At 45.0% G+C, this 72,089-nt stretch overlaps 3 protein-coding genes and 1 long non-coding RNA gene across 4 annotated transcripts; 3 read left to right on the top strand and 1 right to left on the bottom strand.

The window, feature by feature from the left end:
* Positions 1–29,959: 29,959 nt before the first annotated feature.
* LOC125509747 lies at positions 29,960–32,825 on the top strand. The gene is made up of 3 exons (XM_048674779.1): positions 29,960–30,116; positions 30,905–32,291; positions 32,376–32,825. The coding sequence occupies exon 2, from the start codon at positions 30,966–30,968 to the stop codon at positions 31,398–31,400; it is 435 nt and encodes a 144-aa protein (XP_048530736.1). The 5' UTR covers positions 29,960–30,116; positions 30,905–30,965; the 3' UTR covers positions 31,401–32,291; positions 32,376–32,825.
* Positions 32,826–33,443: 618 nt separating this feature from the next.
* Positions 33,444–37,552, top strand: LOC125509743 (probable plastid-lipid-associated protein 10, chloroplastic). Its single transcript, XM_048674769.1, has 8 exons — positions 33,444–33,708; positions 33,787–33,891; positions 33,986–34,126; positions 34,416–34,511; positions 35,333–35,413; positions 36,722–36,808; positions 37,109–37,164; positions 37,238–37,552. Exons 1-8 carry the CDS (start codon positions 33,550–33,552, stop codon positions 37,350–37,352), a joined length of 840 nt encoding a protein of 279 aa, XP_048530726.1. The 5' UTR covers positions 33,444–33,549; the 3' UTR covers positions 37,353–37,552.
* Positions 37,553–41,280: 3,728 nt separating this feature from the next.
* Positions 41,281–41,925, bottom strand: LOC125509753 (protein RESPONSE TO LOW SULFUR 3-like). Its single transcript, XM_048674790.1, has one exon. It carries the CDS (start codon positions 41,829–41,831, stop codon positions 41,520–41,522), a length of 312 nt encoding a protein of 103 aa, XP_048530747.1. The 5' UTR covers positions 41,832–41,925; the 3' UTR covers positions 41,281–41,519.
* Positions 41,926–68,098: 26,173 nt separating this feature from the next.
* On the top strand, positions 68,099–69,409 carry LOC125509736. Its single transcript, XR_007284195.1, has 3 exons — positions 68,099–68,707; positions 68,786–68,893; positions 68,999–69,409. It is a non-coding gene; the product is annotated as an uncharacterized LOC125509736 (long non-coding RNA).
* The last annotated feature ends 2,680 nt before the right edge of the window (positions 69,410–72,089 follow it).

Below are 72,089 nucleotides of genomic sequence, written 5' to 3'. Positions count from 1 at the left end.
TCAAGGAATTCTCTCTCAAAGGCTTCGAGGTGGGTTGCTCTCAAACGACAAAAGCCGTGCTTTAACTCTAAGCAGCCAACCGTTTATGGTTGTAGGGGGTGGGCTATTTATAGCCACTAGGCAACCCAACCTGATTTGTCCGGAATGACCCTGGGTCACTAAGGAACTGACACGTGTTCCAACGGTCAGATTTCAAACACACACGGCAACTTTACTTGGGCTACAAGCAAAGCTGACTTATCCAACTCTGGACAAGATTTGCTCTCATAGTCTTCACTCGAAGACATAGGATTTTGGTTAAGCATCAGTTCAGTCATTCTGACTGGTTCTCTTGGACCCCACTTAACAGTACGGTGGTTCCTATGACTCAACAAAGAAAAAACACAGAACGACAAAACTGCTAAGTCTTCGCGCTCCATAGTCTTCACGCGATGTCTTCTCATGTCATAGTCTTCAATGTGAATGTCTTCACATACCACCTTTGACTTCAATGTCTTCATACATTTTTAGGGATCATCTCTGGTGGGAAAACCGAATCAATGAGGGAATTCTACCTGTGTTATCCTACAATTCTCACAAACACATTAGTCCCTCAACTAGGTTTGTCGTCAATACTCCAAAACCAACTAGGGGTGGCACTAGATGCACTTACACCTCTAGAATCAAGATACCCAATTGACAACTACATCCAATTTATTATACACATTAAAACAACGTGACACATGGCCCACTCAAGGAAGGAATAACACACCATCACACAATTATATCAGCTAAATAAACAAGGCTCAACAACATGTCTTCATATCTTCGTATATTTGTATCATTGCCTAACATTAAATCGCACCAATGGATGGGCGCAGCAATGCGCACTGGCATGATCTAGTATTTGTCGAAAGCACCCTTTATCCAATCACTTTAGCTCCATTTTGATCAGATCAACAAAAGGATTCCATAAATGTTCCTAGATTTCGAAGTTAATTCACAAAATTCAAATTCAATTCCGTTTTGTTCAAAACCCTTCCAATCTTGTTTCGGTCATAACTTTAGCTTCACAAATCCATTTCTAATAAACTTTATATGTATTTCTATTAGAAATATGTGAAGAATCTATTTATGCCATGTTCATGCATGATAAACAACTTGAACCTATATTTTGGTCCAGAATCATGTGTGACTTAATATTACACATGGAGGTTTTTTTAACAAAAGAAGGGCCACCCCTCCGATTTCCATTATAAGAAACCAACTGGTCTTTTAACAAAGCCCTAGTTACAACTACAAACTAAAAAACATAACATCATAAAGAGCAGCGCACCAGCACTATGACCTGGAGAGGCAAAAACATCCTGCCCAGTGCAGGTTTAATACATCCAAACAAAGCAAGCAAGAGGTACACAATACAAAGCCTTAAGGGAAATAACAATTACGAGTGGAAAACATAAAGGAAGACTAGGGAGCAACTACATCACGACCAAGAAGCAACATGAAGAGAACAACCATCTGATACGTTCATTTTGCATCATGCTTTTATATCGATATTTATTGCATTATGAGCTGTTATTACACATTATGTCACAATACTTATGCCTATTCTCTCTTATTTTACAAGGTTTGCATGAAGAGGGAGAATGCCGGCAGCTGGAATTCTGGGCTGGAAAAGGAGCAAATATTAGAGACCTATACTGCACAACTCCAAAAGTCCTGAAACTTCACGGGAGCAAGTTTCAGAATATATAAAAAATATTGGGTGAAAGAAGTACCAGAGGGGGTCCACCCACCGGCCACGAGGGTGGGGGCGCGCCCTACCCCCCTGGGCATGCCCCCTGCCTCGTGGGCCCACTGGCAGCCCTCTGATGCCCATCTTTGGCTATATGAAGTATTTCGTTGAGGAAAAAATCATAAGCTAGCTCACGGGACAAAACTCTGCTGCCACGAGGCGGAACCTTGGCGAAACCAATCTAGGGCTTCGACGGAGCTGTTCTGCCGGGGAAACTTCCCTCCAGGAGGGCGAAATCATCACCATCGTCATCACCAACGATCCTCTCATCGGGAGGGGGTAAATCTCCATCAACATCTTCACCAACACCATATCATCTCAAACCCTAGTTCATCTCTTGTATCCAATCTTTGTCCCAAAGCCTCAGATTGGTACCCGTGGGTTGCTAGTAGTGTTGATTACTCCTTGTAGTTGATGCTAATTAGTTTACTTGGTGGAAGATCATATGTTTAGATCCATTATGCATATTAATACCCCTCTGATTATGAACATGAATATGATTTGTGAGTAGTTACGTTTGTTCCTGAGGACATGGGAGAAGTCGTGTTATAAGTAGTCATGTGAATTTGGTATGCGTTCGATATTTTGATGAGATGTATGTTGTCTTTCCTCTAGTGGTGTCATGTGAACGTCGACTACATGACACTTCACCATTGTTTGGGCCTAGGGGAAGGCATTGGGAAGTAATAAGTAGATGATGGGTTGCTAGAGTGACAGAAGCTTAAACCCTAGTTTATGCGTTGCTTCGTAAGGGGCTGATTTGGATCCATATGTTTCATGCTATGGTTAGGTTTACCTTAATACTTCTGTTGTAGTTGTGGATGCTTGCAATAGGGGTTAATCATAAGTGGGATGCTTGTCCAAGGAAGGACAGTACCCAAGCACCGGTCCACCCACATATCAAATTATCAAAGTACTGAACGCGAATCATATGAACGTGATGAAAACTAGCTTGACGAGAATTCCCATGTGTCCTCAGGAGCGCTTTCCTTTATATAAGAGTTTGTCCAGGCTTGTCCTTTGCTACAAAAAGGATTGGGCCATCTTGATGCACCTTATTTACTTCTATTACTTGTTACCCGTTACAAATTACCTTATCACAAAACTATCTGTTACCGATAATTTCAGTGCTTGCAGAGAATACCTTGCTAAAAACCGCTTATCATTTCCTTCTGCTCCTTGTTGGGTTTGACACTCTTACTTATAGAAAAGGCTACAATAGATCCCCTAAACTTGTGGGTCATCACCATCATCCACCAATTCACAACACATTGCATTATTGCATATTTAGATCACTTGGGGGGACATTGCACTTGTTTCCAAACTTCATTTAAACTTGCCTAGATGTTTAGAACCTATCACATCTTCTTAAACATGTCATAAATGCATATGCTTGTGCATCAACAATGGATGTATGTTTACGGTACCTTTACTTCTTTAGGGTACTTGCTTCTTCCATTAGAGTTTGAAACCGACGTTGAGTATGAGCCTACCCATGAGGAAACTTCATAGGAGCAAACCTGTCACTACACCAAGAGTATATCAGGCAAAGCTGACCATTACCCTGGATACTTGTACTAGCTTTACTTGCATTAGAGCCGCGATGCTTTCATATGATCTCGTTATCTATCCACCATCAAGCCATTACTATTGCCATGATACATCCTATACCTCCACCTCCCAGCAAACCTTGTTATTGCTATGTTATTGCTTACTTCACTTGATTAGTATGTATGCTTAGGGTTGATGTCGAGTCAGGTCTTATGCCATGCTTTACTCGAGTTATGCTTATGTTACGATGGTTCAACCTTGGTAACTATAAGATGAGAAACCCGGTAACTACAACATGAGTAGCATGGTAATTATAGCATTGTAAGTCTGGCAAGTTCAGCATGAGTGGCCCGATAACTTTAGCATGGCCAGCTTGGTGCCATTTCATCGAGCGTCATTGGTGCACAAAAACTCTTTGTGAGGAAAATAAGACACACTAGATGAAGCCACTGGACTCAAGGAAGATATGGTATTGCAAGTCTCTTCTCCTATGAAGTTGCACTAATATTGAGAGCCTACTTTGCTACTAGTGAACATCCATTAGCCTGCTCTATTGTACACCCCTTGATACGTCTCCAACGTATCTATAATTTTTGATTGTTCCATGCTATTATATTATCTACCTTGGATGTTTTATATGCATTTATATGCTATTTTATATGATTTTTGGGACTAACCTATTAACCTAGAGCCCAGTGCCAGTTTCTGTTTTTTTCCTTGTTTTAGAGTATCGCAGAAAAGGAAAATCAAACGGAGTCCAATTGACCTGAAACTTCACGGAACGTATTTTTGGAACGGAAGCAATCCAGAAGACTTGGGGTGTACGTAAGGGAAGCAACGAGGAAGGCACGAGGCAGGGGGGGCGCACCCACCCCCTGGGCGCACCCTCCACTCTCGTGGGCCCCTCGTGGCTCCCCTGGCGTATTTCTTCCTCCTACATATACCAATATACCCTAAAACCATCGAGGAGCAGAATATATCAGGAGTTCCGCCGCCAGAAGCCTCCATAGCCACCGAAAACCAATCTAGACCCATTCCGGCACCCTGCCAGAGGGGGAATCCCTCTATGGTGGCCATCTTCATCATCCCGGCGCTCTCCATGACGAGGAGGGAGTAGTCCACCCTCGGGGCTGAGGGTATGTACCAGTAGCTATGTGTTTGATCTCTCTCTCTCTCTCTCGTGTTCTTGAGGTGATACGATCTTGATGTATCGCGAGCTTTGCTATTATAGTTGGATCTTATGATGTTTCTCCCCCTCCACTCTCTTGTAATGGATTGAGTTTTTCCTTTGAAGTTATCTTATCGGATTGAGTCTTTAAGGATTTGAGAACACTTGATGTATGTCTTGCGTGGGATACCCGTGGTGACAATGGGGTATTCTATTGATCCACTCGATGTATGTTTTGGTGATCAACTTGCGGGTTCCGCCCATGAACCTGTGCATAGGGGTTGGCACATGTTTTCATCTTGACTCTCTAATAGAATCTTTGGGGCACTCTTTAAAGTACTTTGTGTTGGTTTGAATAGATGAATCTGAGATTGTGTGATGCATATCGTATAATCATACCCACGGATACTTGAGGTGACATTGGAGTATCTAGGTGACATTAGGGTTTTGGTTGATTTGTGTATTAAGGTGTTAATTTAGTACTAACTCTATGATAGATTGAACGGAAAGAATAGCTTCATGTTATTTTACTACGGACTCTTGAATAGATCGATCAGAAAGGATAACTTTGAGGTGGTTTCATACCCTGCCATAATCTCTTCGTTTGTTATCCGCTATTAGTGACTTTGGAGTGACTCTTTATTGCATGTTGAGGGATAGTTATATGATCTAATTATGTTATTATTGTTGAGGGAACTTGCACTAGTGAAAGTATGAACCCTAGGCCTTGTTTCAACGCACTGCAATACCGTTTGTGCTCACTTTTATCATTAGTTACCTTGCTGTTCTTATATTTTCAGATTTCAAAAACCTTTATCTACTATCCATATACCACTTGTATCACCATCTCTTCGCCGAACTAGTGCACCTATACAATTTACCATTGTATTGGGTGTGTTGGGGACACAAGAGACTCTTTGTTATTTGGTTGCAGGGTTGCTTGAGAGAGACCATCTTCATCCTACGCCTCCTATAGATTGATAAACCTTAGGTCATCCACTTGAGGGAAATTTGCTACTGTCCTACAAACCTCTGCACTTGGAGGCCCAACAACGTCTACAAGAAAAAGGTTGTGTAGTAGACATCACCCCTCTCATTTGCATGTTGCACGTTCCTCATGTTCCCCATGTTGCATTCAGGAGAGCTCATGTATGTCGTTATTGTTTATGAGAGGATGAACACCCCAAGCTACAACGTTCTGTTAAAGAGAATCAAGCTAGGACGTTACCTGCCATGGCCCGAACAATAACACTACATTAGACATTGTAGTTCAGAGTTGTTACAAATGACGAGCTAGTTTAGTTGGCTAGTGCTGCTAGTTGTAATTTTGGAGTTTTATTCCCACATTCAACATCAATTTTTGGACTAAAAAATTGTACCATGTACACTAGACCTACCACATCCAAGAATAGAAATAGATCCCAAATAGAGCTAAAATAATGGTCAAACGCCGGCGATTGATGAAACAGAACCTCCTCTATTAAAGCACCAATTGTCACCCCAAAACCCATGACTCACTCTTAGATCCCAGACACACGATGAAAGATCGGGCACAATTTGTTTTGCGCTGAGACTAGATACAAATTGTTCGCCAATTTAACATTGGCCTACAATTATATCTCTTAAATCCGGTACACCGTTTATAAATGTGGTTGAACTTATCACAATCTCACATTTCTTTTTCAAAGTCGTAGTTACCCCGGGTAAGAGCATCTCCAACAGTCTTTTTATATTTGCACTCACTTGCTATTTTAGTAACCTTGGGAAAAAAAACCTTCTCCAACAGCCTTTGTATAAGTGGTCCCTCACCCACACTTTTTACAAAGCTTACTAAATCTGTCATCCCACCTGATACGTCTCCAACGTATCTATAATTTTGATTGTTCCATGCTATTATATTATCTGTTTTGGATGTTTAATGGGCTTTAATATGCTCTTTTATATTATTTTTGGGACTAACCTATTAACCGAAGGCCCAGTGCCAGTTTCTGTTTTTTTGCCTATTTCAGTGTTTTGCAGAAAAGGAATACCAAACGGAATGAAACCTTCGCGATGATCTTTCTTGGAACAAAAGCAATCCAGAAGACTTGGAGTTGAAGTCTGGAACTCCGTGAGGCGGCCACAAGGCACGCCCCCACCCTCGTGGGCCCCACGGAGCTCCACCGACGTACTTCTTTCGCCTATATATACTCTTATACCCTAAAAACATCAGGGGGAACCACGAAACCACTTTTCCACCGCCGCAACCTTCTGTACCCATGAGATCCCATCTTGGGGTCTTTTCCGGTGATCTGCCGGAGGGGGAATCGATCACAGAGGGCTTCTACATCAACACCATAGCCTCTCCGATGATGTGTGAGTAGTTTACCACAGACCTTCGGGTCCATAGTTATTAGCTAGATGGCTTCTTCTCTCTCTTTGGTTCTCAATACAAAATTCTCCTCGATGTTCGTGGAGATCTATTTGATGTAATACTTTTTGCGGTGAGATTGCCGAGATTCGATGAATTGTGGATTTATGAACAAGTTTATCTATGAATAATGTTTGGTTCTTCTCTGAATTTTTATATGCATGATTTGATATCTTTGCAAGTCTCTTTGAATTATCGGTTTAGTTTGTTCTACTAGATTGATTTTTCTTGCAATGGGAGAAGTGCTTAGCTTTGGGTTCAATCCTGCAATGTCCTTTCCCAATGACAGTAGGGGCAGCAAGGCACGTATTGTATTGTTGCCATCGAGGATAAAAAGATGGGGTTTATATCATATTGCTTGAGTTTATCCCTCTACATCATGTCATCTTGCTTAATGCATTACTCTGTTCTTATGAACTTAATACTCTAGATGCATGCTGGATAGCCGTCGACGTGTGGAGTAATAGTAGTAGATGCAGAATCATTTTGGTCTACTTGACACGGACGTGATGCCTATATTCATGATCATTGCCTAGATATTCTCATAACTATGCGCTCTTCTATCAATTGGTCGGCAGTAATTTGTTCACCCACCGTAACATATGCTATCTTGAGATAAGCCACTAGTGAAATCTATGGCCCCAGGGTCTATTTTCATCATATAATCTTCTATTTTACATCATATAAGTTTCTGATCTACAATTCTAGTTTCCTATTTATTTTATTTTGCAATCTTTACTTTCCAATCTATACAACAAAAATACCAAAAATATTTATCTTACTATCTTTATTAGATCTCACTTTTGTGAGTGACCGTGAAGGGATTGACAACTCCTTTATCGCATTGGTTGCAAGGTTCTTGATTGTTTGTGCAGGTACTAGGTGACTTGCGTGTTATCTCCTACTGGATTGATACCTTGGTTCTAAAAAACTGAGGGGAATACTTACGCTACAGCCTCCTTTGGTTCATAGGAATATTGTAGGAATTGCAAAGGATAGGAACTTTGTAGGGAAAATTCCTTTGGAGCCCTTTGGTTTGTAGGAATGGATTCCTATTCCTATGTAGGATAGGAATCAATTTTCACATTTCAAAGGAAAAAAACATTGATCTAGAATCAATGGAAAAATTCCTATCATATGCATCAAATGACATCTCTTTATCTATAGGATTTGAGGTGCATGTCATCTCACTTCCTATGATTTTCCTATTCCTATACTATTCCTATCCTATGAACCAAAGGAGGCCTACTTTGTTGCATCACCCTTTCCTCTTTAAGGGAAAACCAACGCATCTCAAGAGGTAGCACCACCTTGCATATTTGCAAACCCAAAGGACACTTGCTAATTTTTGGCAATGCTTTGTAAAAGTGGCCCCCTTTTGTCGCAATGACTAGTGGGCCCGTGTGTGATGTGCACAGGTATGTGTGTGGTGCGTGTGTGTGCACGTGTACGCGTGTGTAAGTGTATGCATGTGTGCTGCATGCGTGCATGTGTGTACGTGTACGCGTGTGTAAGTGTATGCATGTGTGATGTGTGCGTGTGTGTACATGTATGCGTGTGTGTCCATGTACGCGTGTGTGTTGTGTGTGTCCATGCCTAGGTACACGAGTTGTGCTAGTATTTTTTTCAAAAAGGGGGTCAGGCCCCGGCCTCTGCATCAGAACGATGCATACAGCCAAATTACTAATAAGCAAAAAGGTTCAACAAAAGTCTTTAGGTATCAAATGTAAAGAAGCTCACAAATAGAAAAATCAACATGACAAGATAGCCACAACCGGCAGACAAAAAGATAACATAGGAAACTAAACACCTATCCTATTACATGACCGCCATCCAAACCGGTTGAAGATATCATGAGCTATCGTCTCCTATCGGATAGATCCAGTAACCAAACACTCCCTGGCCTCCGTCGGAGTGAGTAGAGACCACATACAGATGAGTGTAGCGGCCCGGAAGATAACCTGCAAGAAATGAATTTTTGTTATTCTGTTAAAAACAAAATCGTTTCTGCAGTTCCGGACTGCCCATAATAAAGCACATACTCCCATATGGATATGTCTCGCTGTTTCGGCATCTAACCCATCTAACCACGTCCCAAATAACATGTTGATGGTATTCGGAGAAGTAATATTAAATGCTAGGTGGACTGACCGCCACATTTTTTTGCAAATAGGCATTCAAGAAAGAGATGTTTGATGGATTCGTCCCTATCATAGAAACTACATCTTGTAGATCCTGTCCAATTGCGTTCTGCCAAATTGTCCTTAGTTAGAATGACTTGTTTATGGAAAAACCACATAAACACTTTGATTTTTAAAGGCACTTTGACTTTCCAAACATGTTTCGAATGAGGAATAGAGCTAGAGTTGATGACATCCAAATACATGGATTTAACCGAAAACTCTCCATTCTTTGTTAGCTCTATCACCATCTGATTTCTTGGCCCCTCTGACAGTACCCGCCGCACTGGGCTCCACCTATAGCATCGTCGCAGTTGCCAGTGCCATCACCGTGGCCATGACCTGATCGGACAACGCTGGCATATGCAAAGTCGCCACCACGACCGCAGAAGTCGTCGGCTCCGCGACATCGGTAATAGTAGCGGTAGGCGGTGGAGGCTGACGATGGCGGTTCCTGCCTCCGCGGCCACCACGATGACCACGGTAGCCACCTCTCTGCCAGTAATCCGGGCCAGAAGCCACCTCGATGAAGCCTCCCGAAGGGCCGTAAAATGGACGGTCCATCGTCCCGTCACTCTGCCAAGCATACCCGCGTCCGCCGCCCGCCGACGAACCATGATGCTGGCCTTCACCATACGCATCATACCCGTCGTCACCCCATTGGCCACGGGGGGGGGGGGCATGGCCGCCATACGTTGCCTCCTTGCCTCGGTTCGCCGGGAAGCGGTGCTGGCCCGAGCTGCCGCCTCCCCTATGCACCGACGGTGTAGCCCTAGCCGCGGGTGGCTGCCCTGCGGCGTAGGTTGGGCGCCTGCTACGTAGGCCCCTCCCTGTTCTGCGGCGGAAGAGTGACTTTATGGGGCAGCGGCGCATGCCGTGGAGCCACGCCAGGCATCGGCGACGTGGGTTTGGGAGGAGGTCCAGCGCCCCGACCGGCCATGGCTGCCTGTGACGCCCCAAGACCGGCGCTCCAGATGCCTTCCATGTATTTTGAGTTTCGTCGTGTGATTTGTTTTGTTTGTTGCATTCATCATTGCATATCTTGCATTGCATCATGTCACCATAACCAACTTAAATGTTTTCTCATAAATAAATTGCATGGATCTCTGATCCATTTAAATCGAGGGAATTCACATGGTGATTTCTCTTTATAACCTATCCTTCCAATATTAGGGAGCTATTATAAAATATTTCATTGATGTGCAATTACCTTTGACACACTTGCAAAATAATTCCCCATGCCTTTGTTATCTCACTTCTTGACCTCAAACTTTGTCATTAATTCTTTTGTCCCTTATCCAAGCTTCACCCAAAATCCGAACATTTTTGGACCTTCCTAGCACCTACTTCCTATGCAAAACCATTTGAATTAAATTCAAATGAGTTCGAATTCTAACCTCACACACATGCTTTCTATTTTCTTGGGTCAAACTCCTTTTTGAGAGTCCAGGAAAATAATGAAGGAAATATGCCCTAGAGGCAATAATAAAGTTATTATTTATTTCCTTATATCATGATAAATGTTTATTATTCATGCTAGAATTGTATTAACCAGAAACATAATACATGTGTGAATACATAGACAAACAGAGTGTCACTAGTAAGCCTCTACTTGACTAGCTCGTTGCTCAAAGATGATTATGTTTCCTAACCATAGACATGAGTTGTCATTTGATTAACGGGATCACATCATTAGGAGAATGATGTGATTGACTTGACCCATTCCGTTAGCATAGCACTTGATCGTTTAGTTTGTTGCTATTGCTTTCTTCATGACTTATACATGTTCCTATGACTATGAGATTATGCAACTCCCATTTACCGGAGGAACACTTTGTGTGCCACCAAACATCACAACGTAACTGGGTGATTATAAAGGTGCTCTACAGGTGTCTCCGAAGGTACTTGTTGGGTTGGCGTATTTCGAGATTAGGATTTGTCACTCCGATTGTCGGAGAGGTATCTCTGGGCCCTCTCGGTAATGCACATCACTTAAGCCTTGCAAGCAATGCAACTAATGAGTTAGTTGCGAGATGATGTATTACGGAACGATTAAAGAGACTTGCCGATAACGAGATTGAACTAGGTATTGAGATACCTACGATCGAATCTCGGGCAAGTAACATACCGATGACAAAGGGAACAGCGTATGTTGTTATGCGGTCTGACCGATAAAGATCTTCGTAGAATATGTGGGAGCCAATATGAGCATCCAGGTTCCGCTATTGGTTATTGACCGGAGACGTGTCTCGGTCATGTCTACATTGTTCTCGAACCCGTAGGGTCCGCACGCTTAAGGTTTCAATGACAGTTATATTATGAGTTTATGAGTTTTGATGTACCGAAGGAGTTCGGTGTCCCGGATGAGATAGGGGACATGACGAGGAGTCTTGAAATGGTCGAGACGTAAAGATCGATATATTGGACGACTATATTCGGACATCGGAAAGGTTCCGAGTGATTTGGGTATTTTTCGGAGTACCAGAGAGTTACAGAAATTCGCCGGGAAGTATATGGGCCTTATTGGGCTTTAGGGGAAAGAGAGAAGAGAGGTTGGGCACCCCCCCAAGGCCTAGTCCGAATTGGACTAGGGGGAGGGGCTGCGCCCCCTCCTTCCTTCTCTTCTCCCTTCCCTTACCTTGACTCCTACTCCTACTACTTGGAAGGGGGGACTCCTACTCCCGGTGGGAGTAGGACTCCTCCAGGGCGCGCCATAGGGGCCGGCCCTCTCCCCCTTCCTCCACTCCTTTATATACGTGGCCAGGGGGCACCCCATAGACACAACAATTGATCTCTTGATCTCTTAGCCGTGTGCGGTGCCCCCCTCCACCATAATCCTCGATAATGTTGTAGCAGTGCTTAGGCGAAGCCCTGCGAGAGTAGAACATCAAGATCATCACCACGCCGTCGTGCTGACGGAACTCTTCCCCGACATTCTGCTCGATCGGAGTCTGGGGATCGTCATCGAGCTGAACGTGTGCTTGAACTTGGAGGTGCCGTAGTTTCGGTGCTTGATCGGTCGGGCCGTGAAGACGTACGACTACATCAACCGCGTTGTGCTAACGCTTCCGCTTTTGGTCTACAAGGGTACGTAGACAACACTCTCCCCTCTCATTGTTATGCATCGCCATGATCTTGCATGTGCGTAGAATTTTTTTTGAAATTACTACGTTCCCCAACAAATAATCCCCATGCCCAAATTCTATCTCTACCTTCCTTTCTTCTCCTTTTTCTTCTTTGACATTTTCTGTTTTTGGGAAAAGAAGAAGAAGGAGAGCAGCCGCAGCTCGGCCTGCATGCAGCAGCCGGCCCAGGCCACCGTGGCCTCCCTAGGCCCATTGCACCTAAGGCCCAGCAGCCCCCTTCTCAACCCTAGCGCCAGGGGACCCCCTCCTCTCGATCCCCTGCGCGCTCCCTCGATCCCATCTCCCTCTCCCTCTCGTTCCCTTGTCGCCGCCACTCAACGCACGCACGCACGCATACCTCACTCCTCTCCCTCGACCGCTCGCTCTCTCGCTCACCCTCCGGCGCTGCCACCTCGATCTCTCCCTCTCCCTCTCGTCCTCCGCACCACCAGGAGCCCAGGCCCCGCCTCCGTTTTTGGCCACCGCCAGCGAGCAGCTCCGCCGGAGCCACGTCACTCATCGCCCCTCCCGCGACTCCCTCTCCACCTCGTCACCCGCCATTGACCAAGGCTGCCGGAGCACGTTGGCCATTTCTTCCTCCGGCCGAGCCTCCCCTTAAGCTCCTCTACCTCTGCACCCGCATGTCGTCGGGCTCGCCAGGAGCTTCCCTGAGCTCCAGTAGGACTCGCACCGCTGCTTGCTCTGCCCGGATCCGGCGCCGTCTGACCGGATCCACCACGGCCTCACTGGACAACTGGACCACCGGCCTCCTGTCTTGCTTCTTTTTGGACCAGCAAGAACGTCGCCAAGAACCGTACGCGGACACATCGTCTCCAGGATTTTTTGCCAAGTACCTGTACGTGCAGACTCGCCAAGTACTCGACCCGGATGCGACAAGTTTGACTATGAATGGCTACACATCCGACCCCGTATTCGAGCCTCAAGCGCCAAGTTCCGCTACCGTTGTCGTGGATCCGACAAGACCAAGTGTACGGCTATGCCCGGCGATGCGACAAGTACTGATACGTCTCCGTCGTATCTACTTTTCCAAACACTTTTGCCCTTGTTTTGGACTCTAACTTTCATGATTTGAATGGAACTAACCCGGACTGACGTTGTTTTCAGCAGAATTGCTATGGTGTTATTTATGTGCAGAAACAAAAGTTCTCGAAATGACCTGAAACTTCACGGAACATCTATTCGGAAATAATAAAAAAATCCTTGCAAAAGATGAAGACTAGGGGGCCCACCACCTGTCCACGAGGGTGGGGGCGCGCCTGTGCCCCTAAGGCGCGCCCCCTACCTCGTGGGCCCCCTGGAGCTCCTCCGACCTCAACTCCAACTCTATATATTTGGTTTCGGGGAGAAAAAAAATCACAGAGAAGGATTCATCGCGTTTTACGATACGGAGCCGCCGCAAGCCCTAAAACCTCTCGGGAGGGATGATCAGGAGTTCGTTCGGGGCTCCGGAGAGGGGAATCCGTCGCCACTGTCATCATCAACCACCCCCATCACCAATTTCATGATGCTCACCGTCATGCGTGAATAATTCCATCGTAGGCTTGCTGGACGGTGATGGGTTGGATGGGATCTATCATGTAATCGAGTTAGTTTTGTTAGGGTTTGATCCCTAGTATCCACTATGTTCTGAGATTGATGTTGCTATGACTTTGTTATGCTTAATGCTTGTCACTAGGGCCCGAGTGCCATGATTTCAGATCTCAACCTATTATGTTTTCATCAATATATGAGAGTTCTTGATCCTATCTTGCAAGTCTATAGTCACCTGATACGTCTCCAACGTATCTATAATTTTTGATTGTTCCATGCTATTATATTATCAACCCTGGATGTTTTATATGATATTTTATATGATTTTTGGGACTAACCTATTAACCTAGAGCCCAGTGCTAGTTTCTGTTTTTTCCTTGTTTTAGAGTATCACACAAAAGGAAAATCAAACGGAGTCCAATTGACCTGAAACTTCACGGAACTCATTTTTGGAAGGAAAGCAACCCGGGAGACTTGGAGTCCACATCAAGGAAGCTTCGAGGAAGCCACGAGGTAGGGGGGCGCCCACCCCCCTAGGGCGCGCCCTCCACCCTCGTGGCCCCCTCGTGGCTCCCCTGACGTACCTCTTCCTCCTATATATCTCCATATACCCTAAAACGATCGGGGAGCACAATAGATCGGGAGTTCCGCCGCCAGAAGCCTCCGTAGCCATCGAAAGCCAATCTACACCCGTTCCGGTACCCTGCCGGAGGGGGAATCCTTCTCCGGTGGAAATATTCATCATCCCGGTGCTCTCCATGATGAGGAGGGAGTAGTTCTCCCTCGGGGCTGAGGGTATGTACCAGTAGCTATGTGTTTGATCTCTCTCTCTCTCGTGTTCTTGAGATGATACGATCTTGATGTATCGCGAGCTTTGCTATTATAGTTGGATCTTATGATGTTTCTCCCCCTCTACTCTCTTGTAATGGATTGAGTTTTCTCTTTGAAGTTATTTATCGGATCGAGTCTTTAAAGATTTGAGAACACTTGATGTATGTCTTGCCGTGCGTATCTGTGGTGACAATGGGATATCACGTGATTCACTTGATGTATGTTTTGGTGATCAACTTGCGGGTTCCGCCCATGAACCTATGCATAGGGGTTAGCACACGTTTTCGTCGTGATTCTCCGGTAGAAACTTTGGGGCACTCTTTGAGGTTCTATGTGTTGGTTGAATAGATGAATCTGAGATTGTGTGATGCATATCGTATAATCATACCCACGGATACTTGAGGTGACATTGGAGTATCTAGGTGACATTAGGGTTTTGGTTGATTTGTGTCTTAAGGTGTTATTCTAGTACGAACTCTAGGGCTATTTGTGACACTTATAGGAATAGCCCAACGGATTGATTGGAAAGAATAACTTTGAGGTGGTTTCGTACCCTACCATAATCTCTTTGTTTGTTCTCCGCTATTAGTGACTTTGGAGTGACTCTTTGTTGCATGTTGAGGGATAGTTATGTGATTCAATTATGTTATTATTGTTGAGAGAACTTGCACTAGTGAAAGTATGAACCCTAGGCCTTGTTTCCTAGCATTGCAATACCGTTTACGCTCACTTTTATCATTAGTTACCTTGCTGTTTTTATATTTTCAGATTACAAAAACCTTTATCTATCATCCATATACCACTTGTATCACCATCTCTTCGCCGAACTAGTGCACCTATACAATTTACCATTGTATTGGGTGTGTTGGGGACACAAGAGACTCTTCGTTATTTGGTTACAGGGTTGCTTGAGAGAGACCATCTTCATCCTACGCCTCCTATGGATTGATAAACCTTAGGTCATCCACTTGAGGGAAATTTGCTATTGTCCTACATACCTCTGCACTTGGAGGCCCAACAACATCTACAATAAGAAGGTTGTGTAGTAGACATCATCACCTATTATGTGTTATGATCCGTTAACCCCGAAGTGACAATAATCGGGATACTTACCGGTGATGACCGTAGTTTGAGGAGTTCATGTATTCACTATGTGTTAATGCTTTGGTCTGGTACTCTATTAAAAGGAGGCCTTAATATCCCTTAGTTTCCGTAAGGACCCCGCTGCCACGAGAGGGTAGGACAAAAGATGTCATGCAAGTTCTTTTCCATAAGCACGTATGACTATATTCGGAATACATGCCTACATTAAATTGATGAATTGGAGCTAGTTCTGTGTCACCCTATGTTATGATTGCTACTTGATGAACCGCATCCGGCATAATTCTCCATCACCGATCCATTGCCTACGATCTTTTCATATATTGGTCTTCGCTTATTTACTTTTCCGTTGCTATTGTTATCATCGCTACAAAACACCAAAAATATTACTTTTGCTACCGTTACCTTTTGCCACCGTTACCACTACTATCATATTACTTTGCTACTAAACACTTTGCTGCAGATATTAAGTTTCCAGGTGTGGTTGAATTGACAACTCAGCTGCTAATACTTGAGAATATTCTTTGGCTCCCCTTGTGTCGAATCAATAAATTTGGGTTGAATACTCTACCCTCGAAAACTGTTGCGATCCCCTATACTTGTGGGTTATCAAGACTATTTTCTGGCGCCGTTGCCGGGGAGCATAGCTCTATTCTTTGAGTCACTTGGGATTTATATATTCTTATCATTATGAAGAACTTGAGAGATCCAAAAACTAAGATTTATCCCTCAACTACGAGGGGAGGTAAGGAACTGCCATCTAGCTCTGCACTTGATTCACCTTCTGTTTTGAGTAAGCTTGCGACACCTAAACCTGCTTCTGCTATTCGTTAGGATATGTCGCATGTTATTGATAATGGCACTTCTGCTATGCATGATACTTATGATGAAACTACTTCTATGCTTGATACTACTGTGCCACTTGGTGAATTTCTCGATGAACAACTTGCTAGGGTTAGAGAGATTGAAAATATTGAATCTGATAATACTGATGAAAGTGATGACGAAGACTCGCCTGTTATTCCTGAGGGTTATGTTTTTGAAAAAGAAGCTGCTCTAGCTATTTTAGCTTACAAAGATAGATATGAACTCAAGAGGTTATTAGCTAAATGGAAGCAGCAATCTCTAAATGCTAGAATGAAACCTGACCCTGCTTTTGCTACTTCACCTATCTGTGTTACTGATAAGGATTATGAATTCTCTGTTGATCCTGATATAATTACTTTGGTTGAATCTGATCCTTTTCATGGCTATGAATCTGAAACTGTTGTGGCACATCTTACTAAATTAAATGATATAGCTACCCTGTTCACTAATGATGAGAGAACTCGTTACTTTTATATCCTTAAAATATTTCCGTTCTCATTAAAGGGTGATGCTAAGATATGGTTTAATTCTCTTGATCCTGGTTGTGTGCGTAGTCCCCAGGATATGATTTATTATTTCTCTGCTAAATATTTCCCTACTCATAAGAAACAAGCTGCTTTAAGGGACATATATAATTTTGTGCAAATTGAAGAAGAGAGTCTCCCACAAGCTTGGGGGAGGCTTCTCAAGTTACTTAATGCTTTGCCTGATCATCCTCTTAAGAAAAATGAAATACTTGATATATTTTATAATGGACTAACCGATGCTTCCAGAGATTACCTGGATAGTTGTGCTGGTTCTGTTTTCAGGGAAAGAACACCGGATGAAGCTGAAATTCTATTGAATAATATGTTGACAAATGAAAATAATTGGACACTTCCTGGGCCAATTCCTGAGCCTATTCCTAAACCAACTCCGAAGAAGAGAGGTGTTCTATTTCTCAGTCCTGAAGATATGCAAGAGTCAAAGAAATCTATGAAATAAAAAGGTATTAAAGCTGAAGATGTTAAGAATTTACCTCCTATTGAAGAAATACACGGTCTTAATTTACCGCCCGTTGAAGAAACATATGATCGTAATCCTTCACCTATTGAAGAAACTCATGGTGTTGATAACCCGACACAGGTAGTAAAGGTAAATTCTCTCTATAGATATGATAAAGCTGAAATCCCATTTACTAAGTTTGCTAGCCCATGCTTAGATGAGTTTGATAAATTTATGGTTAAGCAAGAAGATTTTAATGCTTATTTTGGTAGACAATTGGAATACAATTCAAATATGCTTGAACACTTGGGTGATTATATGGATAATGTCAAAGGTGAACTTAAAATTATTACTAAACATGCTTCTATGGTTACCACTCAAGTAGAACAAGTACTTAAAGCTCAAAATGATTTGCTCAATGAATTGAATAGTAAGAATAATGATAACGCTGTTAGAGTGGCTACTAGAACTGGTAGAATGACTCAGGAACCTTTGTATCCTGAAGGCCACCCTAAGAGAATTGAGCAAGATTCTCAGAGAAATAATGTGGATGCACCTAGTCCTTCTAATAGGAAGAAAACGAAAAATGATAGGACTTTGCATGCTTCTAGTGAACCTGTTATTGATACACCTGAGAATCCAAATGATATTACTATTTCTGATGTTGAAACACAATCTGGTAATGAACCTGAAACTAGTGGTAATGTTAATGATAATGTTCATAATGATGCTCAACCTAGTAATGATAATGATATAGAAATTGAACCTGCTGTTGATCTTAATAACCCACAATCAAAGAATCAACGTTATGATAAGAAAGACTTTGTTGCTAGGAAACACGGTAAGGAAAGAGAGCCTTGGGTTCAGAAACCCACGCCTTTTCCTCCCAGACCATCCAATAAAAAGGATGATGAGGATTTTGAGCGCTTTGCTGAAATGATTAGACCTATCTTTTTGCGTATGCGATTAACTGATATGCTTAAAATGAATCCTTATGCTAAGTATATGAAAGATATTGTTACTAATAAAAGGAAGATACCGGAAGCTGAAATTTCCACCATGCTTGCTAATTATACTTTTAAGGGTGGAATACCAAAAAAACTTGGAGATCCAGGAGTACCCACTATACCATGCTCCATTAAAAGAAACTATATTAAAACTACTTTATGTGATCTTGGAGCCGGTGTTAGTGTTATGCCTCTCTCTTTATATCGTAGACTTGATTTGAATAAGTTGACACCTACTGAAATATCCTTGCAAATGGCTGATAAATCAACTGCTATACATGTCGGTATTTGTGAGGATGTGCCTGTTGTAGTTGCAAACGTTACTATTTTAACGGACTTTGTTATTCTTGATATTCCCAAGGACGATAGTATGTCTATTATTCTTGGAAGACCTTTCTTGAACACTGCAGGGGCTGTTATTGATTGCACTAAAGGCAATGTCACTTTTCATGTTAATGGTAATGAGCATACGGTACACTTTCTGAGGAAACAACCTCAAGTTCATAGTATTAACTCTATTGGAAAAATTCCATCGATTATATTCGGAGGTTTTGAATTTCCTCTTCCTACTGTCAAGAAGAAATATGATATTCTTATTATTGGGGATGTGCATATCCCCGTTGAGGTAACATAGTGTTATTCGAAATTTCTCCGGTTCCATGTTATTCGGAATGAGTTCGTTAACAAGACTTGATCAACCTTGTTAGTGGATTCCTTTTGATGAGCATGAGATGGATGAAACTAGAAGGCACAACCTTCTATACCCCACTTTTACTTTCTGTTATTTATATTAAATAAAATAAAAATAGTATTTTCTGTCTGTTATCTGAATTTTCCATGCAATATAAAAATACCCCGAAAATAAAAGTTCTCCAAATGCCCTAAAATTTAAATATGATTTTTTCTGAAATATTTGAGAATATTTGGCACTGAGAACACAGCAGGAGGAGCTGGCACCTGGCCACGAGGGTCAGGGGCGCGCCCTACCCCCTGGGCGCGCCCCTGCCTCGTGGGCCCATGGTGGCCCTCCTCCACTTATCCTTTCACCCACACACTCCTTCTTCCTCCCACAAACACGAATATCCAGCTCAAACCCGAATCCAAGCTCATTTTGCTGCCATTTTCGATCTCCTTGCTCAAAGCACCTCTCACAAAACTGCTTGGGGAGATTGTTCCTTGGTATGTGACTCCTCCATTGGTCCAATTAGTTTTTGTTCTAGTGCTTTATTCATTGCAAATTTGTGTTGCCTAGGTGACCATTTTCTTGAGCTTGCATGTCAAATTTATATGGTTCCAAGTAGTTTTGATGCATGATATAGGCTCTAGGCACTTGTAGGAGTAGTTGCTATCAATATTGAGTTTGGCTTACTTTTATTTTGAAGTTACTAAAAATTTCAGAATTTTTTAGAAAATGATAAAGAGATTTTTGAGGGGCTCATCGAGCCGAAGCTCAAGGGAAAAGCAAAATGAAGAGGCACAGAAGCCCAAGTATAATCTGCCTCGCACTGCGGAGGTTAGGCCGTGTGAATGGCCCTCTGATGAATTCTTGAGAGCAACCGAGATTTATGAGGATTTTTTTAAATTGGCTAAGAATGCAGGTCTCACCAACTTCCTCCACGACCAACGCGAACAGTATCTCTTACTCACCAATACTTTTGTGCAAAACTTCTACTATTATCCTGGGGAATCACTTCCCTCAGTAGAGTTTCATTTATATGATGTGGTTAAGAAGATGTCACTTTATGGTTTTTGTCAGGTTTGTTTGATCCCTTTCGAGGGAAAAATAGAGGAACCACATCGTGACGATGTGGATGGGTTTATCGATACCATTACCGTAGGGGAAACGAGGAAGGTTTCCGATGCATGAATCACTAGCATACATTTTCCTGTTTTACGCTACTTTGCAATATTTGCTAGTCGTTACTTAATTGGTCGCGGAAACTATGGAAACCTTAGTGTTCCTGATATTATTATTTTGTTCCACGGGTTATTCTGTGATAACTCTGTGAGTATGGGCGGTATTATTGCTAAACGGTTGAGTCTGAACCGTACAAAGGGCCCCATCTTTGGTGGTATCTATGCTTCACGCCTAGCTGCACATTTTAACATACCTATTAGGCATTATGAGAAGGAAGAAAAATTGTTGCCTCGTGTTTATTTTGATTATAAGAGTATGGTAGCACATGATTTCATTATAAAGAATAGGGAAGGGGAGCTTAAATACAAATTGTTCTTTGATAAACATCATCCGGAGACTATTACCTTGCCTGCTCCTTCCTTGTTTGATTTATCTGCATGCCAGTATCTCGTCTCACCGGAGGACATTCACGCCTACCGGAACCCTGCACCAGCCACAGAGCCAGAGTCAGAACCACCAGTTGATCCTCCACGACAGTCTAATTACCAGTGGGATCCGGAGATGATTGCCAACCAATGGCAATCAGAGTCTTCTTCATCGCAGTATGACCCCAACTACTATTATGGATATTCGCCAGGCCAGCCGTGGCCATAGACCAACTTAGGCCAAAAACCTAAGCTTGGGGAGTACGTATTTCCCACCGACATTACATTCATGTTCACACACTCATTGCTAGATGTCGGTGCTCATACTTTTTCATTGTATCATCCATGCTAGTTTATTTTCTTTTTTATGCTTTCTTCTTGTGTGTTTGATAAACCTTAAAGAAAAACCAAAAAAAATAGTTGTAGCTTTTAATTACTTTACTTTCCACGCTTGTAGTAATAATTAAAAAGAAAACCCAAAAATATTTCCTGTTCTTCTTTGCTTGTTGGGAGCTTTCCTGTGTAAATAGTTTTATTTCTTTTCTTTTCTTTGGGGGTCGATAGGAGAAGACCATAATTAAATTGTTGAAGTGGCTCTTATATGCATAATTGTTGATCTGACAAAAGAGCCCATATTGCCTTGTCTTCTCCTGTTTATTGAATGCTTGCAGATTCCAGCTTAGTCCAATGCACGTGCACTATTATTATTATTCACATCATTCGGTCATGCAAGTGAAAGGCAATTATGATGATATATGATGGACTGACTGAGATGAGAAAAGCTGGTATGAACTCAACCTCTTTTGTTTTTGTAAATATGATTAGTTCATTGTTCCTGATTCCGCTTATTATGAATAAACATGTTTGCAATGACAACTAGAGATCATAGTTTCTTGTGCCATGCTTGATTATCTAGGAGCTTATAATGGTTTACCTTGCGTGCCAACATGCTATTAAAATGATTGTGATGTGGTATGATAGGGTGGTATCCTCCTCTGAATGATTTAAGTGACTTGACTTGGCACATGTTCACGTAGTTGAAACAAAATCAACATAGCCTTCACGATATTTATGTTCATGGTGGATTATATCCTACTCATGCTTGCATTCGATGTTGATTAATTTTAATGCATGTTCATGACTGTTGTCGCTCTCTAGCTGGTCGCTTCCCAGTCTTTTGCTAGCCTTCACCTGTACTAAGCGGGAATACTGCTTGTGCATCTAATCCCATAAACCCCAAAGTTATTCCATATGAGTCCACCATACCTACCTATATACGGTATCTACATGCCGTTCTAAGTAAATTTGTATGTGCCAAACTCTAAACCTTCAAATAAATATCCTGTTTTGCATGCTCGAATAGCTCATGTATCAACTAGGGTTGTCCGTATATTCCATGTTAGGCGGGTTATTCTCAAGAGGAGTGGACTCCGCTCCTCACTCATGAGAAAGTGTCTGGTCACCGTGATGACCAGTCCCATGCTTTATGCAAACTAAATCAAAATAATTGCAAACAAAACTCCCCCTGGGACTCTTGTTAGTTGGAGGCACTCGTTGTTTCGAGCAAGCCATGGATTGATGCTTGTTGGTGGAGGGGGAGTATAAACTTTACCATTCTGTTTGGGAACCGCCTATAATGTGTGTAGCATGGAAGATATCGCCATCTCTTGGTTGTTATGTTGACAATGAAAGTATACAGCTCAAAATATCATTCATCTCTATTTCAAAATCGAGCTCTGGCACCTCTACAAATCCCTGCTTCCCTCTGCGAAGGGCCTATCTATTTACTTTCATGTTGAGTCATCATCCTCTTATTAAAAAGCACCGGTTGGAGAGCACCGCTATCATTTGCATTCATTACTGTTAGTTTACATTGAGTATGACTTGACTGGATCTCTTTTACCATGAATTACAATATCTAGTCAGTCCTTGATCTTTAAAGGTGCTCTGCATTTATGTTTTGCGGTCTCAGAAAGGGCTAGCGAGGTACCATCTTGTTATATCATATTATGATTGTTTCGAGAAAGTGTTGTCATCCGAGATTTATTATTATTGCTCGTTAGTTGATTATGCCATTGATATGAGTAACTTGAGACCTAAGCGTTATTGTGAATGTGGTTAGTCATAATCTCTGCTGAAAACTTGAATGCTGGCTTTACATATTTACAACAACAAGAGCAAACAGAGTTTGTAAAAGTTTTTCTTTATTACTTTCAGTTTATCAACTGAATTGCTTGAGGACAAGCAAAGGTTTAAGCTTGGGGGAGTTGATACGTCTCCGTCGTATCTACTTTTCCAAACACTTTTGCCTTTGTTTTGGACTCTAACTTGCATGATTTGAATGGAACTAACCCGGACTGACGCTGTTTTCAGCAGAATTGCTATGGTGTTATTTATGTGCAGAAACAAAAGTTCTCGGAATGACCTGAAACTTCACAAAACATCTATTCAGAAATAATAAAAAATCATTGCAAAAGATGAAGACCAGGGGCCCACCACCTGTCCACGAGGGTGGGGGGCGCGCCTGCCCTCCTAGGGCGCGCCCCTACCTCGTGGGCCCCTGGAGCTCCTTCGACCTCAACTCCAACTCTATATATTTGGTTTCGGGGAGAAAAAAAATTAGAGAGAAGGATTCATCGCGTTTTACGATACGGAGCCGCCGCCAAGCCCTAAAACCTCTCGGGAGGGCTGATCTAAAGTCCGTTCGGGGCTCCGGAGAGGGGAATCCGTCGCCATCGTCATCATCAACCATCCTCCATCACCAATTTCATGATGCTAACCGCCGTGCGTGAGTAATTCCATCGTAGGCTTGCTGGACGGTGATGGGTTGGATGGGATCTATCATGTAATCGAGTTAGTTTTGTTAGGGTTTGATCCCTAGTATCCACTATGTTCTGAGATTGATGTTGCTATGACTTTGCTATGCTTAATGCTTGTCACTAGGGCCCGAGTGCCATGATTTCAGATCTGAACCTATTATGTTTTCATCAATATATGAGAGTTCTTGATCCTATCTTGCAAGTCTATAGTCACCTATTATGTGTTATGATCCGTTAACCCCGAAGTGACAATAATCGGGATACTTACCGGTGATGACCGTAGTTTGAGGAGTTCATGTATTCACTATGTGTTAATGCTTTGGTCCGGTACTCTATTAAAAGGAGGCCTTAATATCCCTTTGTTTCCGCTAGGACCCCGCTGCCACGGGAGGGTAGGACAAAATATGTCATGCAAGTTCTTTTCCATAAGCACGTATGACTATATTCGAAATACATGCCTATATTACATTGATGAATTGGAGCTAGTTCTGTGTCACCCTATGTTATGATTGTTACATGATGAACCACATCCGGCATAATTCTCCATCACCGATCCATTGTCTACGAGCTTTTCATATATTGTTCTTCGCTTATTTACTTTTCCGTTGCTATTGTTATCATCGCTACAAAACACCAAAAATATTACTTTTGCTACCGTTACCTTTTGCCACCGTTACCACTACTATCATATTACTTTGCTACTAAACACTTTGCTGCAGATATTAAGTTTCCAGGTGTGGTTGAATTGACAACTCAGCTGCTAATACTTGAGAATATTCTTTGCCTCCCCTTGTGTCGAATCAATAAATTTGGGTTGAATACTCTACCCTCGAAAACTGTTGCGATCCCCTATACTTGTGGGTTATCAAGTACCTCTACCGTCGACCCTCGAAGGCACCATGGATGTCAAGTTCCTCGCCATGTACTACTACCGTCGCGGAAGGCCGTCGAGTGAACAACTACCGTCGACGTGTACGACTACAATGTGAACGTGTACACGACGACCCCGGGGACCTATGTTGCGCCAAGTACCTCCACGATGACCCAAGCATCTATAGAAAAACTTGTACCACTACCGCCGAGGACCGATAGTACCACTACTTCTATTACCGTCGCGGGAACGACTACTTCCACTACTTCCCTCGACAAACTCGAACCGCTTCATAAATGCACCTTTGGAAGGTATAACCGTCGAGACGATGACCCGTGGACGAATGCTTTTGTTGTATGAGATGCTCGTGTTTGCACCGTGTCCGAATTGCACATTGCACGTTCCTCCTCGTTTACCATGCCACCGACATGTGGGACACCCGGTAACCGGGATCACCCCACCATCTCTAGCATGTTCCGCACATCCGCACACTTCTTCTTTTGCACCAGCATTTCAATGAATTGCTGGATCATCGGAATGTTGCCGTTGCACCATTCCCGTTATCGTTGCCGTGGCACCCTTTCATTCTGTCATGGCGACAAATGCTCTTATCATGCTCATGTCAACTTTTTCATAAAATTGCATAAAACTGGAATATGTCACCCGCATCATGATAACAACATTTAAAATGTTTAAAATTGTGTTTGCATTATATTGCTAAATGTCACGTGGGGATTTTCCGGAATTATTGTTGTTGTTTCTGGCCTCATTTAAACTTGCCTAAATAGTTAGTTTAATTATGCTTCATCTCTTGCCATGTTTAACAACATTTAATATTGTTGAGTAGCTTAAATGAGAGCAAATTAAATAATTGAATGTGGTGTTTTGTCAATATGCAACTCGTTGCATATTGCCCACTTAATTTGTAGTGTTGCTTGTTGCACTTTGCCATGCCATGAATCATTAAACTGGACAGCATACTTGATTGTGCATCATGCCATGTTTATATGGTGGTTGTTTACCATGTTGTTTGCTTCTTTCCGGTTGTGCTGCTTCTCGATAGTTCCGGTTATCGTTGCGATTGTGAGGATTCGTTCGACCATGCCCGTTCGTCTTCTTCATGGAGTCGATCTTCTTCCTAGCAGGATTTCAGGCAAGATGACCGTCACCTTGGATCTCACTACTATCTTTGCTATGCTAGTTGTCTCGATGCTATCGTTATGTCACCGCTACCTATCACTTGTTTATCAAGCCTCCCAATTGCCATGGAAACCTCTAACCTTTTCCACCATCCTAGCAAACTGTTGTTTGGCTATGTTACCGCTTTGCTCAGCCCCTGTTATAGTGTTACTAGTTGCAGGTGCAGTTGCAAGTTGTTCCATGTTGGGACATGGATATCATGGGATATCACAATATCTCTTATTTAATTAATGCATTTATATACTTGGTAAAGGGTGGAAGGCGCAGCCTTTTGCCTGGTATTTTGTTCCACTCTTGCCGCCCTAGTTTTCGTCATACCGGTGTTATATTCCTTGATTTTGCGTCCCTAACATGATGAGGGTTTACGGGCCCCTCTTGACAGTTCGCTTTGAATAAAACTCTTCCAGCAAGGCCCAACATTGGTTTTAACATTTGCCATAATAATGTTTGAACCTAATAATTAATTGGCATAGGGCGCCGTGAACCCGAGGATTTTTCTACATAGCAGGGGGGCCAGTGCTGATGGTGTTGGTCCCAAACTAGAGCACCGTGCGGGACCGCCCCTAGGCAACTTGGGGTATGTTGGTACATGTACGCTTAGCTCATTCATCGTGGCCTGAGACGAGATACGCGCGGCTACTATCAGGGTGTCGGCACGTTGGGAGGTCTTGCTGGACTAGTTTTACCATTGTCAAAATGTCTTGTGCACCGGGATTCCGAGTCTGATCGGATGTCCCGTGATGGAGGATTGTCTCCGCGGATCGTGAGCTTGTCATGGGCTAAGTTGGGACACCCCTGCAGGGTTTTAAACTTTCGAGAGCCGTGCCCGCGGTTATGTGACAGATGGGAATTTGTTAATATCCGGTTGTAGAGAACTTGACAGCGATCCCGAAATAAAATACACCAACCGCGTGCATAACCGTGACCGTCTCTTTTGAGTGAGTTCGAGAAGAGAACACGGTGGGGTTATGTTTGAACATAAGTAGTTCAGGATCACTTATTGATCATTACTAGTTTGCGTAGATTCTTACCTTATTCTTGTACTCGTAAGTTAGCCACAATACATTGCTTAGCCGCTTGCTGCAACCTCACCACTTATCCTTTCCATACCTTTTAAGCTTTGCTAGTCTTGATACCCATGGTAATGGGATTGCTGAGTCCTCGTGGCTCACAGATTACTACAACAACAGTTGCAGGTACAGGTAATGCGATGCTCATGATGTGAGAGCGATGCTTGATGGCTTTTGGAGTTGTTCTTCTTCTTCGATCAAGGGAATAGGTTCCGGGTCGGGGAGCCTGGGATTAGTAGGGTGGATGTCGTTCTTCTTTTTTCGTTTGGTTTCATCCGTAGTCGGATCCCGCTCTTCTGTATGATGATTGCTATGTATTGATGAACCGTTGTATTCATGTTGTAGCTTGTGGCGAGTGTAAGCCTTTACCTTGTATTCTCATCTATTCAGTACATGGTATGTTGTAATGATATCCACCTTGCTATGCGCTCGAAATGCGATTGTTCCCCGATCATGAATTCATCACGTGATTGGGATAGAAATCACATCTTGGGCGCTACACTACCGTAGGACGAACCCGCGCAGCTCTCCTGAGAACGATCCTTGGGAAACCCGGCACGACGACCCGGCGAACCCTAGCCGCCTCCGACGTAAGAAAGAACAGACTCGAGATAGCAGGGCTAGTCGAACCTCTCGTCGACTTAATCCCATGCACGTTGAGTACTGCGCCGAAACACCGATCGGTGTCCTGGCTGGGGACTTGGGCCTCATATCCAGTCCTAGCTAGGCCCGACTCGTTGTCGCGGAACACTGGCCCATCACGGCCCACAAACTCGTTCAAACGATGCGCCCGGGCGGCTCCGATCCCGATCGCCGGGATTTCCGGAGCTGACGCCGCGGTCGCCGTCGGCGCCGGTCCAGCCACCGCCCGGCGGCCTTTCTTCCTCCTCACAACCATGGTCCAAGACTCCGGACGAATCAAATCCAAAAGAGTAATATTGGGTAGACATACCTTGGGGATGGGGCCCTTCCATGGCCTGATCGCCGACGCCGTCGTCCTCCGATGAACGACTCGCTGGATCATCTCCTTCTTCTCCCCCGCGTGTAGTCCTTTCCTTGTTGGATCATCCAGGGGCAGCACTTTGTCTATAGTCGAAGCCACCTCCTCCTCGTCGTAGCCTGAATTAAAGAACTCGCAGATCAAAATCAGATGGCGTCGGTGATGGTGGAGATTCCGGCGAGTCCGCATCCGCCTCCCCATCCGCTTCGTCAGCCTCGTCAAACTGTTTCCACATGTCATTGTATCTACGACAAACTGTTTCCACGTGTCATTGTGTGTTTTGTGCAAATATAGCAATCCGATATATAAAGGCTATCAACGCAAAAAACATGTTGGTTTTGTAAACCTTCTCCCTCCTCTTGCTATAACATGTTTTTAGCAATCCTATATAGAAAGGCGACTGTTAGGCGCCGGCGCACCGGCCGAGCAGTTCGGCCGGTCTAGCCCCAGCCACCCGATGCGTGGGATTAGAGCCGTTCGATCACCCCTCTCCCACGTCATCGTCTTCTTCCCCCTTCCCCCTACTTCAGATTCGCCATGCGCTTACCCCCGCCCGCCGCGCGCTCGCTCCCGGCTGCCGTTGGATGCGCCCCCGGCCGCCGCGCGCTCGCCCCCGGCCGCCCAGCGCTCGCTACTTCATGGTCGTCGGCAACATTAGTTGCAGCCCGCCGGCGTGTCGAGTCGAAAACTCGCCATGGTCATCATCGTACATGGTGGAAGCTTCTGCAAACGCTGGTTGTAGCTTTTCCATAGCCGGTTGCAGCTTTCGTCCTCCGACCATAGCTTTTGTTCACCTCCGGCTGAAGCATTTTTGTTTGTCAGTTGGAGCTTTTCCCATCAACAGTTGTACCTTTCTCAGGTGCCGACTGCAGCTTCCATGGCGCCCCCCTCAGTTTCCATGTATCTCTGGTTGGAGCTTTTTTCTCAGCGGTGGTAGCATTCTCGTGTGCCGGTTGTAGCAATTTGAAGTGCTGGTTGTAGCACGACGTGACAACATTGTAGCAAAAATTCCCGACGCCGGCTATGGCAATGCCGCAAAATGAGACACCGGTTGTAGCAAAAAACAACACCAGTTGTAGCAAATATCGCTGGATCATAGTGGCTACAAAACTACGGCGAACTCGGGTTGCAGCTCTGATGAACGTGGTTGTAGCTTTTTTGTTGAACGGTTGTAGCTTTTTTTCATGGCAGTTGAAGCCTTTTTACATGCCGGTTGAAGCTTTCAACATTATGCCCGTCGTCGGTCGGAACATTCCTCATTGCTGGTTCCAGCAAAAATTCACGCTGGATGCAGCTTTTTTTCCGGCCGGTTCGAGCTAAAAATCACACTGTTTGCAGCACCAGTCACCTCCGGTTGATGCTTGTCGCTGAGCTCCACCTCGCTGCTCGTAGCATCTAGTCGCGACGGTTTGCAGCTCGTGCCATGCTGGTTGCAGCTCTGCCGGTCATCTTTGCATCTCCCCCGAGGTCTGCCCCCGCCGCATCTTCCACACCCCATCACATGCGGCCATGGCGACAGGAGCGGCGCGAGGGCGCTGCCATGCGAGGGGTGCGACCATGGCGATGAGGTTGCAGCAAAAAAGGCAGCGGGATTGGGCGCGCGAGGGGGACGCACAGCTGGGCGCGAGTCCACTGGCCGGTGGTGCTTGCCGGAGAAAGAGAAAAAGGGAGGATGGGTCGAGGTGGAAGAAGATAAGGCAAAAAAAAAATAGACGCAGGAGGACGTGGGATAGACACAGGATCCCAGTAGATCGAACGCTCGCGATAAGACCGGCCGAGCGTTCGGCCGGCGCACCGTCTGTAAACATTTCCCATATAGAAAGGCCGTTGGAGATGCTGTAACCTTTTAAAAATTTGATCAACATCCAAAGGCGCACAAAACTGCACGGCGTGTCAACAGCAAAATTGAGCTACATGTGAGCTATCATGTGCCCTGTCTAAGAAAAGGTTCGTGCTAATATTAGTATTAGCACGAAATGACAACGAGGGCAGGAGTGGGTTACTTGGAGGAGACAGGACGGATAGAGCCGATATCCGAGCCGGACCGATCCGCGGAAGCAGGGACGGACAGTGAGCGAGTGAGCTCCTCCGTGTCGACGTCCGGGCCATCCAGGGGGCATTTTGGTCATTCGGCGAACGGCATGATCCTATAAATGGACACCCACCCCTCCCCAACCCCTCTTCGTCCGGGCCGTTGCAATTGACTCCGCGAGAGGTTGGTGTTCCCTGGCGGAGAGAGAGAGGGAGGGAGGGAGAGGAAGGAGAGACCGAAGGCCGCGTTGTTTTTACCTCGTCTCCTCCTCCGCCTTCGAGCTCTACTGGTATGTATCCTCGCCTCTGCCCTCTATTACGTTCTTTTCTGCGAGGTTTTCGCCTCAGATTTTAGGGGTGTTTCGACGAGGAGAGAGGGGAGACCGTGAGAGGTTGCTAGGAGGCGTTTGAATGCGATTTTGTCGGTCCGAATCCCTAATTGGTGTAGGTTTTGGCGCTGTGGTGCGGTTGTTCGTGGTTTTGGTGCGAATTTATCGTGGGTGGTGCGGTAGGTGGGGGTTTCACCGTTTAGATCTGGTAAATTTGTGAACCGGGGAAGGGACAGCTAGGTGTTTGGTTTACCTGCAGGATTAAAAGGGGTAGGTGCTGACTTGTGAATTAGGTTTTGTTTGTATCTGAGAATTTTATATTGATTTTTTTGTGGGACTTTGTGGGTTCGTTCGTAGTTTGATGCCAGGTGGACTGTACTATCCAAATTATTCAATTATAGGTTGTGGTGTTGTGGGATTTTACTGGTTTTGATCTGCCAAAGGGCCAACGGATTTATAGTGAATCTTGTCAGCAATGTTAGAATTCAGAAATCATAAGTGACCGAGATTTATCTGTAGAAAATTGTGGTCGAAGATAAATCTTGCATGCAAATTTAGTGGCAATTTCGTGAGGTTGCGCCACTTTTAATACTAGTTTTTTCTTGCGTTCGATGCAAAAGTCCTCTCAGATTTACTGCAATTTATTCTATGAACTAGTTCAGTAATAGCAACAAGAACTGTCACCGCATGGGTCATATGCAAGTGCTTCAAAACAAAATTCTGAAGCAAATTCTTGTTCTGGGTTGCAGAAACTCCGATCTCAGAAACCAAGAAAAGGGGGTCTGTGAAGAGGTTTCTCACGGCAGAACAATGGAGGTACTTGGCAAATCTGTGATTGCTGAGCCCAGCAATGTGATTTTCTTGTCCACTATTCTGAACACAGAAGGGGAAATCCCCAGTCACAAGTGTGACATGAGGTGCCAGAATGAGCACATCTTTGGAAACATGTACCGCTGCAAATTGACTGGAATGACACACATTTGTGACAAAAACTGTAACCAGAGGATCCTCTATGACAACCACAACTCGCTTTGCCGAGTGAGTGGGCAGTTGTTCGCGCTCTCACCACTGGAGCTGCAGGCAGTGAGGGGGATTCGGAGGAAGCATGAAGCTGACAGCAGCCATGAAGGGTGCTCCTTCAAGCGCAGGCGTGGTGCACAGCTGCATCCTTCCCCTTTTGAGAGATCCTACTCCGCCGTGTCTCCGATACCGAGCCAAGCTGGAGATGGCATGGACCTGAGCTAGAGCTAACGAGACTTCCATCTTTTCTTTCCCCGGCTACCTTATGCGGATGTCTACTCCATTTCCCCTTCTTTGACAGGATGGAAACTATAAGAGATTCCTTCTTTATAGACTTATGAAGGGATATGAGACTCCTTAGAGGCACTAAATAATGTCTATGTAGTATCAATTCAGTTTTATGGGACCTTGTTGTAATCGTAACTTCGATTGAACAGCCTATTCTGAATTACTTAGTATTAATCATTTGCTATTACCGTTTAGATTATTTCTCTATAGCGCGGCGCTCTTGTTTGCTCCAACTTTTCATTATTGTAGCTCCTTTCTTTCTTATGCTCTCTTGAGGTTCATTATCTGCTGCATTTCAGTGCATTCAAGCTGTGCAAATTTGCTTGACATAGTTGGTGATGTAAATCCGTTGCAGATTACATTATCCTATTTCTTGGGGCGTGAACTTACTAACTAAATTTCCTTCATAATTAGTGCTTTGCATGGCAGGTTGCTGATCAGGTCTCAGCTATTTATGGTTTGCTCTCATATAGCTTATTTGTTTCAGTTAAATGTTTTCTTCTTTGCAGGTTATGTTTCTAACATCTATATTGCTTCCTCCTGCTTTGTTTTCACTTGCTTCTTTCCTTGACTCCTTTCTGTTTTGCAGGGTGATCCAGGTGCTAACTTTTTTGAAAATATTTTGGTCTTTATGTGATGTTCCCTTTGTTAAGTTGATTTCATTTGTTCATAGTGTTCACTTGTTTTGTATGCTTGTGCAGGTGAATTGGTGTTCTTTCGCACTTCTTGGTCCATGGGAGGCAGGAGCTATGGAAGATCATTGAGATCCTTTGCAGCAGTAGAATAGCGAGGTACCATCAAAGTCTTCGGCCGCAGAATGCTTTTCAGGTAACTGTCGGAGCGCTTGTCAGTTTATTTTGAAGAGATACCGCAAAACTGTTTGCTGCTATCCTTACAATTAGTCTTTTCCAGTGCATTGTGAACAGAAATCATCAGCAGAAGAGAGGTTTGGAACTATTCAAACAAGAGCCAGCCTGAAGCCACTGAAACTTCAAAACTTATACTGGAGAAGAGCCTGCAGGAGCTCGACATCGCATTGCTGCTGCAGTTGGAGAAGTCTACTCCAGTATCTGCCATCTGTGATCCGAAGCAAAGCTCTCTGTAGATCTAGCTGAGTATCCACCATCTGCGATCCAAACCAAGATCTCTGAAGATCTAGTTGAGTATCCACCATCTGCGGTCCAAACGAAGATGTCTGAAGATCTCAAGAGATTTTAGTGTTCCTAATCCAACAAGCTTGTTCTCAACGCAAACTTATACTGCCGTGGAATTTCCTTTTTCCATTCTAAAAGGGATTAGGTCATGATTGTACATTGTAAGGCAATTATATCCGGAGTAAAGGGAACTTTCCTTCTGCGTCAAGTTTTGTTGATTCCCATCTTTGAATGCCTACAGGTTCTCCCTGTGACTAGTAGTAGGATATTTAGTTTTCGGAGTAGTGTTGGGTGGTTACAGTGCTGGGTGCTTATTTAAGATGCTATTTGCACTTCATGGATCTTGCTTGCAATGCAAGATAGGTCTTGAAGTTTTAACAGTTGTTTAAATTTGGATCCCAATGGCCAGTTTGACTGTTTGAGAACATTTTTATGCCAAGTTCTACAAAACACACATGGCAATTTCATTAGAAACACATGGCAATTTAGCAACAACAGATTTTGCTATGAAAATTGTCGTGTGTGCTTGAAGGAATAGCCATGTTCCTGCAACTAAAATTGCTGTGAAAAATGTTTGTTTTGCCATCCACCTTCAGCGAGCGTTCGCTGGATAGCAATCGCATTAAAATTTAATGTGGAATTTCTGCGAGAGGTTACATGCCTAACTGAAAGTCTGAAACGCCGAGGATGGAAAGCTTGGCTGCTAGGCGCCGTGGGAGTGCTACACGCAGGAAGAATAAATCGCTCATTTTGCCAAAAAAAAAATCGCTCTTACCGTCGGATCTTCGACGGACGGTGGCGACGGCAGGTGAGGAGGGTATGCATCTCTGGCCAACGGCAGGCAAGAGGCAGCCCATGCCGATGCGTGGCAGCGGAACTGGCCAGGACCTCGGCGCCTTCGTCCACTCCAGCCACACAGAACGCGCACAAAAATGGCGCTCGCCGCCGCGCCCTCCCGCCGGTTCCCCGCCGCTCCTCCCCGACCACCGCCGTCTTCGCCTCTCCAGAGACACGCCCACTTCCGCCCTCAGAACCCACGTCGCACCCCTTCTCCACTCCTCGCCGCCGCGGTCGCCGCCCCGCTCACCGCAGTACGGTCCGTCGGACCCCCGACCCCCCCGACCCCCTCGTTACCTCCACGCACGATCTGACGCTCTGCTCGCTCGCAGGCGGACACGGAGGGGCGGAAGCACGAGCTGCTGCGGGCGGTGCAGGAGACGGGGCGCGGCTCGGGGGCCAGCCCCGACCAGCGCGCGGCCATCGAGGAGGCCATCGTACTAGACCCCCGCTCTAGCTCTTTCCTCCAATCGCATTTACTCCTGGGCGGACAGCGAGGGATTCGATCTGATGTGTGCGCGTGGTGTATAGGTGTCCGTGGAGGAGCTCGGCGCCGGGGAGGGGGCACCGCTGGACCTCGCTGCGCTCGACGGCACCTGGAGGCTGTGCTACACGTCTGCGTCGGACGTGCTTATGCTCTTCGAGGCGGCCGAGAGACTCCCTCTCCTGCAGGTCTCTCTCTCTGCCTGTCCACGATTTTTCAAAATTCATCATGAGAATCCCATGACAGTTAACAAATAGTAGAAAGTATGCACATGTTTGATATCGTGGAAACTCTGCTATTCCGTTGTGTGCACTTTAACGCTCTATGGAAACCTGGAGCTATTAGTGGTTGATCATGAGTTGTTTTCTGACACTTCAAATTGCTTTGTAGTGTGTATAGACAGATGATCATGTTTGATAAATTTGCGGAAAGTGTAGGAAGCCTTATGTCAGGGGTGGTGCTTTTGGATATGTGCAGGTAGGGCAAATATACCAGAAATTTGAGTGCAAGGGTCGGTCGGATGGTGGAATTGTGCGGAATGTCGTGCGTTGGAGCATCGAGAACTTGCTGGAGGTATACCTTTATGATAATTATGCACCTATGTGTCCTTTCTTGGAGGTTTTGTTCTTTTAAGCTAACTTTGCGCCAGAACAGGTCTTATTTAGTTTTTGCAAAAACATTAGTTGTTATGTTTTTCTGTTGGTGCTGTCGACTGTGCCTGGAACTCAGAATGTACATGTTTTTGTTTTATGAGTGTCATCATTGTGGATGGTCAAAAAATGCAAAACAGCAGAAGGACAATATCCTTTGTTAACTTGTAAGTTTGTAGTAGGATGGCATTAGTATGCAGTGAAACGGTGAAAGTTTTGCACCTTAGATAGCATGGTGTATATTTGCTTCTTCTTTACGACAATTCATCTTCACAAGTTGCTGATATATACTTAAGTAGAGCCTTTAGCTCATCATATGTGCTTTTCTGCCCTTCTACTGATATAAACATGACTTGGTTGTTTCCGTTTAACCAATCGAAGAGGGGAGAGGCTGGTTCGTAAAAAGGATCATTGTATCATATGCATGGATATGGCCATAATATAGTGAAAAGCATAGGAAAACGGTATTTTTAGCTTTGCAGCGGCTTGGTAAAATGATTGCAGAATGTTCATAGTCCTTTTGTTACAGGAACAGATTTTGGTCTAGAATTGCATTATTTTTATATTTTGCAGTCTGTAGTATGACGATTTTTGGCATAAAAAATGATTTATAATCCCTTCATTTGACATATTCTGCTTATCAGCCTGTTTGCATGTCATTGATTAAGTACTGTATACACTTCTGTCTTTAACTCTCATTTGGTTTAGCTCTTTTGTGTTTGATTCTGTTAGTGGTCTATATAGGAGCAAGAGGGTGCAACACTGATGGTCTCTGCAAAATTTGATGTTCTGTCTAAGAGCAACATATTTCTTCAGTTCGAGGAGGTAATTTTTCTATTGAAAATATCTTTGCCTGCTTATTCGAGGGAGTGTTGTAATAAGAAAGATTGGGGGTGATGATAAGAAAGCAGGTTAGACATTTTTCTCCATACAAGCTTAGGCGTAGTTTCCACTATCTTTCAATACTGGAACGCAACATCAATCCAGAATCAATATGCCAGGCATGGCTGTTCCAAAGGGTTTTGCTACCTACTATTAACAAACCAAAACTAGAAGTTCCAGCTGCCACCAAAAGTATAGCAATCAAGGTTACTGAAAAAGGAACGACACTTACAGCAGCTCAAATGGATGCCAAAACGACCATAGAACATTCCCTGAACAGCAGTTCTGGACTCATCGAAGTGATTCATCAATAGAAGCTTCATCTCCCTGTTCCTTGACCCTCCCCTGAGTCAACACTCAACAGCACTTGTTCAGCAGCATCTGCCTGGTCCCCACCCCTGCCAGCAGCACCTTCCTGTCTATACCCACATAAAAAATTCCCGTTATGTATGGAAAAGAGCATGCATAAACTAACTGGAAGGAAATTAAGAATCCATCAGAAAAACAGAATAAGCATATGTTAGATCTGATGTGATGTTCAGTGTGCAGTAGTGGTAGGCTACGTAGGTGATAGGTATGCTCTATGAGGTATCTCCGCATCTGCAGCTAAGTACTCCCTCCGTCCCAAAATAAGTGACTCAACTTTGTACTAACTTTGTACTGAAGCTAGTATAAAGTTGAGTCACTTATTTTGGGACGGAGGGAGTAGTATATGAATCACATTAGCATTATCCATGATTCATTTTCACATGAAACATGGTGCTAGAATAGAGCCAGACTCTGACATGTTATCTTCATATTTCTAACTTACTGCTCATGGCTACGAGTTGTTTGCAATGCACACAGGGTAGTTGCACAGTTCTTTGTTGGTTTTTCTCTTTTTGGCTTTTTTTTTTCTCGAACACACCTGGAAGGGTGTCATTTTCATTGAGAAGAAAAGTGCTAAGATAACGCAACGACCAATATCTACTATTTTAAACTTAATTTTTGGCTTCGCTTTGTTTTGGTTTTAGCTTAGTTTTTCTCCCTTTTGCCTGTTTGGCTATAAGATTCACGCCATCTATGTGCCTTCTAATACAAAATGGCATGCATTTATATGTCTGTTTGAGAACAAAAAGTTATTTGCAATGCTGAAATTTGTCCGTTTTCTGTATTTTCATGCACCATCTAAAGCTAAGGCTTCTGGGAAGAAGTCTGTGCTTATGCCACCATCTTTTCTCAATTTTGTTTTCTTTGATTTATGTCTAATAGGTTGCTGTAGAGAATATCAAGATTAGTGAGCAGCTACAAGCACTGATAGCTCCTGCTATACTTCCTCGGTCTTTTTTGAGTCTTCAGGTAAGCCAGGTTATATGAATATAATTATCTCTTCAGTTTGAATATTACCTGTTATGGTTACAATCATTTTCCCTTTTCATTAAAAGCATGCACATCCTCTGTAGTCCATATGTATATTTTCATTCGACAGTTATAATAGTTTTGAGAATGCTAGTTACCAAAAGATTTATTGTTATTCTCTTTTGTTCCAGAATACAACGGTTATTGTAAAAGTAATTATTTATTTAGGACCATTGTTTCACTTTCAAAATGCTCATCAACTATTATAGAAGTGTTTCATTGCAGTGACTATTTTTGCAGATATTGCAGTTCCTTAAAACTTTCCGAGCTCAAGTTCCTATCAGCGGCCCGGAAAGGTACTTTTTCGAAGAAAACAATCTTCCTTCTTTGCTTCCTTTGTTCTTAAGTTCCATACTGAATTTTTATCAGACGATCGCCTGGAGGACTATACTATCTTTCTTACCTTGACCGTGACATGCTCCTGGGGCGTTCAGTTGGCGGTGGTGGTGTTTTTATTTTCACAAGAGCCCAGCCTCTATTATGAAGGTTTTCTAATTTCCATGGGTGTGTTGTATAATAAATGATGGTTATAGATGGGCTTACCTGCATACATTAGGTATGTGAAATCTGATTACTGTCCAGTTCTACTTATAGCAATCACCTTCTGCTTCCGTGTGTCAAGAAAGATATTTTTGTTCATCAGGTTTCTAAGTTAATTGACTTGATGACTTTTTATTCTGTGCATTGGCATGTGTTTTTGTTTGAGTTCTGCTATATGTACGGCGTTTTCACGTTCGACACAAGTACAATAGCAGATGCATGTGCTTTCATCGAATCTACCAGCTCTATCTGGAAAAGGAAACAAGTGGAGCATGCAGCCCAGTTGAGACACATCGGATCGTATGAGATTCGTACCTGAAAATATCATATGCAAAGCAATTCCGTTTTTGTTTCTAGTATTATCATTGTTGAAATGTATATATGGATTGCCTAGCCCTTTCCATCAGTTCGGACTTTTGGTTGCGTTGGCTAGTGCATGAAGCTTGACAATCATATCTGCATTCTTTTCAATGTGCCTATATCACTCAGTACCACTGGCGATATGTGATTGTTCATGCCTATTACTGTAATCTTAGCCTAACAAATTTACTAATCTGCACTGTATGACTGTAATCAATAAGTCTTTAAAATATGTTCTTGCTGTCTGTGCAAATTCAGAATGCAGTTAACATTAATCTTTTGGGTTGATCTTGTTGGGCTTCCTTTCCAGTGTAGTAGCTGTTAGGTGATTGGATTCTTTTTTGCTGCAGTTACTATCTGCATACCATTATTGATGTCCCACAAAAACAATTATGTACTTTTCTTTTTGCAAGAAATAAATATGTGCCTATCATTCATGTGTAGCAAGCCTGTCACAGATGATATTACGGCAACTATTTTATTATAGTCACATTTACTCATACAATTATTGTTAAGTTGAAGTGACAGGGTTATGTTGATCCCTTTGCTGATTAAATTATCAACTCATTTAAATTGTTCCCATGTCATATAATTCAGGTCACTTGACATAATAGTTAGTGAATATGAGTCATCGTAGTGGATGTAAGTAGCTACCTGGAGTCTCTTTGCTTTCACTGCAGTAGGAGTATTGGAACTGTACCCACTGACATATGCATATTTAGAATCAATTTAACATTTGAGTATTGTGTGCTGTTATAGATATTTTGGGCCATGTGTTATTGGGGGACTTGTCTGCAGTTCACAGATTAGTGATAGCGGTTTTGTAGCTTGACATGGACATCAAGCAGTGTAAGTCTAATGAAGCTTGTCAGCTGGTGAACCATAGGAGGCGATGAATTATCAACTTTTCGAAATTGATAGTAGTAGTTCAGAAACAAAGAGCCCAATATTAGTTATTTTTATCCTAATATGTAACAAAAGTCGTTGCCTTAGTATTTGGGCATATCATACGGAGTCATTGGTTTCTGATCTTTTCATTTAGGCATGAAAGGATCACTGTAGGACTCACCATAAGACCAACTTATAAGGAATACAAATTGGCGACACCCTTAGACCTTAGTAATTGGGCATATCACATGGATTCATGGACCATGCACTCAGAACAAATATCATTTCAAGGCAAGTGGCCAACCTTGTGCTAGAATCGTGTGATTTTTTTTTGACGAAATTGTAGTCCTCGATTTGGTTATAATGGAAAGTAGGGTGTCATTTAAGTACTTATAACTACACCTCAAACATTGCACATGCCCACTCTTATGGCTAAAATTCGAACTGTGCTTTACGCCCCAGTTGTATTTATCCAGTAATCCTACGAAGTTCAGCACTTGGGTTGTTGGTTTACCATTTACACACTTTATTAAACTAAAGGGGTCACCATAGTCACCATGCTGCTACTTCAAACTCTTCTGTGGGCAAAGCTAAATGCCAAAATCTCTGCTGTGAGTAACAGGTCACTATGTTTGAGAACCAACAATATGTTGAGTAGTCAGGCGAGGTGATTTTACCCTAGCCTACCAAGATCCAACCCCAAGTTTGACATCTTGTGTGTCTCACCAAGGTGGATCATGCATAGGTGATGGATGACGTACCCTTCGATAGTGAGGTGCTTTTGGACTCTGTCTTCTTGTGTGAATACGCTGGCATGCGTCTATGTTGTGTGTTTAAACCCCAAAAAAAGGAAAAACAATTTGCTATACTTATTTGAGTTAAAAGTGTGTAACGGAAGTGCCAGGTTTTTGTTTTGAAGCCATAGCCGAATACCTTCTTCTAAATGAAGCCATGGGCCAACATTTTGTCTAGTCATGTCAGTAATCTTGCAACTGATTGGCGATCGGCGAATATTCTTTTCTTGGTGTTCGGATATGCTTTCCTTGATGATTGTGGAGATCCACTTGTGCTATGCATCTTTATACTCAGTGCATGTGGTGGTAGGATTCTTTGCTGGTGAAGTGCATGTGGTGGCAACCCCTACACCACAAGTTCTTTTTTTGTGTTCATGGTGGGGCTGCAGACCCTCTGTGTCATGCTTTAGATTCTACGCCCAAAGGCTATGGTTAATTAGCTACTTTGAGCCTTATGTCCAGCTCTGAAACCACCAAACGTCCAAGAGGAACTCACATCTTTTTTGTTGTTTGTGTTGTTCTGTTCAATCTGAAGTTGGAAATTTATCTTTAATTCTCTGAGAAAGATTTTGTTAGTCCTCTAGAAGATTTACTGATTGATTTAATCCAACTTCCATGGATGTAGACAGGACGTTTTTCTGCTTCCAGCCTGGATTCCAGGCGCGTATCTGAACGCAGTACTCCTGATTAAAGATCAAGTCACCCTATTGGAGACAAGTCTCATCAATTTCTGTACCTCTTGTCTGTACACTTCCGCGTTCACGGTAATTCCGTGGAATTGTCTTGGTTTCTGGGGAGCATGGCCATTTCACACCTCCAGTCAGCTATCTGGAAGATTGACAAGTTTCAGGATGAAAAGTTCCATGTCCATGCATGCTACTGTCAAATGTCCGAGGTCCCTGATTTGCCATTGCAATTTCCAATTGCATTAAACCAGTCAACTTTGTGCTGTCAAATAGCCGAGGTCCGAAGTTTCCTTAGGCTGGTCATAGTGGGAGTAACTTAGACTAGTGTCATATGCATGACACTAGTCTAAGTTACTACCTTCATAGTGCAAAGTAACATAGTACTAGTGTCATATGTGGCCTCATTTAATAACTTGTCGACTCGTGTTGTCTTGGAAAGCGCTATGTTACAGTACCATATTATGTTATTACTTCTCATTAACTACTTGTCACATAAGCAAAAAATTCTCAAGGTGCGCTATGTTACTAGCTAAGTTACTCCCACTATGACTAGCCTTATATTTCTTTTTTAATTGAGCAGCTGGTGCGGTCGTTTTCTGTGTGGTGTCACACGTCTTGTTTCTAGTAGTGCTGTCTAGGTGATTCAAATTGATTGAATTGTTCAGACTTCCAAGTTTCATCATCCTTACGAGAAGTCAGTTTCGGCCGAAATTTCCGAGGTGAAACGGATGTTTTCGGTGTTTTTGACTGGTTCATGGTTTTTCCTTGCCGCCTTTGTTGCCAACATTATTAGTTTTGGTCGGGAGATTGATGACCAGTTGCCACGCGGTGTGCCGCCAACAATTATAGCTTGTCAAGGAATTTTACTCGTAATGCATATGCTTTATGCTTTGTTACGGAGTTGAAGCAAGATTAATGGAGTTATTTTTTCGCGGGAAGGAAAGATTAATGGAGTTGAGAACTTGGGATAGCACTGGTAATTTTTCGAATTTATATGTGGGACCAGTTCATTTCTTTATGCCTTCATATCAAGAACCTCATTTGCGTGTGCTCCTCATGTATATGCACATGCGCTCGATCGTTGTCAAGGAATCCGTTGCGTGTGATATTAGGTGAATGCATACGTCAGCTCAAGTTTGCAACAGATCGGGGGCAACATTAAGATGTTCTCAAGAGATATGTGGAACTACACAAACGACGTTATATACAGTACATCTCAAAAAGAAAAGAAAAAAAATGTACATCCTACACTACACGCCACCAGCACGCACGAGTTGGCATCAAACACACGCCGGCGGAAAGGAGAAAAAATTAACAACCACTACAGCCTTGCATGATCACACATAATAATAAGCAAGGAAACGCATGATGAGATTCGGTTTGTCAGTGAAGGCCGGACTGCACGACGGCGCCGTGGAGGCCGGAGGACCTGAGCAGGCCGTCCATGAGGGCGAGCCTCTCGGAGAGCGCCCTGACGTGCTGCTGGTACTCCATGGCCTGCGTCATGGCCTCCGCCTCCAGCTCGCCGAGCTGCACGCACAGCCGCTCCTCGGCCTCCTCCGCCACGGCCACCCGCGCCAGCGCCGCCTCCAGCTCCCGCCGCAGCCGCTCCTCCCGCGCCTCCGCCTCCGCCACGGCCCTCGCGAGCTCGGAGCTCTTGCCGTCCATGGCCGCTGCCGCTGCCTTCCTCGCCATGCCTCCTGACTTCTCGGGGGTGAGTGGGGGAGTATACGTAATAGCACTATGCACAGACGTGTTTACGAGTTCGCTGGGATCTGGAGCTCTTCATCAGGTTGTGGCGCCTTTTATATAGGCCGGGCCGCTCGGGCCGGCTGCCGCCGCGGAGGGAAAGCGGGAATGTGTCCAGGTTCAATGAACCAATCGGGCACGTTAGGTGTCGGCGTACGCCTACAGAGCTGCTACATATAAGGTGAGGTCATCATCGTTGATAATTCAATGCTTTGCCCGTACGTCTCTCTCTTATTGCATTTCCTCCTGGTTGAGAGGTGAACGTGGTGGGCGGATGGATAGTCAAACACCAGCAACCACAACTTTTGCCTGATTTGTCTAGCACATTCTGGCCGTTCGATCGAGCGTCGGAGAGTGGGGATTGGAGAGACAGACGAGGGTGAATATCGGGCGATACCATTGCTTACCTGCTCCATGATAAAACTTAAAAGAATGGTTAAATTTAAATATTTCTGTTTGTTTGTAACTATTCACAACACGTGTATTTATAACTCATAAATAATTCAGATCCAAATTCGAAGCACACATAGAGAGAAAACCCCATCATCAATAGAGTTTATAAGAGCATTTACATCAACGACCTGCAAATTCGGGCCCTCAAACGCCCGCGGACGCGCCTGGGCGCGGCCGTGGGCACTGACTGGGCACTTCTCAAATCTTGTCGGCCACATCCGTGTATCTCATATTCGGTCCATCATATCCATACTAGCATGCAACATAGATAAAAACAACGTAGGTCATCACACAAACATATAATCTGGGCATAGAAATGCACATTCGGATCACCCAAAGATTATCGACTGATGTCCAAAAGATCGCTAAAGTTCACATAATTCACATAAAACGATGGACAAGTTTAAACTAGATTACTAAAACTTGAAATTGAAGACGGAGACGACGGAGATTCACCACTTCCTCGCCGGCCCTTTGCCCTTCCGGTCGCCGACGCAGCTGTAGGCATCGGCAGCTGGTGTCGGACAAGGAGCCATGATCGTCGTCATCGTCGAAGGTGTCAGAGAGGATGATGAGCCCTTTCAGCCGCCGGACCTTCCTATCCTGCCGCCGCTTGAGCTTCGCGAGCCGAGCCGCCTCTGCCTCCTCGCGCTCGGACTGCTCAATGGCAATCCGGAGCGCCTTGGCATTCTTCCGGTGGAGCCACCGCGCGTCCATCTCCACGGTCGTAAGCAATCGGCGGTAGACCCATTGGAGGAGACCCGAGTCCTAGTCGGGCTCCGCCTGCATCCCGCGGCGGCGGTGCACGGACTGTTCCGCCTCCTTCCTCTCCCTTTCTCGCTGCCGCTCGTGGCGGCCGACACGCATCTCTGATTACAGCGTGTGCATCTGGGCCGGCGGGGCGAGCACAAGCACCCGCCGCTGCCCATGTGGGTTAGCAGCAACTGGCGGGGGAAGGGGACGACGTAGGGGAGGCGCAGATTGCGCATGCCGCCTGTCGGAGCTACGCACGGGCTGGGAGGAGCCAGCGCCGGCGTTTGAGCTGCGCCGATGGGGAAGTTGCATCTGCGGCGAGGCTGCAGATCTGGAGCTGCCCCCGGTCTCCACCTTGGACCGCTCCAAGGCGATGCGGAGGGCAAGCTCATAGTCCGGATCTAGCTCGGAGTCGGGGCGGCTACCGGAGCTTGACATTGCGCCAGATTCGATCTGAATCGGTGTGGGAATAGGAGAGGACGGAGCGAGAGAGGAGAGTGTGAGTGAGTTAGGGTTTCGAAGCGTTGAACCAGATGGGGTTTTTCTTGTGGGGTCGGTGGTGAGCCGGGCTTGTCAGGCGGACACGCCCGGGCATGCCCGGGAGATGTAGGATGGAGCCCTAGATGGCCGATCTTTCACGAAAGGAGCGGATCCCGCGATGAACACAAAGAACACGAGGGGAAACACGAGAGAATCACTCAAACCAACAAGAACGATCACACATATGCTAGATCCAAGTACACATAGAGATCACACGATCCAAAGTCAACAAGGGACGATACAAGGGGTAACCGGTTCTTCTCCGTGAGGAGGTCTTGATGGGGGTCTTCTCCGTGAAGGAGGTCTTGAATCCAACGTGGATCTTCTTCGAAGAGGGGCCGCGGTCTCTCTCAAGGAGTAGATCCGTATGGATGAGCAAAGCTCTATCTCAAATGAGCTAAAACCAATGCTAACCCTAACTAGAAGGAGGAGGAGGTATATTTATAGTCTTAGTGAAAATGGGGGCGAAGTGAAGGGGTACATGGGCCTCGGGCCTCATCCTGTGCGCAGACAAGTATCGGACGTCCGGTGTATAGCGGTTGTCCAGTGGCTCATGGGCGGCCGGACTTCCGGTGGCTTCCGGACTTCCGCTGGTGCTGGCTCGGTTGCTAAGGTACCGGATTTCCGGAAGTGGCCGGACATCCTGTCGCTGGTCGTCCGGTGACGTCGGACGTTCGCTCGTTTGGCTCAGGTGCGGAGACACCGGTCGTCCGGTCTGGGTCGGTCGTCCGCTCATTGTAGCTCGGTTGGGGCTTCAAGCGCTGGACGTCCGGTCCCGACCGGTGGCTGTAGCTTTCGTGGCAGTCCTTCTTCTCATCCTTGGCACTCAGTGTCCTCGCCGTCTTGTCCGTTGGGTGTAGTTGCTCCATGGCTCTCCTCCAAGTACCTGATCACACATAGTGTTTCCGCTTGAGATAGCAGCCATGTCTCATACATAGAAAGTGGTAGTTAGGAAAGGAGCGAGTTCACCTTATCTTCGATAGCCTTTGCTCGCGCTCTTGTCATTGGTCCAAGTGGTGTCATGGGTGACGTAGGTAGGTCCATGGAGATGACCTTGGGATGCTCCGCATCATCTCCCCTCCCTTGGGAAAGATCCGACCTCGGATCAAAATCTTCATCACCATGGTAGGGCGAAAGATCCTTGACGTTGAAGACGTCGCTCACGTTGTACTTGTCGCGCGGGAGGTCGATCTTGTAAGCATTGTTGTTGTAGCGTGCAAGCACCTTGAAGGGTCCATCCGCTCGTGGTAGAAGTTTGGACTTGCGTTCGTTGGGGAAGCGGTCCTTGCGAAGGTGTAGCCACACAAGATCTCCAATGTTGAATACCATGGGGTGCTTGTTGATGTTGAGCTTGGTTGCGAGTCGTTGTACTTGGCGCTCAATGGTGTGCCTTGTGTCTTCATGTATCTTCTTGAGATAGTTCAATCAGGCACTCATGTCCATATTGGTGCGCTCTTGTAGTGGTAGAGGAAGAATGTCCAATGGGGACAACGGGTTGAATCCGTAGACGACCTCGAAGGGGGACTTGCCGGTAGTCGAATGTCTTGCGCGGTTGTAGGCGTACTCGGTGATTGGTAGGCACTCTTCCCACTCCTTGATGTTCCTCTTGATCAACATGCGTAGTAGAGTGGAGAGCGTTCAGTTCGTCACTTCCGTTTGGCCGTCGGTTTGTGGATGGTATGCCGTGGAGAATAGAAGCTTGGTTCTGAGCTTGGCGCATAGGGTCTTCCAAAAGTAACTCAAGAACTTGACGTCGCGGTCTGAGACAATTGTCTTTGGCACTCCATGTAGGCATAAGATTTCCCTACAAAAGAGATTTGCAACATGTGAAGCGTCGTCTATCTTGTTGCAAGGAATGAAATGAGCCATTTTTGAGAATCGGTCCACAACAACAAACACGAAATCCTTTCCATTTCTAGTCCTAGGAAAACCAAGTACAAAATCCATGCTAATATCTTCCCATGGGTGGTACGGAATTGGAAGAGGCATATAGAGACCATGGGATTAGACTTAGCTTTGCGACATGTCGAACATCGGTTGGTGAAGCGGTTGGCATCGCGGAACATCTTGGGCCAATAATAGTTCTTGGAGAGCGTAGCAAATGTCTTGTCGCGTCCAAAGTGTCCCATTAGGCCTCCTCCATGAGATTCTTGCAAAAGCAACAAACGAAGAGAAGACTCGGGGATGCATAGTTTGTTAGCTCTCATAAGATAACCATCCTTGATGTAATAGCGTTCCCGAGATGTATGCGTCACACATTTAGCATAAGGAATAGCAAAAGTAGGATCATGCGCATACAAGTCTTTTATGTGTTTAAAGCCAATGACATCCAATTCAAGTTTAGTAACAAGCATGCATATGCGGGAAAGAGCATCCGCCACAACATTTTCCTTACCTTTAATATACTTTATGACATAAGGAAATGACTCAATGAATTCACTCCATTTAGCATGATGCTTGTTCAACTTAGTTTGACCCTTAAGGTATTTAAGCGTTTCATGATCGATATGAATGTCAAATTCATGAGGGCGAAGACAATGTTCCTGTTGGGGATATTACTGCTGGGCGTAAACCGGCCTATCTGGGCCGGGTCAACTTCATTAGTAGTTCAAGAGTGATAAAGCCCAAGAAGGCAGATGAGGGCCTAAGGCCCGTAGCCGGTTCAAGACTTGTAGCTATAAACTGGGATTTGTATATAAACTTGTATTGTAAGTTAGGAATAAGGAGAGACCAACCCGGAATACGGATATCGACCGGTGTTGGGACTCTGTGAACCGACGGGTGTCACCCGTGTATATAAGGGGACGACCCGGCGGCGGTTCAAAGATAGACAACAACTCGAGACATAGGCGAAGCTTGTTTGCTCCCTAGTCATTGAAACCCCATCAATTCCATCACAACTAGACGTAGGCTTTTACCTTCATCGAAGGGGCCGAACTAGTATAAACTCGCTTGCGTCCCTGTGTCCGCTTTAACCCCTTTAAGCTAACCCGTCGCGATGGCTCCACGACTAAGTCCTTTCTCTAGGACATCTGCCGTGACAAAACCATGACAGTTGGCGCCCACCGTGAGGCTATCGCACGATGGTTTCTGGTTCTTGGAGGGCCGCTTTGAAGGACTCGAGGGCTATGCTGTAGGCCGGATGACTAAGAGTCGTCGCGGCAAGTTCTACATCGACGACGCAGGCTGGGGCCCCGAGGCCGGCTCAATTGAGTACGGGTACCGGGTCCCCTTTGGTGGCATTCACGTTTTCATTGGCAAGATTGGTGAACCGGGCCCTGAGCCGGACATTTGCACTGACCTCGTCGAGACGGCTCAACGTGCGCGATCCGCCCGGATTAAACCGGCCATGAAGCGTGCCTTCGTGGGAGTCATCCATGGAGGAAGTTATGAGGATGGATCGGAATCTCGCAGCGATACCGTCATTTGTTCCGATGACGAGTCATCGACCGGAGAAACCGAATCTCTTTATCAGCTACAAGACGGCCGGATTGGGGGCTGTTCCGATGGCGACAGTATTCCGGACCCCTCTGATCTGCCCAACCGGGTTGGAATATTCATGACTGGCACACAAGCAGCGCTTCACTCTTCGACCGCTACGGCAACAACCTCTGGTTCAGCAACGGCGACGGCTGCCGGGGCAGGAGGCCCTGTGCGCCCGCCGGCTCAAGTTCTATCAGAGCTATTTGATGCATTGGCTGTGCTCATGGCGGAGGCTAATCCGGCGGATCAGGGCGTTCACACCGCCGAGATTGCAAAAGTGAAGGAACAGATCACCCAGGCCAAGGCAGACCTGGCAGCTGAGGACACCAGGATGGCCACGGAGCGGGCCGCTTTAGACGCACAAGCCTACAGGCTCATGTTGGACCAGAGTGCGTCGCAGGAAGTCATGAGGAGGAAGTACCGATCCCGTTTGCCTACGGTTTTTGAGGCCAGAGACCTTTTTAAAACTCCAGGAGTAGGAACCGGCAATCCGCTGGAGGGAAACCGGGCGGAAGCTCCCGGGACCGGTGCACCGGTTCAGCCTCGTCAGATGGACCCGCCTCGTCAAAACACCGTTATACCTCAGGCTGTTTTAGCACCTCCGGGTCACTACTCCAACCTGATGGACAATCTCGTTACCGCTGCTGCACGGCTGGAGGCCATTCCAATTGAAGGTGATTCACCGCAGGCAGTAGAGACGCGACGGGTCAAGGAGCTTCTGAGGACAGCCTTGGTCCAACAGGAAGCATACTCGTACAGCCGCGACCGGATCCACTCGACCCCCCGTCCAAGCCGGATCTATAGCAGATATATGGATGAACCGGTAGTGTCGAGTAACGAACGACGTGGAGCACCCCGTGGCAACAACCCGACGGGTGGTGCTGATAACGCTCAGGAAGTGGTGAACCGGGCCCGAGCGCGCAGGGAGGCCGAGTTAGCCACACAACATCAGGCTTGGCAGCTCACGCCGGTTCGTCCAACCATCTCGATTGAACCTGGTGTTACTTCTAGTTCTTTGGGGGTGCCCTGCCTTATCCCCGCTTTATGCAATGTGCGCCTGCCCAAGGATTTCAAGGGCCCGCACAAGGTACCAAATTACACGGCAGATCAGCCTCCAGAGACATGGGTGGAGAGCTATGAGATGGCCATGGAGATGCTTGATGTGGATGACGCGGCGTGTGCGAAATACTTCACGATGATGCTTGAAGGAACGACCCGTACTTGGTTAAAAAGCTTGCCGGCTAATTCTATTAGTTCATGGGCCCAATTACGAGCCCGGTTTATCAGCAATTTCAAGGATACATGTAAACAGCCTATGTCGATAGTGGACTTAGCTGCATGCGTCCAGGAGGAAGGAGAATCCATGACTCATTGGGTGCGCCGGGTTTCACAAGTGTTGCACTCGTCAGACCGCATCAACGCTGACACCGCAGTATTAACCCTAGAAGGCAACTGCCGGTTTGGGCCCCTGAAGCTGAAGTTGGGACGGATGAAGCGTCATTGCACTGACATGGGGACCCTCATGGCCGCTTTGGTGAAATATGCTGATTCTGATAGTACCAACGATCCTGAATCTGATGATGACAAGACAGGGAAGGGAAAGAGGAACAGCAACTCCAAAGGTCGGCAGCATCACTGGGCAGGCAATGGTGGTGGAGGCAAGCGTAAAGCGGATGGTAACATGGACTTTGTGGCTAATACCAACGCACAGGACAATGGCCAGCGACGCAAGGGTAAACCAAAAAATCGTAATGGGGCACCCAACCCTAACCCAGACCGCCTAAACTATCTGCTAAGCCAGCCCTGTCCAAGACATGGGACGAAGGAGGCGCCAGCAAACCACCTTTGGAAGGATTGCTTTATTATGCAGGAGTTCAAGAATTCTAATAATTTCCGGTATGATCACGAATCTGGCGGTGGCTCAGGATCCGGGCCGGGTTACGGTGGAGGAAGTTCCGGTTCAGGATTTAATGGTAATCCGGGAGGACATAATGGTTAAAATAGTCAGAACAACCAGGGTGGTTACAACCAACAGCAGCAACAGTCAGGTTACCAGAGCAACCCAAAGCAGTTGAGTAGTGGGCCGTACCATGTCTTCACCACTAGTTTGGACAAGCGAGACCGGAAGGTTCAGAGGCGGGCGGTTAACTCTGTTGAACCGGCCATACCCCGTTATCTACGTTGGTCTGAACAGCCAATCATATGGAGCAGAGAGGATCACCCTCCCCAGGTCGATAATCCGGGTCAGTTGGCTCTGGTGGTGGCGCCTCAGGTGGGAGGTTACAAGTTCACCAAGGTGCTCATGGATGGAGGTAGCAGCATTAATATCTTGTACTATGAGACCTTCCGTCGTATGGGACTGACAGATAAAAATCTTAAACCGTCTAATACGGTGTTCCACGGTGTAGTACCTGGCAGATCAGCATATCCTGTTGGTAAGATAGCTCTGGAAGTGGCCTTTGGGGATGATCATGATCCCAGGTTCGAGACATTGATGTTTGAAGTGGTGAAAATCCAAAGTCCATATCACGCCCTATTTGGGCGACCGGCCTACGCCAAGTTTATGGCACAACCCTGTTATGTGTATTTGCAGCTCAAGATGCCGGGTCACAAGGGGACAATAACGGTTCACAGAAGCCACAAAATTGCTTTGGAGTGCGAGGAAGGTGATGCGGCCTATGCAGAGTCGGTTTGTGCCACCGAGGAGCTGAAGTATTATAAGGACAATGTTGATCCGGCGGACATGACTCCGTTAAAGAAGCCAACTACGGAGCATGATCCGGCCCTGAAGTTCAAATCGGCAGCAGAGACTAAGCTTGTTGACTTTGTACCTGGCGATTCGTCCAAGTAGTTCAGCATCAGTACTAATTTGGATCCGAAATAGGAAAGCGCGCTCATCGAGTTCATCCGTGAGAATCGGGACATTTTTGCATGGAAGCCCTCTGACATGCCAGGTGTCCCGAGGCAACTCGCTGAGCACACCCTTAATGTGGATCCTAAATACAAACCAGTGAAACAGTTCCTCCGCCGGTTTAACGAAGAAAGACGCAAGGCAATTGGAGAAGAGGTAGCCAGGCTCTTAGCAGCTGGTTTTATTGTTGAAGTTTTTCACCCTGAGTGGCTTGCCAATCCGGTGCTGGTCCTTAAGAAAAACGGCACCTGGCGCATGTGTGTGGATTACACAGATCTTAATAGAGCTTGTCCAGCAGATCCTTTTCCCTCCCTCGTATTGATCAAATTATTGATGCTACGGCGGGTTGTGAGCTTTTAAGTTTTTTGGATGCATATTATGGCTATCATCAGATCAAAATGGCAGTTAAGGACCAGGAGAAAACGGCATTCATAACTCCCTTTGGAGCCTTCTGCTATGTGTCTATGCCCTTTGGGCTCAAGAGTGCCCAGGCAACTTATCAACGTTGTGTGCAAAATTGTCTACATAAACAGATTGGCCGTAATGTACACGCCTACGTGGATGATATCGTGGTTAAATTCAGGGAGAAGGAGACTCTGATTGGTGATTTAAAGGAAACTTTTGATAACCTGAGGACATACAAGATGATGCTTAATCCAGACAAATGCGTTTTTGGTGTACCGGCGGGCAAGTTATTAGGCTTCCTGGTGTCCAATAGGGGAATTGAGGCTAATCCGGAGAAGATCACAGCCATCACCTCCCTGGCTAAACCGAAGTGTATCAATGATGTTCAACGCCTGGCAGGCCGGATTGCCGCGTTAAGCCGATTTATCAGTCGTCTTGGTGAGAAGGCAATCCCTTTGTATCAGATGTTGAAGAAGACAGATCAGTTTGTCTGGAGTTCTGCTGCTGATGAAGCATTTGAGGACTTAAAGCGGCAATTGGCCAATCCGCCTGTGCTCGCCGCTCCCATTGACAAGGAGCCGTTACTGCTATATGTTGTTGCTAATGCTCGGGCGGTCAGCGTGGCTATTGTGGTGGAGCGAAAGGAGGTAGGTAAGGAGCATCCGGTTCAACGTCCGGTCTATTATATCAGCGAGGTGCTCATTGAGTCCAAGCAAAGGTATCCGCATTGGCAGAAGCTGGTGTATGGAGTTTTTATGACAAGCCGGAAGCTTAAATAATACTTCCAAGGGCATCCAATTACAGTGGTCAGTTCTGCTCCTTTGGGGGATATCATCCAGAATCGGGAAGCAACTGGCCGGATTGCCAAGTGGGCTATAGAGCTTGGGCCGCACGATTTGAAGTATGTGCCTCAGACGGCGATTAAGTCTCAAGCACTGGTTGATTTTATCAATGATTGGACGGAAATGCAAGCACCTGAAGAAAAGCCGGATCACACATATTGGACCATCCATTTTGACGGATCCAGGCAATTGGAAGGTTCGGGGGCTGGAGTCGTATTAACTTCCCCACGAGGTGATAAGTTTTGTTATGTTCTCCGCTTAATGTTCCCTTGTACTAACAATGCAGCTGAGTATGAAGCCTTGCTCCATGGTCTCTGGATGGCTAAGGAGATGAATTTAGGTCGAGTTAAGTGCTTCGGTGACTCGGACCTCGTGGCTCAGCAAGTGTCTGGCACTTGGGACTCCAAGGATCCACTCATGGCAGCATATCGTTGTGAGGTGGATATTGTTGCAGGTCATTTCAAAGGCTATCAGGTGGACCATGCCGGTTCAAAATTTCTGGTGGCTAAAGCGTTTCGCCATGGCTTCTATTGGTTAACTGCTCATGCTGATGCAGAGGATCTGGTCAGACGATGTGATGGTTGCCAAAAGTTCTCAAGACGTGCTCATGTACCAGCTCAAGAATTGAGAATGATTCCAATTACTTGGCCGTTTGCGACTTGGGGGCTGGATATGGTTGGGCCTTTCAAAAGGTCCAAAGATAAGAAGACCCACCTCCTGGTGGCGGTTGACAAGTTTACAAAGTGGGTGGAGGCAGAACCTATTAGCAAGTGTGATGCGGCCACGGCGGTTCAGTTCATTAAAAAAGTGATTTTCTGGTTTGGCTTTCCACACAGTATCATCACAGATAATGGTACCAATTTGTTCAAAGGTGCCATGAAGGAGTTCTGCGAACGGGAGCACATCCGGCTCGATGTTTCATCAATGGCACACCCACAGTCCAATGGTCAAGCAGAAAGAGCTAATCAAGAGATCTTGAGAGGCATCAAGCCCCGGCTCATGGTTCCTTTACAGAGAACGCCGGGTTGTTAGGTAGAAGAATTACCATCTGTGTTATGGAGTATCAATACAACACCCAACAGGTCAACAGGATACACACCGTTCTTCATGGTTTATGGAGCGGAGGCGGTTGTCCCAGTGATATCCGTCATGATTCACCTCGTGTGATGGCTTAGATTGAAGCGGACAACGAGACAGCACGACAAGATGTTTTGGACCGGTTGGATGAAGAGCGTGACATAGCAGCCGCCCGATCGGCGATTTACCAACAGGATCTTCGTCGTTACCACAGTCGCCGAGTCAGAACCAGAACCTTCCAGGAAGGAGATTTGGTGCTTCGGCTCATCCAAGATCAGACTGATATGCATAAGTTATCCCCGCCTTGGGAGAGGCCTTTCGTGGTCAGCAAGAATCTGCACAACGGGTCATACTATCTGATCGATATTCGAGAGCATAAGGACTCACGTACATCAGAGGAGGAGACTGAAAGTGCAACTATCCCTAGGTGGTTTGGGTAATTCATAACAACATATAGCTCATTGAGCTAATGCTATTCCAAGATGACTATTTCAGGAAAGCTCAATGATTGGCATGGCATGGATGTGAAAGTGGAACCCTCAAAATGCTAAGAGCAAAGGATTGGCTCAAGCTCAAAAGCTCAAGACTCTTCATTTTATATTTTAGTGATCCAAGATCACATTGAGTCTTTAGAAAAAGCCAATACTATCAAGGAGGGATGAGGTGTTGCTTAATGAGCCTTTTGCTTCATGTGCTTAGTGATATGCTCCAAAACCCTCAACTACTTTCCCATATCCACATATGACCTAAACCCTAAGCCAAACTCGGTTCTACCGATTCTTTCTATCCGGCGCCACCGAGTTTCACTTGTCATAAGCCACTGCCAAACCCTAGCAATTCGGTTCTACCGATAGGGATCTCGGTCTCACCGAGATGGGATTGCAAACTCTCTGTTTCCCTTTCGTAACTTTTCGGTCTCACCGAAAGAGTGAATCGGTCCCACCGAGATTGCAGTGTAAACTCTATGTTTCTTTTTTGTAACTTTTCGGTCTCACCGAAAGAGCAAATCGGTCCCACCGAGTTTACCTGACCAACTCTCTGGTTAGCTTATTACCAAACTCGGTCTCACCGAGTTTGTGTAATCGGTCTCACCGAGATTACGTTGTGCCCAAACCCTAACCATATCGGTCCTACCGAGTTGCATGTCAGTCCCACCGAAAATCTCTAACGGTCACTAGGTTTACCTTTTCGGTCCGACCGAGTTTGTTGATTCGGTCCCACCGAGATTGGAAAACTGTGTGTAACGGTTGGATTTTGTGTGGAGGCTATATATACCCCTCCACCTCCTCTTCATTCGTGGAGAGAGCCATCAGAACACATACACAATTCCAACTCATATGTTCTGAGAGAGAACCACCTACTCATGTGTTGAGACCAAGATATTCCATTCCTACCATATGAATCTTGATCTCTAGCCTTCCCCAAGTTGCTTTCCACTCAAATCTTCTTTCCACGAAATCCAAATCCTATGAGAGAGAGTTGAGTGTTGGTGAGACTATCATTTGAAGCACAAGAGCAAGGAGTTCATCATCAACACACCATTTGTTACTTCTTGGAGAGTGGTGTCTCCTAGATTGGCTAGGTGTCACTTGGGAGCCTCTGACAAGATTGTGGAGTTGAACCAAGGAGTTTGTAAGGGCAAGGAGATCGCCTACTTCATGAATATCTACCGCTAGTGAGGCAAGTCCTTCGTGGGCGATGGCCATGGTGGGATAGACAAGGTTGCTTCTTCGTGGACCCTTCGTGGGTGGTTGCTCCTTCGTGGACCCTTCGTGGGTGGAGCCCTCCATGGACTCGCGCAACCATTACCCTTCGTGGGTGGAGCCCTCCGTGGACTCGCGCAACCGTTACCCTTCGTGGGTTGAAGTCTCCATCAACGTGGATGTAGGATAGCACCACCTATCCGAACCACGGGAAAAACATCCGTGTCTCCAATTGCGTTTGAATTCTCCAAACCCTTCCCTTTACATTCTTGCAAGTTGCATACTTTACTTTCCGCTGCCAATATACTCTTTGCATGCCTGCTTGAATTGTGTGATGATTGCTTGACTTGTCCTACAATAGCTAAAATCTGCCAAGAACTAAAATTGGGAAAAGGCTAAGTTTTTATTTGGTCAAGTAGTCTAATCACCCCCCCCCCTCTAGACATACTTTCGATCCTACAGAGACCAACAGGCCGTGGAATATAGCTCATCTTCGGCCTTATTATACCTGAGCCATTGGTTCTACTTATGTACATATTACAACGATGTATATATTATGATTAAATATAATAAACCGGAACCTCAGCTAAAGCGGGGTATCTGTTCTTTTACATCATGTGTGGTTACACGGAGTTGTTCTAAAGCGGCCTCCGGTTTACCCCTTGATTTCGCTTTTTAAAAGCATCATATTATATCACTTGGAGGTTTGGTCGTGTCCGAACCAATACCATACCTCTTGATAGGCGAGAGCCACCAGATCACTTGGGGACTTGGTCACGTCTGAACCAGTCATGCCTCTTGATCGGCCTAAGGCCACAGAATCACTTGGGGGCTTGGTCGAACCCGAACCATTGCCATGCCACTTGGTCAGCATAAATGCCATGGTTTCACTTGGGGACCTGGCTGACTAGAACCATAGTTACACCTAACGGGAGCTTGGTCGTGTTCGGCCATGGTAACGCCATTTGATCAGCTCAAATAAACCTTTTTTGAAAACGGTTTTGTCATTGCTTTTGCTTCGCACTTTTCTTTGCAAGATACTTTTTTCTTTTTTATTGCGTTTTTTTAAACCAACAAAGTTTTCAACCAATCAATTGACGGAACACAGTTCAAGTCAATCCGGAGACTATTTGCTCGGTTTGATCCTTGTTGTTAACATCCTCTTATGGAGTAACATGGTGTTTATTATAACCCGGCACGGTTTACATGGTAAACCAGCGTCATATATATACAGGAGCTGTTATCTCCTCCAACAGTGTGGGTTTGCAAAACTCCGCTTCAAGATTGGCCGAGCCAACTTCACGCTCAACGATGGCAGGTATTATGTATCTCAAAAATTTGGTCATATACTTAATTTTTTTTGAATGTTTTGACTTCATATATGCAGACATCATATTTCGCCTGACGGTACAACCGCGGTGGCACTTAAAGAGTTTCTTATTGCAGAAAGTGCTTTGGATAGTTCATCACCACAGGAAGAACAAATTATGCACGAAGGCATATCAACATCAAAAGTATCAGCTAGCCTATTACAAGGCAACACGGTGCCCATAATAATATCATTCTTTTCGCAAAGGAGAGGCACTTTTAAAATCGGCTTCCGGTTCAAGCTTGGTCACCAGCCTGGCCTGATGGTTGTGGGTCATCCTGCGCCGCTTCAGCCTCCGTTTCTCTACCCAGTGGTTGGAAATCAACAGTTGTTCAGTCGATTCCCATTAATACTTGAAAAACAGCTTCATCATGGATCAGCAATGACGGGTCAATATCGGGAGAGTAAGTATGCTTACGGATTGGAGGGATGAGATTTTCCGATTCATGGATTGGTGCAGCTATTCGCTTGTTCCGATTGTCATATTGGGCTTGATAATGAGACAAGTCTGCTTCTTCAGCCAATTGACAAGCTAGCGGACGTACCTCCCGGCTTATTGCTCGCAGATCCGCTTCACCAAACTCTGACCCGTCTTCCTTCAAGCTGGGATAGCCCTAAGCCGCTTCAATAGGATCAAAATCCGGCACCCAGGCTTTTGCCTGGATTAAGGCATTGATCGCACCGGTTCGAGCAGCAGATTTCTTCAGCTCTTCAACCCGGGCAGGAAGCACCGACAGTTTCATCAGAGTGTCTTGAATCAAAGTGGGCGCCGGTTTGTTATGGCATGCGGTACAGATGATCCGCTGGGCACCAGTATACAATTGTTCAACCAATGTATAGGCGGCTTTCAGTTTCTTCCGCACATCTGACCCCAAGTGACCAATGCGTGTCCCTGAAATACCATAAAGGGTTAATAAATCGGCAACTCTGTAAGAAGGCAGAGCCAATTCAGAAGTCAAACTGGCTTACCAAAGATAGCAGTAGTCATGGCATGCACGTGCCGCTTTATGCTGGTCAGTTCATCCGCCACTGGTTTTAGTACAGCCTCGGCATCCTCTGCTCATTTGATTAAAGCGGACTTCTCAGTGGCCCAATCCGCCCGCTTCTTCTTGAAGCTCTCCTTAAGCTGTTCCATGGTGCTTAAAGCGTTGGCTAATTCCTCTTTTGCTTTGGAGGTTTCAGCTTGTTGGGTTTTCAGATTTTCTTGGAGATCAGCGACTTGGCTTTCTTTCGTCCTCAGCTCCGCCTGCATGCAGACAGTTATATGCTTCAACAAAACGGTACAAGGATTGAAGTACCAACCACATAACAAGTTATGCACTTAGCACTTGGGGGCTAATGCATATTCGATCTTCATCTTTCAATTGCTTACAAAGTCCCAAGATCAATACAAGTATTCAACTTGGCACTTGGGGGCTAATGGCTATTTGCTCGTATATATATTCTGATGCGGCAATCTCAGTTACTTAAAGTACCGGTTTAACTACGCTAAGTTGAACCGGCCCTTGGGGGCTACATTGGAGAATTTCAAAGTATTAAGATTTATATTAGTAAGTCCCGGTTTGAAAGAAGATTACAAACCGACCCTTGGGGGCTAGGAGAGTTAGCAAGTATTGAAGCATACAAGCAGGAAAGAGCATATGGAAGTTACCTCGTATTTATCCTTCATCATATTAACCAGACTGGCTTCATAGTCACGGCTGGTATACAGCCGGTTCAGGTAGCCGGAATGGATATCTTGGGCGTTCAGAGCAGCATAAGTTGTCAGATCAGCATTCCACTTGCCTTTACCAAAGGCAGCAAATTCTTCCTTGGCAGAATGTTTGGACAAAGCAACAGGATTGCTTGGCTCGGTATGGCCAGTGCCAGTAATGACAACCTCATCCTCCTGAGTATCGCCGGTTTGCACTGGGGCTGTTGGCTTGTCAGTAGGTTTTGCTGGACCGGTGGATCTTTCAATCCGGATGGAGCCTGTGGGCTGATTGACAGGACCTGAGGCATCAGTAGGTCTCTCTTCAGCAATAAGATCGTCGTCTTGCTGCGGTGGATCGTTGGGTATATCCTCAGGAATAGCCGCTTCAAGATCGGGTGTTTTGCCTGGCTCAAGAACGGCATCTTCTTCGGCCGTTTTGTCCAGGCGGGCCTTCTTGCTTGGCCTAGGTTTGGCCCTGAAAAGAATAACAAAATCAAATACAACATATGTTCTAAGGCGATATGCTGCTGATGAGGACATGACTACCTTGGATACGACCAAAAATATTGCATACATGCATATTTGTCAGGTGATTTCTAATGCAAACTATTCAATAATCTATTTATGTTATCCAGAACAAAAATACTTCACACACTTTTGTGTTTTGTCTAATTGCAGGTGTATGGGACATTTGTACAATCCACATATGAAGATAAGGGAAAAGGAGAAGTTTATGTTGTGTTTAAAAAGTCCTCTCACGTCACTTTTGGGCCAAGAGAAGATAGAGTCCAAGTCTTTCACGTTCTGGATTCAGATTCGGACTGCACAGACATACCTGACTCAAAACGTCAACAACTTTTTCATACGGAATCCAAATTGGGTGATTCTTTTTTTGTTGGAAACTAGATTTCTTGCTCTTTACAACCCAATTGGATTCACCTTCAAATTCATTCGGAGCGTTGAGTTACGGACGAAACAATCTGACGTTGCAGCAGAATCCGAGTCAAACTACAAGCCCAAAGGTGTTGCATCACCTCCACTTGGGCCCATGAGCCTTGTACGACCTAGGGTTAGTTTTAGGCTGCCTTGGGACTTCATCCCACCTCCTTGGCCGCCACCCCTTGCTCGTATATAAGTAGATCCATCTAGTAGCTTTTTCCTGGGGATTTGTTTAGTTAAAAGTTAGCCATTGCAACTTCGTGTACTTCGTTTGTGTCCAACGACCAGACCAAGACCGCTTCCGGATCCCCACCATTATCAATACTTCATATATATTTGCGATATTTAGATTGCTTTTATCATATTCTTGCTCGTTCTTCGATTGCTTGCAGGAATAGACCTTCGTGGTCAGGCTGACCGTGCTTCCAGCATCGTCAGTAACCTCAGGAGATTGGTTTAGCGGTTGCTAAGGCGCAACGTCGTGCACGTTTGTAGTCAGATCGTCAAAGTCGTCTCCACCAAATCGATAGTTATCATCTCATCGAAAGATCGGGACCCTCGCTTCTATTAAGTGGTATCAGTTTTCAGGTTGCTCGGTGAGAATTTTCAGTTTTCCTAGATTAGATTTATTTTCTTACCTATTGTCCAAGAAAAAGCCACAAAAAAGAGTTAGATCTATTCATACTTGCTCCAAGCCAGTCTGAGCCTTTGCAATTTTCTTTTCATTGCTTGCATAGTTGAATTATCGGTTGCATCGTCGTGTCGAGTTGCTGGTCTTAGTGTCTAGTTCGTTTAGAGTTTCGAGTTCTGTTCACATTAGTCACGCCACCGCTGCATCATTATCTCTTTCGCTGTCCACCACCCATCCATCAATTTCCACCACGTACTACCCACCATTCATTGTCATAATAATAGTTGAGATCGTTCACATCTTCGCTTGATCCAATCTGCGTCTTATCTAGTTTGTTTTGGAAAGAGGGAGAAAAAAATAGAGAAAAAACAAGAAAAAAAAGAGAAAAAAAGTCAGAGAAAAAAAGGAGAGGAAGAAAAAAAAGTGTGAGAAAAAAAAAGAGAGAAAAAAAACAAAATTCGAATCTTTTTAGACTCAATCTCGGAGTTGAATTCGGATTGAAGTCTGTTTTGTGCACTGTTCAGTAAAACAGGCATAACTTCCTCATACGAAGTCCGTTTTGCCTCCGTGAGTACTCAAACGAAAGCTAGCGACGAGCCGCATCTAAATAGTTGAAGAAGCTAGTTCAATATTTGGCACCTCAAAATCGGCTTCTAAATAGGTCTTTTTGCCCTCCGAAGTTCATGAACACAGAGCTACTTAGTATCCTTCATTGATGCTAGTTGTGCTACGACGTGACCTCATTAGTGTTCTAGGCTCGCGTCTCTAGTTCGGTCTAGCCTAGGACCAGCACAGTACCGTCGTTGAGCGTTTATTCAACATTGCATCTCTGAATTGATTATTGCTAATCTTTTGCTACCATATATAGCCAACCCAGCTCCACATATTTCTACACCGTGTATACGTACGTTCCCCTGGCAATCGCTTTACACAATCTTCAGAGTTATTTGACACCGTTGGTTGCCTGTCACCACCTGCTGCTTGGTAAGAACTTGTAAGATATTGATAGTTGCTTTACTGTGAGCGCTTTACCACCACACCCTAGTAGTTCATAGGAACATTATTCTTGAATTTTGTTTCTTGTTTCTACTAATCATGACAGGTTCCGAAGATAGAAGTTCTTGGACGACAGACACATCTTCACCATCACGAGAGTTGGGACAACACACACAAGCACATGGTCAGGTTATCTTTTTACCGTCATTTGAGGGTAGATTTAATCCTACTACATATCTAGCTTGGGAGCTTGAAGTAGAACAAGTTTTTAGTCACCATGACTTTTCTGAACTTGAGCGAGTGCGAGCAGCCACTAGAGCATTTACTGATTTTGCTTCTGTTTGGTGGAGTGTACATTGTAAGAAAAACATTGATAACCAACCCACAACTTGGAAAGTTTTGAAAGCTGTAATGAGACAACAATTTTTTCCTCCTTATTATCGTCGTGAATTGCTTCGCAAATTTGAACAATTTAAACAAGGCAACAACACTGTTCATGCTTACTACCAAGAGTTCAAATCTTATATGCATCATTGTGACATAGAAGAATTTGAGAATGATACAATGAATAGATTTTTTGGTGGTTTGAACCATGATATTCAGGCAAGATTTCAGTATATTCCTCGTTGCATTACTGGTATGTATGTCCGTGCTAGTACCTTTGAGAGACAGATAAAGGAGGATGCATTAGGTGACTACAACAACTACTATTCCAGTTCATGCTCACCACCGCCGGTGGGTTTCCATCGTTGCACCTCGGATTATGAGCGCGGCATCATCTCAAGGGTATGGTACATTGTCAACGTCCGTACCTACATCAGCTACATCTTTGCCACAAGGTAACAGTAAAGGTATTGATGATATAACTTCACATGAGAATGATGCATGCCTAGTTAACTTGAATGCGTCATGTATTGAGTTACCTGTTGATTTGAGCACACCACCTATTTTAGAGAATCTTGTTACTGTCATGAATGCGTCATGTGATCAAACAACTGAAATATCAACAATTTTGAGTGCACCCATTGAATTAACTGTTGATGCAAAAGAACTAATGTTTAATCATTTTGATATGGCCTCCAATCTTGGTGATGATTCTGTGTCCAATGACTTATTGCATGTTTGCTTATTTAAGCATGTTGTAGCATGTAAATTTGATGCAAGTAAGGTTTATTCACCAAAGTTGGGATGGTTTAATGATGAACATTGCGAATCTTTTGAAATGAATAAGAGCTTCACTTATATGTGCAAACTGAGTTCTAATATTTTCATGCCTTCTACTTCTTGTGATAATTTTTTGGCTTTAGTTTTTATGAACTATGAAAGTTACTCATGTATACATGTGTCATACGTGCAAAAATCAAGGGAAGTTAAACTGGATGACATATACATATACAACATGTACACCTTGTCTCTTTTGTTAGCCACATTTCAGATTAAGCAACGCCGAGGACGGCTTTGTTTTCAAAAAGGGGATGATGATGAGGACATGACTACCTTGGATACGACCAAAAATATTGCATACATGCATATTTGTCAGGTGATTTCTAATGCAAACTATTCAATAATTTATTTATGTTATCCAGAATAAAAATACTTCACACACTTTTGTGTTTTGTCTAATTGCAGGTGTATGGGACATTTGTACAATCCACATATGAAGATAAGGGAAAAGGAGAAGTTTATGTTGTGTTCAAAAAGTCCTCTCACGTCACTTTTGGGCCAAGAGAAGATAGAGTCCAAGTCTTTCACGTTCTGGATTCAGATTCGGACTGCACAGACATACCTGACTCAAAACGCCAACAACTTTTTCATACGGACTCCAAATTGGGTGATTCTTTTTTTGTTGGAAACTAGATTTCGTGCTCTTTCCAACCCAATTGGATTCACCTTCAAATTCGTCCGGAGCGTTGAGTTACGGACGAAACAATCTGACGTTGCAGCAGAATCCGAGTCAAACTACAAGCCCAAAGGTGTTGCATCACCTCCACTTGGGCCCATGAGCCTTGTACGACCTAGAGTTAGTTTTAGGCTGCCTTGGGACTTCCTCCCACCTCCTTGGCCGCCACCCCTTGCTCCTATATAAGTAGATCCATCTAGTAGCTTTTTCCTGGGGATTTGTTTAGTTAAAAGTTAGTCATTGCAACTTCGTGTACTTCGTTTGTGTCCAACGACCAGACCAAGACCGCTTCCGGATCCCCACCATTATCAATACTTCATATATATTTGCGATATTCAGATTGCTTTTATCATATTCTTGCTCGTTCTTCGATTGCTTGCAGGAATAGACCTTCGTGGTCAGGCTGACCGTGCTTCCAGCATCGTCAGTAACCTCAGGAGATTGGTTTAGCGGTTGCTAAGGCGCAACGTCGTGCACGTTTGTAGTCGGATCGTCAAAGTCGTCTCCACCAAATCGATAGTTATCATCTCATCGAAAGATCGGGACCCTCGCTTCTATTAGCTGCAAATATCATAATAAGTATAGCTTACCCAAGCACCGTTTTGAGCGGTGGCAGCTGAGTAGCCGATGACTTGCCAGAAGATGAGTGGGAAGTAACCTGGTAATCGGAGTAAGATGGATTAAGAGGTTGACGAAAGCAGCCCACTTTAGAACAATCACCGACAAGCAAATTAGAGACCTCTGAACGGCGTTTCCGAACCGGACTATTTGGTAAACCGGCGGAGGTAACTACCTGGCCGCTGTGCCGGGTTGTGCGACGAGCTTCGTGCTGTTGGGTCTTCATAAGAAATTTGGGATCCAAATAAGCAAGAGGATGAGAAAATTTAACTTTCCGGTTTGCCCGATGGATTTTTAGCGAAGGCAAAGGTTCTGAATCGGAAGAGAGAATAATTACCTCTGCAGCATTAGCGTGGCTGGCTTCGGCATCATCCTGACAAATATCATCATCAATAAGACGCATGAAAAATAAGCCAAGTGAGTCAAGCTCTACCTCAAGGTCCGGATTATCCACATCATCATCAGGGGCCGGATTAGAAGATGCAGTAGTTCTTTTCCTGCGGGCAGTCTTCTTTACAGCTTTAGTATTTTGCCGGGTTTCTCTTTCTGGTTTGTCTGGTTTTTCTGGTTTCTCCTGCGGCAATTTCTTGCTCCAAAACGGGTCATTGCCCTGATTACACAGACACTGATATTAAACAATGACCAGATATATCAATAACAGATTCAGCAAAAGGAAAAATCAAGGTCTTACAGATGGCGGTTTGTTGGTGGCACAGAAGGGAAGCAGGCCGTTTTTAGCACAGATATGTTCCGGTTCATTCAGCATCTTATTCACAGCCTCTGTGATTTCTTCATCGGTGAGCTGGATTTTGGAATGTCGCAGTGGGTCATCAACACTGCCGGTATACTCGCATATCAAACCGGAGCGCTGACTAAGGGGCAGTATGCTCCATGATATCCAACAGCGAGCGAGATCAACCCCTGTTAAACCGTTGGCCATAAAGGCTCTGAGCTTCGATAGTTGAGGAGCATATTTGCTTCTCTCCTGGGCAGTCAATCTTTGCGGAAAGGGTGTGTATTGCTGAGCCGCTCCGGACGAAAGCCAGGCAAGGGATTCTCACCAGCAGGGGAGGTGTCTTTGCAATAGAACCATGTCTGATTCCATTCTTTGGGGTGGGTGTGCAGTTTGGCGTGAGGGTATGTGACCTCTTTCCTTTTCTGGATCGCGACGCCACCCAACTCCGTATTGGAGCCGTCAGTAAATTCAGTACGGCGGTTTAGATGGAAAAGGTCTCTGAACAATTCCACTGTGGGCTCCTCTTGAAAGAACGCTTCACAGAGCACTTGGAAGTGACACATATTTGTAACAGAATTGGGGCCAGTGTCTTGTGGATGGAGTTGGAAATCGGCCAAAACATCCCGATAAAATTTAGAACCGGGTGTTGGAAATATGCCCTAGAGGCAATAATAAATTGATTATTATTATATTTCCTTGTTCATGATAATCGTTTATTATCCATGCTACAATTGTATTGATAGGAAACTCAGATACATGTGTGGATACATAGACAACACCATGTCCCTAGTGAGCCTCTAGTTGACTAGCTCGTTGATCAATAGATGGTTATGGTTTCCTAACCATGGACATTGGATGTTGTTGATAACGGGATCACATCATTAGGAGAATGATGTGATGGACAAGACCCAATCCTAAGCCTAGCACTAGATCATGTAGTTCGTATGCTAAAGCTTTTCTAATGTCAAATATCATTTCCTTAGACCATGAGATTGTGCAACTCCCGGATACCGTAGGAGTGCTTTGGGTGTGCCAAACGTCACAACGTAACTGGGTGGCTATAAAGGTACACTACGTGTATCTCCGAAAGTGTCTGTTGGGTTGGCACGAATCGAGACTGGGATTTGTCACTCTGTGTAAACGGAGAGGTATCTCTGGGCCCACTCGGTAGGACATCATCATAATGTGCACAATGTGATCAAGGAGTTGATCACGGGATGATGTGTTACGGAACGAGTAAAGAGACTTGCCGGTAACGAGATTGAACAAGGTATCGGGATACCGACGATCGAATCTCGGGCAAGTATCGTACCGATAGACAAAGGGAATTGTATACGGGATTGATTAAGTCCTTGACATCGTGGTTCATCCGATGAGATCATCGTGGAACATGTGGGAGCCAACATGGGTATCCAGATCCCGCTGTTGGTTATTGACCGGAGAACGTCTTGGTCATGTCTGCATGTCTCCCGAACCCGTAGGGTCTACACACTTAAGGTTCGATGACGCTAGGGTTATAAAGGAAGCTTGTATGTGGTTACCGAATGTTGTTCGGAGTCCCGGATGAGATCCCGGACGTCACGAGGAGTTCCGAAATGGTCCGGAGGTAAAGATTTATATATGGGAAGTCCTGTTTTGGTCACCGGAAGAGTTTCGGGGTTTATCGGTAATGTACCGGGACCACCGGGAGGGTCCCGGGGGTCCACCAAGTGGGGCCACCTGCCCCGGGGGGGGGGGCCACATGGGCTGTAGGGAGTGTCCCTTGGCCTACATGGGCCAAGGGCACCAGCCCCACTAAGGCGCATGCGCCTAGAAGAGGAGAGGGGGCAAACCCTAAGGGCAGATGGGCCCTAAGGCCCATACACCCTGCGCCTCCCTCTCCTCCCCCCTCTTGGCCGCCACCCTTGGCCATCTAGGGCTGCCGCCCCCCTAGGGGTGGGAACCCTAGAGGGGCGCAGCCCCTCCCCTTCCCTATATATATGAGGCCTAGGGCTGCCCATAACACACGTGATTCGATCCCTGTTGGTGCAGCCCTGCATCTCTCTCTCCCTCCTCTTCTGTGGTGCTTGGCGAAGCCCTGCAGGATTGCCACGCTCCTCCATCACCACCACGCCGTTGTGCTGCTGCTGGATGGAGTCTTCCTCAACCTCTCCCTCTCTCCTTGCTGGATCAAGGCGTGGGAGACGTCACCGGGCTGCACGTGTGTTGAACGCGGAGGTGCCGTGCGTTCGGTACTTGGTCATCGGTGATTTGAATCACGACGAGTACGACTCCATCAACCCCGTTCACTTGAACGCTTCCGCTTAGCGATCTACAAGGGTATGTAGATGCACTCTCCTTCCCCTCGTTACTAGTCTCTCCATAGATAGATCTTGGTGACACGTAGGAAAATTTTGAATTTCTGCTACGTTACGTTCTCCAACACCGGGCGGCTTAAAGCCCCGAGCTAAGTGATCTACGAAAACAACAACCTCTCCTTCTTGAGGAGTGGGAGGGCATTCTTTGCCAGGAGCCCTCCAATGGATGGTATCTTTGCTGCCTAAAGCGCCGATCAGGACTAGATCGTCCAGCTGAGCCTCTGTGACGCGAGAAGGAACCCAATTGCACTCATATACTTGCTTGGCCATGATGGAATCTACAAGGTAAAAAGATCCCGGTTTAAAAATGCATTTGATCAAGGTACATTGGTATGTGCAATGTTAAACCGGAGACAGATCTATCTGAACCGGAGTTTTATGAAGCAACAACATCTGGCGGTTCAACAAGGGGACTAATGGTATATACCGGTTTGGCAATTTTTTTTCTACAAGGTTAAACCGCCTGGTTTAAACATTGAAGCAGATGAGTAAGTTTATAGAAACAGATTTCGTAAGATTTCTCTATAGCGATGGATCTAAAGCAAGTTCAGAAAAAAAGATAAATATTCAGAGGCCCAAAAGGAGCAGTACCGAATCAATGAGCAAGACGTACATACAGATCTATGGCTTTGAGATGTGTAAGTGAAGGCGAAGGGTAAACAGCTACCATTGCACAGAATAAAGATTTGCGGAGTCATCTAAAGATCTATCGTATGAGCAAGAGGCAGATGATGAACACTGAAGAACTGTGAAACCCTAGGTCAGATCTGCGGGGGAACGGATAGAAGATTTACCGGAGCTGAGGAAGACGCGGAAGGTTGCCACGATGCTCTGGTGCGCTCAGGTTGATGCAGCGGCCAAGGTTGAGGCAGAGGTCGACGGCGGCGGCGAAGCTCCAAGGCTGGCGACGCGAGGAAGACGAAGAAGGCACGGAGGGGAGAAAAGAAATGACCCTTCGGTCCTATTTATAAGGCGAAAGAACATGTGTCAGGCGCGACAATCAAGGGGCCACGAAACGGAGCTGTGGCCTCGATTACCGCAGATCTATTAAACAAAGAAGCATAATGGATAGCTTTGTTATGACAGGCGACGTTACTCCGGTTTACAGCAATCATAGAAAATGACATCATGTTGGAGATGAAGTTTTTATTAAAGGATTGACATGAACCCGTTCAAATCAATCTGGGGCCTAATGTTGGGGATATTACTGCTGGGCGTAAACCGGCCTATCTGGGCCGGGTCAACTTCATCAGTAGTTCAAGAGTGATAAAGCCCAAGAAGGCAGATGAGGGCCTAAGGCCCGTAGCCGGTTCAAGACTTGTAGCTATAAACCGGGATTTGTATATAAACTTATATTGTAAGTTAGGAATAAGGAGAGACCAACCCGGAATACGGATATCGACCGGTGTTGGGACTCTGTGAACCGACGGGTGTCACCCGTGTATATAAGGGGACGACCCGGCGGCGGTTCAAAGATAGACAACAACTCGAGACATAGGCGAAACTTGTTTGCTCCCTAGTCATCGAAACCCCATCAATTCCATCACAACTAGACGTAGGCTTTTACCTTCATCGAAGGGGCCGAACTAGTATAAACTCTCTTGCGTCCCTGTGTCCGCTTTAACCCCTTTAAGCTAACTCGTCGCGATGGCTCCACGACTAAGTCCTTTCTCTAGGACATCTGCCGTGACAAAACCACGACAGTTCCCATTCATGCAAAACTCGCACTAAAGCATATAGCTCTTTGTCATAGATGGGGTAATTGAGTTGCGCTCCGGAAAGTTTCTCACTAAAGTAAGCTATGGGGCGCTTCTCTTGCGTTAACACACCTCCTATGCCATTACCACTAGTATCGTAATGAATCGCAAAGGGTTTGTCAAAGTTGGGTAAAGGAAGCACGGGAGCGTGAGTAAGCAAATTCTTAAGCTCATTGAATGCGGTATCTTGGGATGATCCCCAAACAAAGGGTGCATTCTTCTTACTCAAAGCATGCAAAGGTGAAGCAATGGTGCTAAAGTTTTTCACAAATCTACGGTAGAAACTGGCTAAACCAAGGAAGCTATGCACTTGTTGCAAGTTGGTTGGTTGTGGCCAAGTTTTAATAGCATTGGTCTTAGATTCATCAACATGAACACCCTTATAAGACACAACGAAACCCAAGAAAACAAGCTTGTCAACACCGAAAAGGCATTTGTCCATATTAGCAAAAAGTTGCTCTTTTCTAAGAGTTTGTAGCACAGTCTTAAGGTGGGTGACATGATCTTTGAGATATTTACTAAACACAAGAACATCACCAAAATAGACCACAACAAATACGTCAATATAGGGTCGAAAAACAAAATGCATGAGGCGCATGAAGGTACCGGGTGCTTCGGATAAACCCATTGGCATAACAAGCCATTCATATAAGTCAAACTTGGTCTTAAATGCGGTTTTCCATTCACCACCTTCTTGGATGCGTATTTGATAGTAACCACTTTTAAGGTAAATTTTAGAGAAAATTGTGGCTCCGCTAAGCTCATCAAGCATATCATCTAGGTGTGGAATAGGATAACGATAATGTACGGTAATCTCCACTACTATTAAACAATCCAACAAGAACTTTCTTACGCGCACCCCGTAATTGAATCCATAACAACACACGAACCAATCAGCACCGCACAATTGGATCCACAAATTTTAATCTAATGACCATTATTAATCTAATAGTTTCACCGTATGAATTTAGCAATTTACAATGACTGACCGCACTCCAGCTGTGGAGGAATATTCGAACTACCAATCCCGCACCCCCTAATCTCGCACCTTCCCAGCCGTAACTACTCCACGAGAAGCCCACACACGTTGCTTTTTCCCCTCCGCCCCGCTTCTCCCATCTAGTCGCCGGACGGCCGTCCCACGCTGCTCCTCCGCTCGCTGCCTCTCCCATCGAGAATCACCCTCTCCTACGAGCGGATCGCCGCCCTCCGGTCCACCATGTGCCGTCGCCTCGCCGCCCCTCGATGCTGCCCGTGTGCAATGCCGTCCGCTGCAACACATTACCACGCCCTCCCGACCGCATACTCCTCGCCTTGCAGCGGCGCCCGGCACGCACACCCCCGCACCGGCCCTCTCCATCTCCCGGCCCCGTCGTCTACCCGTCTCGCCGCTGGCGAGGCAGCCAAGAAGATCGCGAGCAGCGCATCCTTTGCCGACTGTAGTGCCCCTCCAGATGTCATCCTGCATCCCCTCTTTGTCTCGCGGGATGACCCCCAATGAGCCGGTGTATTTGTTGTACGGCGATGGTGGCTTCTCTTCTATCAAAAAAAAAAAAGTTGAGGCAAGAGCATGATTCAGTTGCGAGGGACAAAGGCAATTCCAGGATGACAGTAGAATTTGATGAGGGAGAATGAGCTCAACAGTCTTCCAGACTCTGGGTAAGAACTTGTGTGCCACATATACTACAGTTGGTAGTAGAAAACACAAACCAGACAACTGATTCCCCGTCCTGTTAGGAGCATTTTTTATATTTTTTCTGCAGATGCAGGCATGCAACATTGTAAGTGGACGGGCAACTAAAATATATGAGTCATTGCTGCCATCCACGAAAAGACTTGAATGAGGTAATTAAGATATTTGACCAGAATTCTTAGTTTGTTTTCACAGTACACTCTTAGACTTGAGCTCGACAAAGTGAATGGGCTACGCTTTATGGTGATGATATGCAGGCAAAGGAATACAAAAATAATCTGCCAGATGCTACAAAGATGACTGCAGCAGTCATGGATGTAAAAAAGGCGCATTTCAATCATTGAGTTTTAAATCATGGACATGGAGCCATGGATTAGTGAAGGAACATCCTAAATTGTTCGAAGTATGTGGGATTGCTTGTTTTGAGCTAGGAGGATTTTGATGTACATAACTCTATTTTTTGGAATTCTGAACTGAAGTTTGCACCTTGTATCTTTTAGAAAGAAAGGAAGATTGTATGTGGCACTGTCTTCCTTTATTTATTTTTTCTCTTTGCAGCTACAGGATTGTACATGCGAACTACTACCTGTGTAACAAAATATAAGATGTATTTGTAGGCTAAACTAGGCTACAAAAACGTCTTTTATTTTGGTACAGAGGGAGTACATGGAGTTCTTCTTGACTGATTCTTTGGCATTTTGTCTGAGTTTTTCTTGAGTTGTAAAGCTGAAAAACTAGCGAATTGTACCTTCTGTCTTGGTGTATTTACTCAACAATTTCTATTACCATGTTGCATTAGTAAAGACGTGCAGGCTACATCTCCTTGATCCTTACCAATTATCATTACTCTTTATTTCCACTGGGAATTTTGAAATACATCTCACTGGTCATTATGTTTTCGAGCATGACAAGTGCATTGCACGTACACGATACCAGTGATCCCCTAACTGTTTGCAATGTGATGCTTTTCTTTTTACAGTTGGTGATCAGATCCGATTCGAGGCGATCTTAGAATAATCGTGTAACTTAGTGTTTCTTAGAATAATGCTCCGACGTTTGGTTTTTGATATGCACATTTCATATTAATCAAGACGTGCATTGGCCTTTGATTCTTTAATTTAGAAGCTAGAGTAATTAGTTCCGTTTTATACAACTGACAAGATATAAATATTCTTCTGCTTCAGCTATAATCAGGATTCACATGTAAGGAGAGGAGGGTATTGATGGAATCAAATTATTAGTTAGGTTTTTGTTGCCTTCTTGTTTCCTGAATAGCTTTATAAGCTCGAGTAATTAGCTCTGTTTTATAGGACTAACAGGATAGAAATATTCTTCTGCTTCAACTGTTTGAGTGAATTTCCCTGCATTGCTATCATTAATTGTTTCTTTGGCAGGTTCAGTGGCAGCTATTTTGTGCACATCAGTTGCTATTGGCAGTGGACAGGTTGTCTATCCAGAGATCAACTTTATTGACTTTAGAGTCAAAGGTCAGTGGTTCCACTTTATGTGGTGAGAGTGCTCACAATGCATCTTAAATTTAGGAGATAAATGAACCCATAAAGGATTTAACAATGTATGTCTTCATAGGTATGAACTGTCCGGTGTTCTAGACAGTCCAAAGAAGTTAAATATTACAACCGTGTTAACTTTTTTTAGAGAGAGCTGAATGGTAAATGCTTCAGGTAGTGAGTTTTATGTGTAGATACTGTTTTTTCTTCAAATATTATATGTGAGAGGAACCAGGAGGGGACGAGCATGTAAATCAAGCTTGCCTTTTCCTTGTGTTGCTTTCTTTTGTTCTGAACATTTTGAAAGTCATATGTCTTGCCTTATATTACTTACGGTCTGTACCATCAGCATGTTCAGGTTTGCCTTAAGGTGGTAAGTCTTATCCAGTTGCAAGTAGCCCCTTTTGTTACTTAATTTTTCATTGCAATGTTCTCATGGATTATTGGATAATAGTCTCTCTGTTGATTGTTTTGTTTTAGGTAAGGTCATGATCATACACATAAAAAATATGTGATGGATACATGGAGCTTTGCGGGTAACCTAAGTTACTATGCCTTTTCCCTTCAAAAAAAAAGTTACTATGCCTTTTTCCAACTTTTTGTTTGGAATTAATATGCAGTACAACCATTGCCAAACTATACTGATCAACAAATCAACTTCTAATTCATTCGTCCAATTTTAATTCTCTGTATGACCGGTTGTAACATCCCAAATTTTTAAATTTGGAATGTTATACATAGTCATCCATACATATCATACTTTATTCGCATTTCGTCTCGCGATCCTCAAAAAAATCCTAAGCAACTCAAGGACCCTGGGAGAGAGTTGGGGATTTCCCAGTTTTCAAATTTGATCTTTATCAAATTTTGAAACGACAATTTTTGGTTTTAATTATTTTCTCTCCAAAAATATTTCATACTAAAATATATGAGAGGAGATAATATGACTTCTCCAAGATAATTGAAATATTGGAGGAAAATATTAAAATCAAATATTTGTTTTATTTGGATCTTATTGCAATTCTGTTTGCATTAGAAAAATTGCACGTTTTTTAAAATTGCATTTTAGGGCCAAGAAAATGATCATCTCGTTCTAAATATTTTATTTAGACGGTGAAAATTTATTTTGGCATTCTTAGATTTTTATTTATTTTTCTAGGATTTTATTTCGGTCGGCGAAATTATTTTTTTGTTAAAAAAAAAGTTCCTGCGCCCGACTGGGCCTAAGGCCCAGCCGAGCCAGGCCGTCGCCGCCTTCCCCGCGCGTGCGCCGCCGCCGCCGACTCGGACGAGGAGTCCGAGCCGGACTCCACCGCCGCCGCCTTGGCCCCTCCTCCAAGCCGCCCCGCCCAGCCCCTTTATATACGCCGCCACCCCCGCCCCAAACACCACCGCCGTCGCCGCCCGCGCTAGCCGCCGCCGCCGCCCTGCAAGCCGCCGCCCCGCCGCTGCCTCGCCTCGCAGGACTCCGCCGCTGTTTTTTTATAAAAACCGTTCGGTTTTTTTAGAAATCCTAGATTCGTTTTTTTCGGATTTGCCAGTTTTTCTCGGTTCTTCTAGTTAGCGGACGTTCGTCCGAACGTTCGTTTTAACGAACGGTTCTTCGCCCGTTAGATACAGCTAACGAACGCTCGTTTGTTAGTCTGTTCGTTAGTTTTCTTTTATCGGATTTATTCCGCGATTTTCTCTGATCGCGATTTCTGATCCGATCTTAGTTTCTGTTTATCTTTTCGCTCGTTAGTCGGAATCAGGCGATTCAAGCGCCTAGAGTTTCGTCTCAAAACCCTCTTTCCGTTTAACCAACTCAAACAAGTTTTCTCTACTGTAAAATTTGACCTAG

Source organism: Triticum urartu, chromosome 1 (genome assembly GCF_003073215.2).
Source record: "Triticum urartu cultivar G1812 chromosome 1, Tu2.1, whole genome shotgun sequence".
Lineage (NCBI taxonomy): Eukaryota > Viridiplantae > Streptophyta > Magnoliopsida > Poales > Poaceae > Triticum > Triticum urartu.
The sequence above is the reverse complement of the archived record's forward strand: the minus strand, read 5'-3'. Positions and strand labels throughout refer to the sequence as shown.

What these genes read in the sequence shown, in the direction of transcription:
- LOC125509747 (XM_048674779.1), top strand. Translation starts at nt 30,966, where the DNA reads ATGGAGGTACTTGGCAAATCTGTGATTGCTGAGCCCAGCAATGTGATT.
- LOC125509743 (XM_048674769.1), top strand. Translation starts at nt 33,550, where the DNA reads ATGGCGCTCGCCGCCGCGCCCTCCCGCCGGTTCCCCGCCGCTCCTCCC. An exon ending in AGAGACTCCCTCTCCTGCAG is followed by an intron (nt 34,127 to 34,415) that starts GTCTCTCTCTCT and finishes GGATATGTGCAG; the next exon opens with GTAGGGCAAATATACCAGAA. An exon ending in GGTCTTTTTTGAGTCTTCAG is followed by an intron (nt 36,809 to 37,108) that starts GTAAGCCAGGTT and finishes CTATTTTTGCAG; the next exon opens with ATATTGCAGTTCCTTAAAAC.
- LOC125509753 (XM_048674790.1), bottom strand. Translation starts at nt 41,831, where the DNA reads ATGGCGAGGAAGGCAGCGGCAGCGGCCATGGACGGCAAGAGCTCCGAG.